At 34.1% G+C, this 72,089-nt stretch overlaps 2 protein-coding genes and 2 pseudogenes across 2 annotated transcripts; all 4 read right to left on the bottom strand.

Moving 5' to 3' along the window:
- Positions 1-10,406: 10,406 nt before the first annotated feature.
- LOC137965047 (E3 ubiquitin-protein ligase SDIR1-like) lies at positions 10,407-12,950 on the bottom strand (annotated as a pseudogene).
- Positions 12,951-14,723: 1,773 nt separating this feature from the next.
- Positions 14,724-15,571, bottom strand: LOC137965198 (MADS-box protein AGL24-like). Its single transcript, XM_068811566.1, has 2 exons — positions 15,151-15,571; positions 14,724-14,776 (listed from the first exon to the last, which is right to left on the bottom strand). Exons 1-2 carry the CDS (start codon positions 15,569-15,571, stop codon positions 14,724-14,726), a joined length of 474 nt encoding a protein of 157 aa, XP_068667667.1.
- Positions 15,572-37,831: 22,260 nt separating this feature from the next.
- LOC137965197 (agamous-like MADS-box protein AGL15) lies at positions 37,832-39,635 on the bottom strand. The gene is made up of 2 exons (XM_068811565.1): positions 39,580-39,635; positions 37,832-38,471 (listed from the first exon to the last, which is right to left on the bottom strand). The coding sequence occupies exons 1-2, from the start codon at positions 39,633-39,635 to the stop codon at positions 37,832-37,834; spliced, it is 696 nt and encodes a 231-aa protein (XP_068667666.1).
- A 19,237-nt stretch (positions 39,636-58,872) lies between these two features.
- On the bottom strand, positions 58,873-61,267 carry LOC137965196 (E3 ubiquitin-protein ligase SDIR1-like; annotated as a pseudogene).
- Positions 61,268-72,089: the final 10,822 nt, after the last annotated feature.

Genomic DNA, 72,089 nt, shown 5'->3' with positions numbered 1-72,089 from the left:
AGTAGAAAACCTCAAATTCCTGAATAATTTGTAGCAACATTACTGAGGAATTATATTGAGAATTATTTCTCAAAAGAATTCTCTGTGAGTCTACTTCTTATCTCAATAAACCGTTTCTCAATCTAATCATTATATAGAGAGATATCCACATTGAAATAATCAAAGATCATGTTGGTATCTTATTGCATGCGAAGATCCGAATTTAAGCCACATTTTTTGCCTCACTTTTTGAGTTGTTAATGTTGGTTGAGTTTCCTAATTGTTTTCAAAATCTACTCAAGGTTTTACCAACTTGAGTATCTTTCCTTAAATTTTTTTTTTTATCTCATTTTACATTAGTTTCCTTTATAGAAGTCTTTCCCATTAAGAGTTTAGTTTCCTTTTTTGACAAAGTCTGAAATTCTTAAATTAGAAAGCCTTGTTTGCTCATTCTAAATTCCAAATCTTAGTCATAAAACACCTCTCATTCCATATATTATCTTTTGAATATTTTCTTTGCAAATTGGTCAAGTAATTGCTTTATTTGAGAAGTCTATTTTTTAGAAAGTTTTCCTTATTATGTTCTGCTTCCAAAATTTCTTATTGGGGTTTTTCTAAGTTTTTTTAATTATCATGTCAATAGAGGAATTATTTTTTTGATGTCCATCTTGAGTAAAACCTGATCACTTTTTATCCATCTATTGGTCTAAAAACGTCTTCTCCTCATTTTTGGCCACTGGAGAGAAAATCATTTTTGACATCAAGTTGATTTACCTGCCAAGAAGAGTTAGCTGCTAGAGATAATAGCATACATACCAAGTTCAATTTGGCCACAGGAGAGAAAGTTTCTTCATAATCAATGTTATAACATTGCGTATAGCCTTTAGCAACAAGATGAGTTTTCAACTGAGCTACGGACCCATCCGGATTGAGTTTCACAGTAAACACCCATTTGCAACCGACATGTTTCTTATCTAATAGAAGTGGGACTAGAGTCTATGTCTGATTTTCATAAAGGGCCTGCATTTCTTCGTCCATAACTGCCTTCCACCCTGGATGTTTGAGAGCCTTCTGATAGAACTGTGGAATAGGTATGGAGGAAATAAAGGACAAAAATTGACTACAAACAGGGGATAGACAATGATGAGACACAAAGTTTGTTCTAGGATGAGAAGTAGAGGGCATGGTGCATGATCTGGGCTCTTTCCTAATTGCAATAGGACGAGTATCATATTGTGGGCCAAAAATAACTAGAGAAGATGGACTTACCTCAATAGGATCAGAAAACTCAGCAGGTGTGGTGTCAACCATTGTTTCTGGGGCATAGTAGTTTCTGTAGCACAGGGCACGACAGGTCGAGGAGAACCTGGTACGGAAGATAAACTTGAAGGAGCATTATCAGAATAATATGGAGAGTCTTCAAAGAATGCGACATCCCTAGACACAAGTAAATGCTGAAGAGTGGGATTATAGCAAACACAACCCTTTTGTGTACGATAGTATCCTAAAAAGATACACTTGATAGATTTTGGATCAAGTTTACTGTGTCTTGGGGAGGAAATATGGACAAAACATTGACTGCCAAAGACTTTCAAAGGCAGTGAAAAAGGATCATCATCAGGAAATAATAGAGAGTAGGAAAGTTTTTTTCCAAGAACGGAAGAGGGTAACCGGTTTATAAGAAAACATTCGGCCAATAAAAGCATGGAACTTTCATGGCATATAGTAATCCGCGAGCTACCTCAAGAATATGATGGTTCTACCGTTTGGCTATACCATTTTGTTGACGGGTGTAGGCACATGATGTTTGATTAATAATGCCATTTTCTTGACAAAACGAGTCAAGATCTTTTGCAATATCCGACTGAAGGACTTTAATTTTTTGCCCAAACTGAGTGTGTACAATTGCATGAAAAGATTTAAATATCAATGGTATTTTAAAACGCTCTTTAAAAAAAAAAACCAAGTGGTACGAGTGAAGTCATCAATAAATGTAATAAAATATTTCACTTGAGAAATGTTGGAGTCACTCAAGGGTCCCCATACATCAGGATGAATTAATGAAAAAAGAGAGACATTTTTAATTTCTGGATGAGCTGAGTATGTAGACCTCTGATGTTTACTCATTTGACATGATCACAATGAAGGTCCGACCTCGCTTTAGGAAAAATATGATGAAGAGATTGGGTTGATGGATGTCCCAACCGATTGTACCATAACCTAGTTTCAGTGTCACAGGTGGATGCTGTAGTTATTTGTGGCACATCCAGGTAGTAGAGCCCCCCTTGTTCACGGCCTCCACCAATCACCCGCTTCATTGTAAGATCCTGAAACACACATGAAGTAGGTAAGAAAGTGATAAATCAATTAAAATGTTTGGTGAGCTGACTAACCGATAAAAGATTCAAACAGAAAGTGAGAACAAAAAGGATATCAGTGAGCGAAAGTGATGGTGTAACAGAAGTGGATTCTTTCCCTTGAACTTTATTTTGTGAACCATCAACAATGGTAACAAATTTATGTGAAAGACATGGAGAAACTGAGTATAGTAGATGTCTGTTACCTGTAAGATGCTCAAAGGTTCATGAGTCAATTATCCAGGATGAAGAGGAGACATAAATCATACCTGAAGCGGTGGTGGCAGCGGTCGGTGAAGAAGTACTTGGGGAAGACCCCATCATGGTCTTTATTTTCTGGAACAGTTCATAGTCTTCATCAGTATGTATTCTTTGCAGTTGTTGTGGTAGATTGCTCCAATTTTGTATAACTTACTAAGGCTTGGTTAGCCTTATTCTCATTAGCCTTATAACATCTTTCTCAAGAGTGACCCAATCTACCACGTATAGAGCATTCTTTAAGGTGAAAGCAAGTGTCTCTAGTGTGGCCATATTCCTTACAATGGGTGCATTCCTTCTCATCTGTTCAGTCAAAACTAGTCCTTCCACCTCTTCCTCTTCCTCGGCATCGGCCTTGGTCAGATGGTGTGCCCCTATATCCAGAGTACATAGTGGATGATATTTCAATAGTAGAGGGAGAAGTGTTCTGAATACGAAGAAGTGTAGCACATACATCATCAAAAGTGGGGAACCGTGGAAGAGCTAAGAAGGTGAGTCTTAGCAACTTCAAGATGTGGTTTAATGTTTGCAAGACATATGACAGTTATCAAGGCCTTTTTCTGTTTATCTTGGACATAGATATCTATAGAGGTTGGCTAGACAAGCTTCTATTTTTTAAGAAAGCCTCGAAAGCGTCCAAATATCCATGTATATTGTCTTCTTGTTTGGTGGTAAGCCTCCATTGTAAAATATCATATGACCTTTGTAAGTTGTCGGAGCTTGAATACAACTTGGCGCATGTCTCCCTAATTTGTTTAGTCGTCTCTTAGTGAATAACATTATTGGAGACATGTTCTTCTATACTGTTGATAAGCTAACTAATAAAAAATGTATCTTCCTTTAACCATTTGGTATAGAATATATCATTTTCATCAATATGTGGTCCTCGGTTGGTGAGATGACCAACTATGTCTTTTGTGATAAGAAACCGATGACCCGATGTGGACCAGTTCATTATGGTGGTGATTCTGAGTATGTCAATCTTGTGATTCATATTATCTTCAGCCATAGTAGGCAAATCGATTTGTAAAATAGTTCTCCAATTAAGTAATCAAAATATGACCAAGTGGAAGGCTTTAACCAACTCGGTTAACGGAGATGCTTAGCATAAAATCTAAGTAATTAATTTTAATGGATAATGACTCATAAAAGGCTCAAAAACATCCTTCTTTATCCGAGAATCTTGTTTCCACAGAGTTATAAAAAAATCAATATGCACTAGTCTTGGTCAAAATATTGTGCAAACCGACAAAAAATCGCCTTGATAATTTCTTCTAATCAAAGATAATCCGAGATGCATTTATTTTCATAAACTTATAAGATGTAAACATGCAGAATGACCTCTATAAACCACCTCCTAATACCAAAAACTAGTAGCATAAAATCAATAATATAAAAAATAAATACTTATCGCATGAGCTTCAATCTTGCTTCATAAGGAGCCTTCTATGAGAAGCTTTTAATCATATCTTCAAAGTTCATATGGGGATTCTAAATTGTCAACTCTGATACCATGTTGAATTTAGGACCCAATGAATAATACCTAAAACAATGGGAGAGAGAAAGAAAAAGAGAAAAACAAGAAAGACTCTCGGGTTGAGAGAGGAAGAAAAAATAAAAGAGGTTTGGAGAGAGAGAGCGTCACACGAGAGACGAGAAACTAAGAGGTTTGCTTGATTAATCTTCGAGTTACAAACACCTTTATTTATAGTTGAGGAGGTGATAGAGTCCATATACAAGTAATCTTAGGACTCGTAATTACATTTCAACTAGAACTCTCTAAGATAAGCCTATTTAAGAGACTAATTTAACTCAACTTATAACTCTTCTTTAAGCACGTGAACCAAGATAGAAATCCATCTCATGATCTTATCTTTGTGGGTCCCACATAATCTTCCAACTCATGTTGAGATACCAGCTTGTGGTATCTTTATGGGTCCCACTTGATCTTCAAATCTTCTATTTAATTCCAGCTTATGTTCTTTATCACCTAGTTTGACCCAACTTGTATAAGGACCCTTGTTGACATCTCTCGACCTCATGGTGGGTCCCAACGGTTTTTAAATACTACGACTATCAACGATATTCGTATTTTAGCCATTAATTCCGTTCCTTGCTGACAAAACCTGGATCTCGCACAAGAGATCCTAAGGTTGTAATGGTTAGATGAAAATAAAATCTCGGGGTTATAAATTCCTTATTTTTAATGACTATTTTTAGAGTGAGAATTTAGATATTTTAAAGTAAAAATTTTATTAACATTTGGATATTATAAAAAAAATAGTTAAATAAAACTATGTTATAAAATTAAATCTTTAAAACTAATTTTGTGTAATAAAATACCCTCTTTTTATTTAAATAAATTTATGATTTTGAATATTATATTTAATTTATTAGTTTAAGAGACGATTCAGATATTAAAAAGTAACAATTTGATTAAGTATTTGGGCATTATAAAAGTAAAAATTGGTTGAGTATTTTATTTTTATATATTTAATTTATTTTTTAAAATTATTTATTAATTCAGACAATTTAAAATATTTCTTAACTTATTAATAGGAAAATTAAATAAAAAATATCTTATAAAAGTTAAATCTATTAGAATATTTTATTAATAAATTTCTTATATACTTTCCACTATATTTTTTACTATACACTATCAACAAAAAATACTTTCCACTATACTTTTCATTGCGCACACTAACTGATAAAAGTAATTCACTTTCACTAGGTAATTCAATTTCAATGTGCACTATAGAGTCCTCATCACTAGAGAGTTGCTGGACTGTGAAAAAATCTTATTTTGCTTGCCTTACTAGCCTTTATTCCACTTATACTTTTTGGAATTATTTATGGATTGGATAATAGGGAAAATGAACTCATAATGAGTATTCTACTATACAATAATCCACGCAACAGTGACCCAAGTCCCAACACTTCTTTGTCATGGAAATTGTAGCTGAAATCAGGCAACGACGAGAACTGGAGCGCTAGTTAGAAGCCGATTAGAACGGAGAGTTCCTCAGCTTTTTTGAATTGTCCCTTCTTCCGCTTCGAGAAGGTGACTTGCAGAGCTTGTTGATTCTCAATCTTCTTCATCTTTAGCTTACTCTTTCGCATGGCTTCTCTTTCGTTTCTCTTTCTTGGCTCTCGCTCTAAATTTCTTTTAAGAAATAACATAGTAGATCAACTGATTTTTTATAAAAACGCAAAAAAATTACGATTTATTTCATTTCTTTTGTATTATAAAAATCTACGAAGTCGAGGCTTGAAATGAGTTGTCTTTCAGTTTTGAAACCCTTATTTGACTATAAATTAGCCATTATTTCCTTTACCTTGTTGATAAAATGAGGATAATAATACACAAGAGAGGTGGTTTTAATTATGTTTGGGTTGTAATAGTAATACTTTTGATTAAAGGATGCATAAACTCAATGCATGTCACAACAATGCAATTATCATCATTCCTTCCATAAAAAATGTACAAGTACAAAATCTTTAATTTGATCTTTGTGCACGAGCCAATGGCCCTTCCTCGCTCCCGCCTTTGTACTCTATAAAGAACTCTCCGTATTCTTTAATGCTATTATTTTTAATTATTTATTAATTTAAAACAAGTTAAAATATATTTTATTTTAGTTAAATAAAACATTCTTATAAAATTAAATCTATAAAATTATTTAAAAATAAAATAAAATGCCCTCTTTTTTATTTACATAAACTTATGGTTTTTAATTTTATATTTAATCAATATTTTAAGAGTGAGAATTTAGATATTAAAAGTAACAATTTGATTGAGCATTTGGGTATTATAAAGGTAAAATTAATTAAATATTTAATTTATGTATAATTAAAAATATATATTTATTTTATTTTATTAATTATTTATAAATTTTAACAAGTTAAATTATTTCTTAACTTATTAATAGAAAAATTAAATAAAAAATATTTTATAAAAGTTAAATCTATTAGAGTATGTTATTAATAAATTTCTTATATACTTTTCACTATATTTTCCTTTTGTGCACACTAACACAAAAAAAAGTAATTCAGTTTCACTTTTACTTTCACTAGGTAATTCACTTTCAAAATGCCCTCCCAACCTCCCCAAAGTCCTAGTCATTGGAGTTGCATGTCTATGAAGAAAGCTCTTTTTGCTTGCCTTACTTGCCTTTATTCCACTTATATTTTTTGGAATTTTCTTTGGATTGGATAATAGGGAAAATAGGATCTTTCCTAATTGTTGTTAGCTAGTTTTCTTATCTAACTTTTCCTTGTATATTCAAGATATGATTTTGATGCTTCTAAGCGGAACTTCTAACACTTAAGCATTTTATATCTCGATATTTTATATCCTAAAAAAGCCAGAAAAGTTTTTTTCCTAGGATATAAATTTCCTTGAAACCTTTAGTATGAAATCTTATTAGGCCCTATTAGTGCCCCTGGTTGAAAATTTATATCATAGGAAAAACATTTCTAGCTTTTCCTAGGATATAAATTTCCAAAAAAACCTTAAGATAAAAACCTATTTAGTGCCTTATTAGGAAATAAAATGGATTTTTTTAAAAAAAAATGAAGAAAAATTAAATAGATACGTTAGTGCCTTTTCCAGGAAAATAAATGAGAGTTAATAAATAATCTCACACATTACCATATTTATCCAATAAATTTTTAGTAAAATAAAAATGTCAAATACAAAATTTAAAAACTTTTTTATTTAAAAACAAATTGGTCATGTTAAATCAACTATTGTACTCAACATAATTATCCCACGTATGAGCTGCTATATTGTTACAGAAAATGATTAGCTAATTCAGTTTATTCATTTTTCCTTCTTCTCCCTGATATTGAGATTGTAGATTGTTAATTAGCTTCTGCAAATCATCTTCATCTTTTTCTTGATTTTGTCCAAATACTATATCATTCCCAACAAGTTCTACTGGATCCTCTTCCTCAATCCCTTCATCATTGCAATCTCATAACCCATCAATTGCTTCAATGCTATTTTGAAATTTGCATATTGAAAGTTAATATATTTGTTCTTTTAAATGAATAAACACATAAATAATAGTTCATGTAAAGCTTGGTTAATACTTATCATCATCTGCTATTTTTGGATGAATATTTCTAGTTGAAGGAGGACATATGTAATCATTCTTCACATATACCATCATACTTAGTAATCTCCTTCTTAAAAAGATCCTGATGTGACCCAGTAGTTGTCATCAGTTTTGGTAATATATCACCCGCTGATTGAGAAATAAACACCATGATGTGGTTAAGCAGACTAGAAACCTAGCTCATTGTCCAATAGCTCCAACGAGCAAACTAAAAGCAATAAAATCCCAAAACTATTCAAAGGAAAAGATATTGTGCTTCACCCAAGAATAAGCAGAAATTGCAGTTCACAAAATCCAAAGCAGTTTTTTTAATAAATATTGATTATATAAGTAAACTACAACCCTATATCCTTAGTGATACTTTTGAACCCAAGACCTCACATAAGAAACTCTCCATGTAACCATTGATACAAATAAGTGATTTTGGAAAACTAGCAAACTTGTACATTCTTGACAACCCTTCAACGAGATAATTAAAAAGCATCACACAGTATAACTCATCAAAGAGAAAGACCCATTATTAAACTTCTAGTGAAATTTTCAAATGAACAACTTCCACGAACAAAATCAAGCTATTATAGACCTATTATTAAAGAGAAAGACCTGTTATTAAACTTCTAGTGAAATTTTCAAATGAACAACTTCCACGAATAAAATCAAGCTATTATAGGGTTAAGGTTGTCATGGAAATAAAACTGAAAAGTCATTGGCTTAGTGGTTCCCATGGAACCATGCACAATCATAACAATGTGACTTGTTAAACACATGAATTGGGCCTATCCAAGTTTCTGTAAGGAAGGTAAAAACATAGGAGCCAGGATAGAACCACTGAACCAGCTACACATAAACAAAAAGCTAATAATATCCATGTTTGTCATCAGTGCCAGAAAAAATTGTCTTCATATTTAAAGCTTGAGATCTTTGCTTCTAAAAATTTCCTTGGGATCATGGTTTGAATTAAAAAGACTCCTCTCGAAGAGTTAGTATCCCCTACTAATAGTGAAATTAAAGTTAAACATTTTTTTTGCAAAACCCGATTTTTTAAATAGGGTTTGGATTGTTGAATTTATGGAGAATAAAATAATTCACTCACTTTATTGATTAACTAAGTATGATGAACATCTATTTATAGTAGACTCAAATTACAATAAAATTACCCATGTCCTAGTTACACCCTAAGTCTAACTCCTAAGGATAAATCCTAGAATAATTAAACAATTGTAACATAAATAAAAGATTAAAATAGCTAAAACTCCTTTAAATAGAAACACTTCTGTGAGAATTCCTCCCATGAGACGACAATTAGACTCCACCATATTAATAAATGCTATGTGAGACTTCTTTCTACGAGAGTCATGTTTCCATACCTGCTCTTCAGCAATCTCCCTCAAGTTGAAGTTTATAACTTCAATTTGCAAGGAAAAACAAATTTGGTCTTCGTTCTTCTTTGACTAAAAAAAAAAATTCTTCACAGATGCAAAATCTTCATTTTTCGTTCTACCTTACTTGATGATCCTTGTCACATAAAATAAAATACCTCTTTTTTTTTTACTTTTTCTTTTAATTCTTTCCCACATGTTGGGGATAAAAGGACATAGAACCCAACTAGGATAAAACAAATATGGGAGAAAAAATTCACTCCTAGATGTACGACAAAACTCCATACACCAGTCACAACGGTCATAATCTAAAAATGAAAATTCCTCAAACTCAAAGGCGAAAAAGGCCTAATTTTAGGCATAAAAAATACAAAATTTTTAAGGGTAGCTCAGAAAACCACCTCTTGGCTGAAGTGTAAAAGGATTTGACTCACGTTAGATGTTGGGTAGACTCCTATACTTTGTAGGTAGTGGGTCTAACTATTACTTCAAAAGTGATGAAAAATGATAAATTGAAGAAATATTAGAGGAAAAACAATGACAAAGTGGTTTTTTTTCTGAAATTTAGGGAAGACTGTAACAATACAACTATAAAACTTGACAAATAAGTTGGACCATATATGACCTCAAGGGAATTCCTAGAGGGTGAACCTTAATTTTTTTAGATGACAATGCAAAAGATAAAGAACTCATTGACAAGGAGAAGGGAGGAAAAGGAAACATGGCACATGTCACAATGATTGTTCTGTAGTAGTAGTTGTTGAGAAAAAAATATGAATTAATTTCTGAACTTGGATCAATATTCTACTTAGTCGGAAGAGTTTTTGCCTTTGTTGCAGAAAATAAAGGAATTGTAATGCCTATGAAGTCCTACTTGAAGTGGGACTACTTGTTGAGCAATTGCCAAAATTATTTTATGGAAAAGTCATACTCTCATCCGCTTCCTTTGTACTGAATTATGGTCTCTCGTAGCTTCCGAACCATGTCAACAAAGACATGCATCACAGTAGCAATAAATGGAAATTGAGTGAAGCAGTTCCATGAACTGCTACTTAACGACTCAAAGCTTGCTTCTCTTGAACCCTTTGAGCATGCAACTCCGTTTCTTGTAGAAAATAGGATTGCGTATAAAATTCAGGTCAATCATGTTGATGTTGAAAAAGGAATTTTACATATTTGTGTCAATCTACAACTCTATCCATGTATTTAAATGCTTTGGTTTCATGTAGTTACTGACTACTTCCAACCAACCAAAAGGTTCTCCAACACATATGACTAATGTCTGAGAGTGAACAGTTTGTTGCAAACAAGAACTAAACCATGTATGAGCCTGCTACTCCGCTCTCTAAATTTTCCTGCCACCCAGATGCTGCTTTGAATTTGCAGACTGGGCAGGTTCCCTGTTGGCGCAACCACGAATCAATGTAGTTTGCATGAAACTGAAACACATTTGACAGTAGAAGTTAAATAACCAATCAAAAAATCCAGTGGAACACTTAAGCAACTATGTAAATAGGCATCCACACAAATTTTCATTAAGCCAAAAAGCTAATTGGTTCTAGTTTTAGAAAAATCTGATGCAGGCATGGAAGACTACGAATCAGCTCTCCAACATTGACTTGTTCCAAGCAAACACTACAAGTGAGCTCATCATCGGGATTTTTGGTACTCCCATCCAACTTAGATGAGTCCTGTCTTCTCTGCATAAAAGAAATAAACAACAACAAAAAGTACTGAGATGAAGAAACATAAGGAACCATATGGATGAGAGGGATTTTTTGTGCCTCATTGATACTTGGGCTAATGCACCAGAAGTCTCTCAAGTATTAAGACACGAGTGCTATAGTCCTAAGGCAGCATGTTTCCCCTATTGCCTATAGGTCTTGTACCCTAGCTGCACCATTGAAATTTCAACTTCCCCTGCTTTGTTGATTGGGACCACTGAGAGGAATAGCGAGCGAAAATACATTTGAACAGGGAAGCAGTATTAAAAACCTATCGAAGAGTGAACAAATAGACAGGAGCTTGGAATGCCCAAGGCAACAAGTTCCCTAAGATTTGTGCATGTCATCTCAATAAAAAGACTTTAAACCACCAAGGTAAAAAATGGCAAGAGGGACCACTGACCACACGATATCAAAATGTTTTTAAGAGTTTATCAATCATTTAACAGTGGAGTTGCCACCAAAGAAAATTAAAAATTTAACTGACTTTTCCAACCATCCATCTGTACAGATAATACAACTTCCTATATTATCCTGGATCTGTATCCTTTTAATCACACCCCAAGATGAGGTATCACATGATGATGTTGACATAATCATGAGAGACAATCACCCTGGGCAGTACATGAAGATCCACTTATAGATATGAAAGAATAGTCTTAGTCACCAAGTGTGAACAAAAATATCGATAGGAACATTCACCAAGTGACCTTAATAAGAGCCAAATGCAGGGAATATGACCATGTTGACATAGCCAACAAATAGAAACCGAAAAGCAAGACAATGTGCCATAATAAAGAAGAAGAAAAAAAGAAAAGAAAAAGGAAACCAGTAAGAATTTCCACATTACTAAAATAATAGATATTTGTGTACATAAGGCTCTCCCATCTCAATAAAGAAGAAACGATACCTCTGTCATGGATGCAGAAGAAGAAGCCTGCTGAAGCGATCATCCCTCACTGTAGAAGAGAAAGATATTGCATTAGTACCTCCTCAAAATTTATCAGAGCATCTCATCCATGAAGAAAAAAAATGGCTCTCCATTGTTAGTCGAAAACCAAATAAAGCACACCCAAGGTCATGAACAGAGAACATGAAGAGACCAATAGACTGATCAATCAAATATAAATAAACAACATTTTAATACTTATTATTACAGACTGATATAGCAAACATAAGACCATAACTGAAGAACTTGAAACTTACTTTTGTGGACTTGATGACTGATTAGACTGAATTTTGTATTTGTGAACTGGAAGAGCATTAATCTCCTCCTCACTCATTGAGGGAGCACCAGGAGAATTATCACTGTCAAGTGCTCTCAGAGCATCGTAATCTGCAATGAAGTAAATGATGCAATTCAACCATATAGGCCTCCAAATACCTCCAATTAACTGATATGAACTAACATAAACTTCTAATAAGTAATAGCCACTAGTTCTCCACCAAATCTCTTAAAACATTTATGATGCAGAACAAATGCATCCTTGCATAACTACACATTTTCATACCCAAGTCATCAAATTCATGATCAAGCAGTGCAAGTTGGAGTCTGAGGCCCTGCAATCTTCCTCTCTTTGCAAAAGCAATAGAAGGTGGCATTTGAAACCGTAACTCGGTGTGACCAAGCAGGCCACTGGTTGCTGCCGCATGAGCCTGGGCCTAGGCTTGAAGTTGTTGACAAGTTGCATACATCTTGAGGCTTGTGGCCATAAGAAAAACACCCAAAACCAACCAAAGCTACAAAAAAGAAAGAAATGTATCTTCTTAGAAGATAATATAAAATGATGCATTATCTTCTTAGCAGGCAAAGCAGTTCCTATAGACAAAATACTAATTAAAGTCTAGGAATACCAGAAAGTTTGGTGACATCTGATGTTAGTTCAGTATCATGAACAGAAACAGAACTGCTGGAATAATCAGATTCAGCAAGGATTAGAGTTAAGAGATATAAAGGGGAGATTACATGTGCAAAATATACAAAATGAGCTTACATGTGCAAAATATACAAAAAAGAACTCATCAACAAAAATTGATCACTTCAAGAATGTACCACAGCACGCCTTTCTGGGATGAATCCACTCTCTAGGTCTGCTCTAGGTCTGCTCTAGTCCCTCGGAAAACAAAACTCATCTTTGCTGGAGTTAAATGAAGTAAATATCCACTAACAGAGTGTAAAATTATCAAAATCTCTCCAAATCTGATTCCTTCACTGAATAGCTAGTCAAAATAACTTCTGCTAGTAAACCTGGGAAATGACAATACGTTAGTAGAAATAACAAGTGAATGTAGGTTCGCTAGACAACAAGTGAACGTAGTTGCATTAAAAAAAAGTGAACGTGAATTTTTTTACCAGATATGCATTATAAATTTTGAAAAAGAAAAGAAAAAAAAACTCAAACATGCATTCTTAGATAGAAATGAAAAAGAATTTTAAAACACTTGAAAAATCAAAATCAATCCATCTGCATGGAGAACACCATTGCAGACTTGAAACCTCCAGAAGGGGTGACTCAGAACTCAGGTTAAATGTATAATCCCTTACCTAAATAACTTTCGACAGCAGTTAGAAATAGGGCATATATGACTCATAATACAGATAATAAGCTTTCTAACAGCAAGATTTACTATATTGCATTTCCTCAACACAATGGTTGTATTTGGTTGTATTTTGAGAGAGCTTTTTATCAATACTGCAGAGGTCAAAGACAACAACATATTTAGTTCATGCAAATATGTTGTTGACAAAAGCCCATAAAAGGAAACAAAGATGTGATATCCAAGTGTTCGGATACTCTTCGAATTGAGTATTTGAATGCCCAACACAAATACTTCAAAAAAATAAAACTCCTAAAAAAATACTTCACTAATCATTAGAACAGACCACCAAGTGCAAGCACTGTGAATAAACTTTTAAAACAACCTTTTCTACCTTTGAAGTGAACAAAAAAAATTGCCATCCTACTCTTTTTTTGGTTTTAGTAATAAAGAGTGAAGAAAGCAAAACATATTTTGCTTTCAATGATAGGAAATTATTTTGAAAGTGAAACTACACACACCTAAGCATTCAATAACATATAAAATGAAAAGAGACAAACCAAAAAAATCCTCCAGCAAGTGACTTCTTATTTGCTAGTGTTGGATTTATTTTAATGAATACTACATTTAGTATTCCTCCTAGCGACAACGCAATTTATCCCAAAAATAATATAATAAGGGTTCAAGTCCATCACAAAATGACTAGCCAAGATTAGGATGTCATTTCCCAATTAATCATCACTGGATTTCTCCTAGAATTTGGAAATATGGGATAATTTACATGAAAAGCCCCTCACAACCCTGTCTAAACAGATAGACAACAACCCTAACACAAAGGCAACATAAATAAGGTAAAAACTGAACATGGAACAAACTAAGTCCAACAAAACAAACTCGCCACTCTAATACCATGTTAAGAACGGATCCAAATCCATATCAAAATGACTAGAACCCAAGTAATCATTCAATCCTAGAAGCAGAATTGAAGGGTTAATAATCGTCTACTACCTTTGATTTAAGAAAAATATAAAACTAATTTACATCTCTTCCAGTCTCGAGATGGGCAAGAGATTCACAGAAACCAATACACAAGCCGCCATGAAGTAAATACGGTAAAGAAGTAAACTGAGCAAGAATTATTATTCAATCCAAAAGAGAGTTTTGAGAGTCAAGTAATTAATTAGAATAAGGTATAATCATCTCTCTACAGAATAAAAAACCAAATGTGTCAAACACAGAAATACAGTGTGTTAAGCACCTAGCTAATACTACCCAAAAGACCGGCCTGTTAGGAGCGGAAGACATAGGTACTTAACCCAGGACCATAACATCACACCTCGCCCGCCCGAGCCAACGACCACGGCGGCATTAACACAGCAACGCGACCGGGTCAGGGGTCACGCCAGGGGCTTGCGGTCCACCTGCGCACGCGGCCACTGGGACTCGAAGTCAGGACGTAGCGCCTGCTCTGATACCAAACGTTAAGCACTTAGCCAATACTACCCAAAAGACCGGCCTGTTAGGAGCGGAAGACATAGGTACTTAACCCAGGACCATAACACAGTGTGAGAACCCAGAAATGGTGAGCAATCAAATAGTACAAAAATTAAAAAAACCCAACCCTAGGATCAGGCATAGAAGCCTAGTAGTCGGAGGCATCCAGTGGGGGCAAATCATTAAAGAAATATTCCGATGCCGATGAAATCTCGGACGAGGTATTTCCTTCTTCTTCGGTCTCCATAAGAAATATCTCAAGATCGTCATGCAGTTGTGTAGCCTCCACTCCGTCAATTACAGCAGCAGGTGTATCCTCCAACGTCGGGAATGTCAATTGATGCCCAGAGGCCTGCTTTGTCGCATTCAATTAGTCCGAGCTCCAGTATATTGGCTTCTTCCTCTTCCAGATTGGCGACCAAAAGCTCGAGCTCATCACCGCTGCATTGCTCCAAGTTGATGTTGTCCAAGGACAAATGCTCTTCGTCTTCCACTGCCTTTGGGAAGTTCGTCTCGCCTTCGAAGTAGTGTTGCATCAAACCCTCGTCTCCGAAAACAAAGGGCCTACCGGCGGGAGAGAAGGCAACAACGAGGACTGAAGTGCCGGTTAGAATGGGGAGTTGATCAGCTTTCTTGAACAGTCCTTTCTTCCGCTTCGAGAAGGTGACTTGCAGAGCTTGACGATTCTCAATCTTCTTCATCTCTGGCTTCCTCTTTCCCATGGCTTCTCTCTCGCTTCTCTTTCTCTGCTCTCGCTCTAAATTTTTTCATAAGAAACAACATAGCAGAACTGATTCCTTCATAAAGACGCAAAAAAAAAATTACCGTTTATTTCATTTCTTTGTCTGATAAAAATCTAAGAAACCCTGCTTTCCTAATTGATCACCAGCTTCGGTAGTTTCCTATTTGATGTTAAAATATGTGAACGAAATTGGTAGTTTTCTATTTGATTTGATGTTTTGCCAACAGAGGGCAGAGAAGGTATTAAAAAATTAACAATACGGATATTATATAATTAAGTAATTTTTATCATTTATATTGATAAATTAAGTTAAATAAATAATTATTTTTAAAAATTATTAATAAATTAAAAACTTGTTAAAATTATTTATTAATTTAAAACGTGTTAAAATTATTTTATTTTAAACAAATCAAACAATCTAAAATAAAATTTAAATCTATTAAATTAATTTTATATAATTAAATACCCTTTTTATTTGATAAATTCCTTATTTTTAATAACTATTTTAAGAGTGAGAATTTAGATATTTTAAAGTAAAATTTTGAAATTATAAAAATAAGGATTCGTTAAATTATTTTTATTTTTTATAAATTCCTTATTTTTAATGACTATTTTTAAAATGAGGAATTAGTTATTTTAAAGTAAAATTTTGATTAACATTTGGATATTATAAAAATTAGAATTTTTTAATCATTTTAATTTTATTTATTTTATTAAAAAAATATTTTTTGGGTTATTTATTAATTTAAAATTGTTAAAATATATTTTAGTTTATTTAAATAAAACTATGTTATAAAATTAAATCTATAAAAGTAATTTTGTATAGTAAAATACCCACTTTTAAAAAAATAAATTTATGGTTTTTAATATTGCATTTAATTAATATTTTAAGAGAGAATTTTGATATTAAAAAGTAACAAGTTGATTAAGCATTTGGGCATTATAAAAATAAAATTGGTAAAGTATTTTATTTTGATATATTTACTTTAATAAATAAATATAATTATTATTTTTAATAATTATTAATTCAAACAATTTAAAATCTTTCTTAACTTATTAATAAAAATAAAATAAAAAATATCTTATAAAAATTAAATCTATTATAATATATTATTAATAAATTTCTAATATACCTCCCCCTCTTTGGAGTCCTCATCACTAGAGTTGCATGACTATGAAAAAAACTCATTTTTGCTGCTTTACTACCCTTTATTCCACTTATTCTTTTTGGAATTCTTTATGCATTGGATAATAGGGAAAATGAGATATATATTAATTGTTGTTAGCTAGTTTTCTTATCTATGTTTTTTTTGTATATTCAAGACATGATTTTGATGCTTCTAAGTAGAACTTCTAGCACATAAGCATTTTATATCTCGCCATTTCAAAAACTTTCAGATTAAAAAGGCGGTTTTGATTAGTTATTTTCTAATAGTCAAAGAAAACCAGAAGAGGTGGGGCAACACTCCACTTAGGGGTGGCACCAAGCCAAATTGACTCAGAAACTGTTCGAGCTTGGCTTGAAAAAATCTCGGTTCAATTCAGTTTTTCTTGAGCTTGGCTCGAGCTCAAACTAGAAATAAGGCTCATTAAGTATAACCAGCCAAACTCGAGATTTTTCAAGCTCGACTTATTAGTTCGTGAGCCAACTTGTTAGCATAATTTTTTTTTATGAAAATACCCTTTACTCTAATAGGTGTCGTCAATTCCCTCTTTAGTTAGTTGATAGTTGTTCTTGTTTACCTCAAATACGATCAATCGTTCAACCCTTTTTTATCCCTCAACATCTAATTTTGTTGTTTACCAATGGAATAAACACTATTGGTGGAGGTGTTTGCTCTTTCTTTTAGGTCTATTAAGTTGGTAACAATACATTAGTATGCTCCATTGCAAACTCTTGGACACATTCTACAATAGCTTGCAACTCAATGGTACTAAGTTCATCACAATATTTTTTTTATATTTTTTATATTTTTAAATGTTGGTTGGAGCTCGATTCCAATTTTAGGCTCGAGGCTGAGCTCGAGTTCAAAGTATTCAGATCAAGCCAAGCTCGAACATATGCAGGTTCGAGCTTGGCTTGGCTTGATGCCACCCCTAGCCTTCACCTCCCTAGTACTTAAAACTAGATAATAGGAAGAGAGCTTACCTGGTCAATTTTTATTTTATTTTATTTTAAAGTTTGGATGATATCATACTAGGTCAATGGCGGTCAAATCAAGTTCACCCGGGTTGAACTGAAGGTAGTTATTTCACTACATCAATTTTTTTTAACATTAGTTTGATTGATTTTTGCATATATTTTCTCATCACCACTTTAGGTGATGAGAAAATTAAAAAATATTTCAAGGTAGAAATACGTTTGGAGAGACCATTGTCTTAATGTTTCTCGGAAACACATATCTACTTAGGCCCCATTAGTGCTCTTGGTTAGACATCTATATCCTAAAAAAGCTAGAAATGTTTTTCATAGGATACACATTTCTAAGAAACCTTCAGATAAAAACCTATTAGTGCCTTACTAGGAAATAAAATGGAAAATTTATTTTTTTTCAAGAAAAAATAAATAGATTTGTTAGTGCCTTTTCAAGGGAAATAAATGACGTGAATAATTAATCTCTCACATTACCATACTTATTCGAAAAATTTCAATAAAATAAAATGTCAAATACAAATTTTAAAACTTTTTTTTATATAAAAATAAATTGGTCATGTTAAATCAACTATTGTACTCTTCATAATTCTTCCACATTTGAGCTATTATATCGTTACGAAAATGGTTAACTAATTTAGTTTGTTCATTTCTCCTTTTTCTCCTTGATTTTGAGACTGTAGGTGGTCAATTAGCTCCTACAAATCGTCTTCATCTTCTTCTTGGTTTTGTCCAAATGTTATATCATCCCCAACAACTTCTAATTGTTCCTCTCCTTCAATCTCTTCGTCAAAGCAATCTGATAACCCATCAATTGCTCCAATGGAATTATGAAATTTGCATATTGAAAGTTAATATAATTATTCTTTAAAATGAATAAACAAAAATAATATTTCGTGTAAAGGGTACCTTGAAATAGGGATAATACTTATCATCACCAACTATTTTTGGATGAACATTTCAAGTTGAAGGAGGTAATCATTCTTCTTGAATACCATCATATTTAGTAATTTCCTTAAAAAGATCCTCAATTGACCCGGTAGTTGTCATCAGTTTTGGTAATATATAATCCAATGATTGAAAAGTAAGCATCAAGAACAAAGAAATGTATATACTTCTTGTGGTTAAGCAAACTAGAAATCCAGCTCACTACCCAATAGCTCCAACGAGCAAACAAAAAACAATTAAATCCAAGAACTATTCAAAGGAAATGATTTGATGCTTCACCCAAGATCAAGCAGAAATTGCACTTCACAACTCCAAAGAAGTTTTTTTTTAATTAATATTGATTATACACATAAACTACAATCCTATATCCCTAGTGATACTTTTAAACCCAAGACCTCACATAAGAACCCCTCCATGTAACCATTGATAAAAATAAGTGATTTTGAAAAACTAGCAAATTTGTACATTCTTGAGGAATCTTCAACGAAATACTAAAAAATCATCACACTATATAACTCATCAGAGAGAAAATCCCATTATTATTCTAGTAAAATTTTCATATGAACAACTTCCATGAACCAAAATCAAGCTATTACAGGGTTAAGGTTGTTTTAGAAATAAATCTGAACAATCATTGACTCAGTTGTTCCAATGGAACCATGCACAATCATAACATGTGACCTGTTAAACACATGAATTGGGCCTATCCAAGTTTTGTAGGGAAGGCAAAAACATAGGATCCAGGATAGAACCTCTGAACCAGCTGCACATAAAGCTAATAATATCCATATTTGTCATCAATGTCATAAAAAAATGTCTTCAGATTTAAATCTCGAGATATTTACTTCTAAAAATTTCCTTGGGATCATGGTTTGAATTAAAAAGACTCCTCTCGAAGAGTTATTCAAGAAAGTCCAATAAAAGATCCTCAGAAGCTACCAAGGAAGAAACAACTTTTGTGTTGTTTTTTCCTTGAATAAAAGAGAATGTCCATTCTAGGTAACTGTTTCCAAGCATAACTCCTTTAATTTACAATGTTTTATTTTTAAATAAAATGAGGAATTTAATAGAGAGATAAAGCTCCTAAGGACAACAAGCAATAATAACACGAACCTATGACTCTCATAAAAACATAAAAAATGTAAATACATTTGTGAAAAAAAATATTCACAAGCAATCATGACAATGTACTAATTACAAACTAAAAGCATATTCAATAACACTCAGAATAAGAGTGGTTCGCAGATAGATTACACCTCCAGAAGAGAGCAAGTAATGCATAAAATTTGGCTCTATAAGCTATAACTTCTCACCTTAATTTTCATCTCTTTAAGCATGTCTTCAAGGCCTACACGTTGTGCACCTAGACTTTCCAGTTGCCTTTGCACATATGAGCTTATGTGAGGAATTGATAGATTTATACTACAGATTGAAATTCTAAAAGACCATAGCTCCAAGTAGATAGAAAGATTGGAATTCTAAAAGACCATAGCTACGAATCCTGAAAATCAATGTTTTGGTACCATGTTGATTTTTCAGGACTCCATTGAGAAAGAAGAAGAACACACATTAGGGATAAGAGAGGAGGAAGAATGGGGTTCTTGACATGTGTCCAAACTCTTCCCCTTAAGCTCTATCTATAACTGATAAAAATATAATATTATAATTATGTCAGTCACCCTAATAAGAGTGAAGAAGACACAAGAAACATAAACTAATTACATAAATGATATCCTAATTACATCATATCTTCCTACAACATGTAAGCCCCTTACATACGATAGGTTGGTTTTCTTGAGGAGAATCTTCATCAACAACAATACATGAAGCTTGATAGAACTTGGTTAATCACCACCTTAGTGTTGAGATCCTAAACCCATTGCTCTGATACCATGTTGGATTTAGGATCCCAAGATAAGGTCCTCGAGTAGACGGTGAGAGAGAGGAGAGGAAGAAGAAGAGGAGAAGAAAAAGAGAAGAAGAAGGAAGAGAGGTGAAGAGATAGAGGGACGGCCAAGGAGAGGAGAAAGGGAGAGACTTTGAGAGAAAGGTCTAAGGACAAATTTGAGAGAGAAGAGGGGAGACTTGATGATCTACTTCTTGCCTTGAGCCTCTATTTATAGTTTATGAAGGAAGGTTTCAATGACTACAATGCCCTTAGGGCTACTAGCTTCCAAAAGGAAAATACATGTGGATATATATCATTTTCTTTAATTACACTATTGTATCATTTTTATGAGAAGAGCATTTACTTACTCTTTGTGCCACCTCCTTGATGTGGGTAATGTTATTACGTTAATGCCACTTGAGGTGTCTTCCAACAAGAAGATTTTTTTTACATGATCAACCCCTAATCATGTTGTATCAGTCCTGAGTTTCGTTTTAAGGACGAGTGCTACTCTATTTGTAGAGTATTTCTTTCCCACTATGTTAAGTTGGGAGCCACCTCCATGAGTAGCCACTTCATTGGTCATTGAAGGGGCTACAATTGTAGTGAGTAGTAGCTAAATGTTTTAAGGGGGCTTGTAAGGCATAGATGATGAAAGTAATTCTCATTAATGGTTTAAGGGGCACTAGTAAGGCATGTATGACAAAAATAATTCTCAAATAATGTTTGAGGGGGACAGGTAAGGCAAAGATGACAAAAGTAATTTTAATGATGTCAAGGGTTTAGTGGGATTATGGTGGGAACTTCTAGAAGGGATGGTTAACCAAGTTACATGCTATGAAATCTCAGAAGAACTTGCGGCTAATTCGGTGGATTTGAGAACCTTAGACCGCCTCATGTAGGAAGAGCCAATGATAAGGAGATAGCTGAATTCAATTTTAATGAAGATCCAAGTTCAAAAGATATGAGGTCAATGAATTGTGCAAGTGGAAACAACTTGTAGTTTGGGGTAGTTGAACCTGACAAAGGCACTAGGGAGGATATCTAAGCATGCCACCTGGACCACCAATTCGACAAACAACAGTTAATTCCAGGAAATACCCTAAACAGAAACTTTCTACATATATGGTTATATGCCAATCAGCTTGGGCTACTTAATATAGGATTTGAACCTTCTGGAGTGATATAATAAAGTTGAACTCCAAGAAATATTTTTCATTATCTACTCAATCATTCTTTTCGATAATCCAAGAACATCAACTTTTCTCTTTCTCAAATGGATTCGGGGTCTGCAATATAATGGGAAACTAGAATGAAACAAAATCAAGTTTTTCATCAACTTCCTTCAACTTGACTTGTAGCTAGCAGAATCTCTTGTGTTTTTCCTCCTAGTTCTATTTTTGAATTTTGAATGGAGAAAGTTTGGTTTAAGTGAAGAAATTTATTCCTAATTTTTTATCGCATTCAAATTTCAATTAATTAAGAAATATGATATCTAAGAAGGTATATTTATAAATTAGCCTTAATTAAATTAGGAATTATAATTGTTAATTTTCAAGACTCCATGGATTTAGCTCATGGGGAAAAAGAGGGAGACACCCATTGGGAATGGGAAGAAGAAGAGGTTTTGGATTTGTTATCCTAACCCTCCCCCCAAGCTCAATTTAGAGATTAATTAAGCTATAATATTACAATAATACCCCTAGAACTTAACCTAATTACATTAATGCCATCTCTATGAGATGACTCTTTATTTACCGTCTTGCCATCGTTGTATAGGTATGTGGGCCTTCTCCTTGGTATATGGGCCTTGAGCCCATCTTCTACATCTCTTGGATGTGTTGGCCTTCCTTGGTCTTATGGGTTTGGGCCCATCTTCTATATCTCTTGGATGTGTGGGCGAAGTTGGTCTTATGGGTTTGGGCCCATCTTCCAATACATTAGATATGTGGGCCTTGGTTGTGTGGGCTTGGTCCATCTTCCAACACTCCCCCTCAAGCTTGTGGTGAGAGAACATGAACTCCCAACTTACTGCTAACGATGTATATGATCTTCTTATATAAAATGACAGTTCTCCATATCTTCCAACACTCCCTATCACGCTGGTGGTCTCTTCCATGAGGCCCAGTTGGCATCAAATAAGTGAGAATAAAATCACTCCAAGCCGTATGATATCGCTCTATACTCCAGTCATAACTCATGCTGGATGTAGGGCACACTCCTATCTTCTGTCGGTAGTGGGTCTATACGCAGTGCTCATAAGTGTAATAAAACTCTTCCATCATAGTGTCCCTCCACAGGACACCGACTCTCAAATGGTATGAGTAATAAATGCGAATTAAGGGGGGTAATGGGTAATTACCCAAAAGATAATATTATGGGGCCACTGTGTGATTTCTTCTTCATTAGAATAAACAATACTGACAAAAATCAACAACTGAGAAGTCCTTCTTCAATAATAATGTCTCAGCCAAAGAGACATAGTAACAGTAGCTAAAATGGGTTTGGGCGCAATATCACATACCGAACAATGAAAATCTTCAAAAATGACTCATAAAATAATCTTCAGATAGTGCATCACTAAATAAAGAAGTTATACCAAATAATATGTAAAAACCGAGTAATAATCCAAGATAATAATCCTGTTGGAGAAAAGGATCGAGTCGAGCGGAGTCAGGTATCAAACCAATATAGCCGCGTCACAAAAGAAATAGGTATAGAACTCGGGATCTGGACACGTATAACCAAGGCATCAAAATAAGTGAGCCAAGTCGGGTTGATCAGACCGAGTTGAACTGGACCGGGTTGTATCGGTCCGAGTTGACCCGAGTTAACTCTGCATAACGGAAGCAAAAGCTGGGGCAGCAGGGTCACTGGGTGATGTCGGCTCGGTCCGAGTTGGGTCGCGCCAGACTCAAAACCAGCGATGAGTTTCCTAACTTAAGAAAAATTAAAATTTTCAACAATGCGTCTTTTCGTTAAGGTCGGTCGTCTTCCTCGGAGAGCGCTGGCATCCAAACAGAGCGGAACAGCAACTCAGCAGCAGAGTGAAAGAAAATTTCGGAAAAATAAATCAAGCCACATCAATAGCCGGATGAGAACCACCCGATTACCGTGAACCAGCAGAGACAGAGCGGGAACTTCCGGAAATAAACCAATCAGACAGAGATGCTTGATTAACGATAGACATCAATTATAGGAACAGAGAGATCAATCCGTAACAGGCTAGATGACTTTCCAGCAGAGGCAATAAAAGATATAGATGTCAGGCGTATAATGGGCTAGAGGACAGCCCAGCGTCGAGCAATATTCAGCGATCTGTGCTGGCTCGGAGGCAACTTTCCAGAGATTTACTGGATTGATGAGAATAATGAAGATACCAGCAGAGATATACTGGACGAGGATTAACGAGCTCGCTGGATCATTGAGCAACCAAACAGTATAAAAAAAAAAAAAAAAAACAACATCAACGCAGGAATGAATCCAGGTAGTAGTCGGAGACATCCAGTGGTGGCAAATCATTAAAGAAATCTTCGTCGGAGACATCCAGTGGCGGCAAATCATTAAAGAAATCTTCCGAAGGTAGCGAAATCTCGGACGAGGTATGTCCTTCTTCTTCGGTGTCCATAAGAAATATCTCAAGATCGTGATGCAGTTGGGTAGCCTCCACTCCGTCAATTACAGCAGCAGGTGCAGCCTCCAACGTCAACTGCTGCCCAGAGGCCGTCTTGGTCGCATTCAATTCGTCCGCGAGCTCCAGTATCGTGGCTTCTTCCTCCTGCAGATTGGCGATCAAAAGCTCGAGCTCATCAAGGGTGCATTGCTCCAAGTCAATGTTGTCCAAGGAGACAAAGGGATCTTCGCCTTCCACCGCCTTTGGGATGTTCGTCTGGCCTTCGAGATAGCGCTGCAACAAACCCTTGTCTCCGAAGATGAAGGGCGTGCCGGCGGGAGAGAAGGCAACGACGAAGACTGAAGTGCCGGTTAGAAGGGAGAGTTGCTCAGCTTTCTTGAACAGTCCCTTCTTCCGCTTGGAGAAGGTGACTTGCAGAGCTTGTCGATTCTCAATCTTCTTCATCTCCAGCTTTCTCTTTCCCATCCCCATTCTTTCACTTTTTTTCTTTCTCTGTTCTCGCTGAAAATTTCTCTTTGTTAAAGAAATAACAGAGCAGATCAACTGATTTCTTTACCGTTTATTTCATTTATTTTGTGTGATAAAAATTCTAGGAAGCCGGGTTGTGTTTCAGTAGGAAATGAGTTGTCTTGCAGTAGCTTGTTACAGGATCTTGCTCAAGAGATTTGGTTTTAATAATCTCAGGGTTGTAATCGTAATCTCTGGGCATAAACTGAATCCAGGAGATTTGTTGTCCTATCAGACACAACAGTTTTGAAATACAACGATATTCGTATTTTACCCATTATGCCCCTCCCTCCTTGGAGATCACTGGCTTACTTGCAAGCGAAGTGGCATTCGGAATATGAGAGAAAGCTGAACCAGGAAACATGGAGCAACACCCACGGCAATACCCCAACTGGTTCTTGCCATTGACAGTGCATTGGACATCTGAGGATATTAAAATCTGCTCTCCAGGCTGCCAAATTTCTGAGGCCTGCAGTGCATGACAGTAGTAACAATCGCAGAGTTAAGATAAACAGATGGAGGCAAATGATGTAAGAGTAAGTGGACCACACTGCAGCAACCAATAAGAGTACACCATGTAAGAAATCTTGCAATTTAGCATTGCTAAACCCATGGTGTATACTTCGCTTTTTTGTGCACATATATTAAACTTTCATTTGATGTAAATATACTTTGATTTGAACCCTATTTAATCCAATCTGCTTTATTTATTCTCTATAAGCTAGTGAACTGATATTGTAAATTAAGCATTTCAGGATGAAAAATATGTACATTACCTTTAGGAGGCACCACACACAAAATTAAACCAAAATCTAAATGAAGAACAAGTAGTCTTGAAGAAGTTAATTTTTAATTTTATACTCAATTCATCCCCTCTTGAGACACCACCTGGGCTAACAATCGGTATATGTTAATAGACACTTACATGTGTAGGGGTGACATAACTAGTAAATAAGGAGAACTTTCATAGAGATACATAGAATTGTAAATATGTAAGCTAATGTATGCCCTCTTATGTATTTTTTCTTTTGAAGCATGTAGTCTTGAGGGTATTGTAGTCATTGTAAGGACCTTCCTATAACTAAATACAACCTCAATGCATGGGGTAGAGAATTCAAGTCTTTCCCTCTTGGCTCAAATTTGTCCTTACACCTCTCTTTCTTTTTCTCCTCTTTCTCTCTCATGGTTTCTTGTCTTTTCTCGTCCAAGAGCTAGAGTTCCTCTCTTGTCTCCTTCCCTTGAGATCTCTTGTGTTTAAGTATTGACCTTAGAAATCAACATGGCATCAGAGTGGGCAAATATTTGAGATGAAAAAGGAGAATAAGATGGAAAAAAGGGGAGGAAGAAGAAGAAGAAGAAAAAGAAAAGAAAAAAAAAGGGGAGTTTCTCATTTTCCACTTTAGTCTTCTTTTCAAATCCCTATTTTTCATTGGATTTTTTACTCTCTTACTGTATATTTCATATATAAAATTATATAATGTTGGAAATATATTTTAAGTCTAGTTTCCCACTCAAAAAGAATATTTGAAATTAGATTTTTCTAGAAAGAGAAATCGACATCTGAAGCAGTAAAGGTCAAACAACAGAAAAGTTTTATGTACCAGTAGAAAGCCTCACATTCCTGAATAATTTGTAGCAACATTACTGAGGAATTATATTGAGAATTATATCTCAAAAGAAATCTATGTGAGTCTACTTCTTATCCCAATAAATCGTTTCTCAATCTGATCTTTATATATAGAGATATCCACATTGAAATAATAAAAGATCATGTTGGTATCTTATTCCATGTGAAGATACGAATTTAAGCCACATTTTGAGTTGCTAATGTTGGTTGAGTCTCCTAATTGTTTTCAAAATCTACTCAAGATTTTACCAACTTGAGTATCTTTCCTTAATTTTGTTTTTGTTTGATCTCATATTACATTAGTTTCCTTAATAGAAGTCTTTCCCATTAAGAGTTTAGTTTCCTTTTTTTTAAAGTCTGAAATTCTTAAATTAGAAAGCCTTGTTTGCTCATTCTAAATTCCAAATCTTAGTCATAAAACATATCTCATTCCATATATTATCTTTTGAATATTTTCTTTGAAAATTGGTCAAGTTGTGTTAAAAAGTAATTGCTTTATTTGAGAAGTCTATTTTTTAGAAAGTTTTCATTATTATGTTCTGCTTCCAAACTTTCTTATTGGGGTTTTTCTAAGTTTTTTTAATTATTATGTCAATAGAGGAATTATTTTTTTTTATCTCCATCTTGAGTAAAACCTTATCACTTTTTATCCATCTATTGGTCTAAAAATGCATTTTCTTAATTGGAAGTATGAATAGCTGCATTGTGTGCTTCATTTCTTTTTGAAGTATGAGAGCTGTTATCTTTTTATTCACACCCTTAATTCCTCAAAGTTCGTTATTCCAATTATTTTTGTTAAAGTTACTTTACATAAATCCATATAAACCCACTACCTAAAAAGTATAGGAGTGTGCCCAACATTCAGATTGAGTCAAGTCTTTTTATGCTTCACCCAAGGGTTTTTTTTGTTTGAGATATCCTGCGAAAGTGAGGAGTCTTTTTATTGCGCCCTAAAGTTGGGCTATTTTTCCACCTTTGAAATTGAACGGAAAGTGTTTTAAACTATGTCCGTTTTAACTGGTGTATGATGTTAGGAACTAGACTCCCTAATTTAGTATATGGATTTAGTACTATATTTCTCTTTTCCTTTATTAAAGTCGGTGGGTTTTTGTCATGGATGAAGATTGTTTTATTTGTTTCTTCTTTTGGTTCTTCCCCACACAAAAGTCTTCACTTGTTTGACCTAAGTGGGAGTTAAAGTGATTAAAAAGAACAATTAACAATTATATTGGAAAGAACTGGCCACAAGTTACTTCTGCAAGATCAATCTGGTTGTCCAGATCTTTCCCAATACCTATACAAGTTTTAATTTGTGCAAGATAGGTCGATCATTTCTGGGTTCCATTTAGATGCAATTCTAGTGTTGGACTTTAGGTTTTTTGATAGATTTTAGGGTTAATAATCGCCTTCTACCTTTGATTTTGTAAACTAATTTACATCTCTTCTAGTCTTGTAGTCAATTAATTAGAAAAAGGTATAATCATCTCTCTATAGAATAAAAAACCAAATATGTCAAACACAGAAATACAGTGCCAGAACCTCGAAATGGTGAGCAATCAAACAGTATAAAAATTAAAAAACCCAACATCAATGCAGGAATGAATCCAGGTAGTAGTCGGAGACATCCAATGGCGGCAAATCATTAAAGAAATCTTCCGATGCTAGCGAAATCTCAGACGAGGTATGTCCTTCTTCTTTGGTATCCATAAGAAATATCTCAATACCGTGATGCAGTTGGGTAGCCTCCACTCTGTCGATTACAGCAACGGGTGCAGCCTCCAACGTCAACTGTTGCCCAGAGGCCGCCTTGGTCGCATTCAATTCGTCTGTGAGCTCCAGTATATTGGCTTCTTCCTCCTCCAGATTGGCGACCAAAAGCTCGAGCTCATCAACGCTGGAATGCTCCAAGTCGAAGTTGTCCAAGGACAAATGCTCTTCGTCTTCCATCGACTTTGGGAAGTTTGTCTCGTCTTCGAAGTAGTACTGCATCAAACCCTCGTCTCCGAAGAGAAAGGGCCTACCGGCGGGAGAGAAGGCAACAACGAGGACTGAAGCACCGGTTAGAATGGAGAGTTGATCAGCTTTCTTGAACAGTCCCTTCTTCCGCTTCGAGAAGGTGACTTGCAGAACTTGACGATTCTCAATCTTCTTCATCTTCAGCTTCCTCTTTCCCATGGTTTCTCTCTCGCTTCTCTTTCTCTGCTCTCGCTCTGAATTTTTTCTTAAGAAACAATATAGCAGAACTGATTCCTTTATAAAGACGCAAAAAATATTTACCGTTTATTTCATTTCTTTGTCTGATAAAAAACTAAGAAACCCTGCTTTCCTAATTTATCACCATTGCTTTGGTAGTTTCCTATTCGATGTTAAAATATGTGAACGAAATTGGTAGTTTTCTATTTGATTTGATGTTTTGGCAACAGAGGGCAGAGAAGCTATTAAAAAATTAACAATACGGATATTAAATAATTAAGTAATTTTTATCATTTATATTGATAAATAAAGTTAAATAACTAATTATTTTAAAAAAATATTAATAAATTAAAAACTTATTAAAATTATTTATTAATTTTAAACATGTTAAAATTATTATTTCAAACAAATCATACTATCTAAAATAAAATTTAAATCTATTAAATTTATTTTATATAATTAAATACCCTTTTTATTTGATAAATTCTTTATTTTTAATAACTATTTTAAAAGTGAAAATTTAGATATTTTAAAGTAAATTTTTGAAATTATAAAAATATGGATTCGTTAAATATTTTTATTTTTATTTTTTTAAAATTCCTTATTTTTAATCACTATTTTCAAAGTGAGAATTTAGTTATTTTAAAGTAAAGAATTGATTAACATTTGGGTATTTTAAAATTTTGGATTTTTTAATCATGTTAATTTTATTTATTTTATTAAAAAAATATTTTATGGATTATTTATTAATTTAAAATTGTTAAAATATATTTTAGTATATTTAAATAAAACTATGTTATAAAATTAAATCTATAAAATTAATTTTTTATAGTTAAATACCCTCTTTTGATTTAAATAAATTTATTGTTTTTAATATTGTATTTAATTAATATTTTGAGAGAGAATTTCGATATTAAAAAGTAACAAGTTGATTAAGCATTCAGGCATTATAAAAATAAAAATTGGTAAAGTATTTTAATTTGACATATTTTCTTAAATAAATAAATAAAATTATTATTTTTAATAATTATTAATTCAAACAATTTAAAATCTTTCTTAAATTATTAATAAAAATAAAAAATAAAAAATACGTTATAAATATTAAATCTATTAGATTATTTTATTAATTAATTTCTAATATTCCTCCCCCCTTTAGATTCCTCATCACTAGAGTTGCATGACTATGAAAAAAGCTCCTTTTGCTGCCTTACTACCCTTTATTTCACTTATTCGTTTTGGAATTCTTTATGCATTGGATAATAGGGAAAATGAGATATATCTTAATTGTTGTTAGCTAGTTTTCTTATCTATGTTTTCTTTGTATATTCAAGACATGATTTTGATGCTTCTAAGTAGAACTTCTAGCACATAAGCATTTTATATCTTGCCATTTCAAAAACTTTCAGATTAAAAAGGCGGTTTTGATTAGTTATTTTCTAATAGTCAAAGAAAACCAGAAGAGGTGGGGCAAAAATCTCAGTTCAATTCAGTTTTTCTTGAGCTTGGCTCAATCTCAAACTAGAAATAAGGCTCATTAAGTATTACAAGCCAAACTCGAGATTTTTCAAGCTCAACTTGTTAGTTTGTGAGCCAACTTATTAGCATAATTTTTTTTTTATGAAAATACCCTTTCCTATAATAGGTCTCGTCAATTCCCTCTTTAGTTAGTTGATAGTTGTTCTTATTTACCTCAACATCTAATGGTTCAACCCTTTTTTATCCCTCAACATCTAATGTTGTTGTTTACCAATGGAATAAACACTATTGGTGGAGGTGTTTGCTCTTTTTTTTAGGTCTATTAAGTTGGTAACTATACATTAGTATGCTCCATTGCAAACTCTTGGACACATTCTACAATAGCTTGCAACTCAATGGTACTAAGTTCATCACAATATTTTTTTTATATTTTTTTTATATTTTCATCACAATGGTACTAAGTTCTAAATGTTTGCAACTCAATAGATCCGAAAACTCAGCAGGTGTGGTGTCAACCATTGTTTCTGGGGGCAGAGTAGTTTCTGTGGCACGGGGCACAACTGGTCGAGGAGAACCTGGTACGGAAGATAAACCTGGAGGAGCATTATCAAAATAATATGGAGAGTATTCAAAGAATGTGACATCCCTAGACACAAGTAAATGCTGAAGAGTGGGATTATAGCAAACATAACACTTTTGTGTACTATAGTATCCTAAAAAGATACACTTGATAGATTTTGGATCAAGTTTATTGTGTCTTGGGGAGGAAATATGGACAAAACATTGACTGCCGAAGACTTTCAAAGGCAGTGAAAAAGGATCATCATCAGGAAATAACAGAGAGTAGGGAATTTTTTTTCCAAGAACGGAAGAGGGTAACCGGTTTATAAGAAAACATGCAGCCAATAAAAGCATGGAACTTTCATGGCATATAGTAATCCGCGAGCTACCTCAAGAATATGATGGTTCTTCCGTTTTGTTGAGGGGTGTAGGCAAATGATGTCTGATGAATAATGTCATTTTCTTGACAAAACGAGTCAAGATCTTTGGATGTGTATTCTTTGGCATTATCCGACCGAAGGACTTTAATTTTTTGCCCAAACGGAGTGAGTACCATTGCATAAAAAGATTTAAAATATCAATGGTATTTTAAAACGCTCTTTAAAAAAAATAACCAAGTGGTACGAGTGAAGTCATCAATAAATGTAATAAAATATTTTACTTGAGAAATGTTGGAGTCACTCAAGGGTCCCCATACATCAGTATGAATTAATGAAAAAGGAGAGACATTTTTAATTTCTGGATGAGGTGAGTATGTTGACCTCTGATGTTTACTCATTTGACATGCTTCACAATGAAGGTCTGACCTCGCTTTAGGAAAAATATGATGAAGAGATTGGGTTGATGGATGTCCCAACCAGTTGTGCCATAACCTGGTTTCAATGTCACAGGTGGATGTTGTATTTATTTGTGGCACATCCAGGTAGTAGTGCCCCCCTTGTTCACGGCCTCCACCAATCACCCGCTTTATTGTAAGATCCTAAAACACACATGAAGTGGGTAAGAAAGTGATAGATCAATTAAAATGTTTGGTGAGCTGACTAACTGATTAAAGATTCAGAGGAAAAGTGAGAACAAAAAGGATATCAGTGAGCGGAAGTGATGGTGTAACAGAAGTGGATCCTTTCCCTTGAACTTTATTTTGTGAACCGTCAGCAATGGTAACAAATTTATGTGAAAGACATGGAGAAACTGAGTATAGTAGATGTTTGTTACCTGTAAGATGCTCAAAGGCTCCTAAGTCAATTATCTTGGATGAAGAAGACACATAAATCATACCTAAAGCGGTGGTGGCAGCGGTTGGCGAAGAAGTACTTGGGGAGGACCCCATCATGGTCTTCATTTTCTGGAACAATTCATAGTCTTCATCAGTAAAATGTATTCTTTGCAATTGTTGTGGTAGACTGCTCCAATTTTGTATCACTTACTAAGGCTTGGTTAGCCTTATTCTCATTAGCCTTATAACATCTTTCTCGAGAGTGGCCCAATCTATCACATATAGAGCATTCCTTCAGGTGAAAGCATGTGTCTCTATTGTGGCCATATTCCATACAATGGGTGCATTCCTTCTCATCTGTTCAGTCAAAACCAATCCTTCCACCTCTTCCTTTTCCTCGGCATCGGCCTTGGTCAGATGGTGTTCCCCTATATCCAGAGTGCATAGTGGATGGTATTTCAATAGTAGAGGGAGAAGTGTTCTGAATACGAAGAAGTGTAACACATACATCATCAAAAGTGGGGAACCGTGGAAGAGCTAAGAAGGTGAGTCTTAGCAACTTCAAGATGTGGTTTAATGTTTGCAAGGCATATGGCAGTTATCAAGACCTCTTTTTGTTTATCTTGGACAAAGATATCTGTAGAGGTTGGCTAGACAAGCTTCCATTCTTGAAGAAAGCCTCGAAAGCATCCATATATTCATTTATATTGTCTTCTTGTTTGGTGGTAAGCCTCCATTGTAAAATATCATATGGCCTTTGTAAGTTGTCGGAGCTTGAATACAAATTGGCGCATGTCTCCCAAATTTGTTTAGTCGTCTCTAGGTGAATGACATTATTGGAGACATGCTCTTCCATACTGTTGATAAGCCAACTAATAAACAATGTATCCTCCTTTAACCATTTGGTATAGAATATATCATCTTCATCAATATGTGGTCCTCAGTTGGTGAGATGACCAACTAGGTCATTTGTGATAAGAAACCGATGACCCGATGTGGACCAGTTCCTTATGGTGGTGATTCTGAGTCTGTCAATCTTGTGATTCATATTATCTTCAGCCATAGTAGGAAAATCGATTTGTAAAATAGTTCTCCAATTAAGTAATCAAAATATGACCAAGTGGAAGGCTTTAACCAACTTGGTTAACGGAGATGCTTAGCATAAAATCTAAGTAATTAATTTTAATGGATAATGACTCATAAAAGGCTCAACATCATCCTTCTTTATCCAGGAATCTTTTTTCCACTGAGTTAAAAAAATCAATATGCACTAGTCTCGGTCAAAATATTGTGCAAACCGACAACATATCGCTTGATAATTTCTTCTAATCAAAGATAATCCGAGATGCATTTATTTTCATAAACTCATAAGATGAAAACAGGCATACTATAAACCACCTCCTAAACCCAAAAACAAGTAGCATAAAATCAATAATATAAAAAATAAATACTTATCGCATGAGCTTCAATCTTGCTTCATAAGGAGCCTTCTATGAGCAACTTTTAATCATATCTTCAAAGAGCATATGGGGATTCTAAATTGTTAACTCTGACACTATGTTGAATTTAGGACCCAATGAATAATACCTAAAGCAAGGGAAGAGAGAAAGAAAAGGTGAAAAACAAGAAAGACTCTCGGGTTGAGAGAGAAGAAGAAAAAATAAAAGAGGTTTGGAGAGAGAGAGAGCTTCACACGAGAGAAGAGAAACTAAGAGGCTTGCTTGATTAATCTTCTAGTTACAAATACCTCTATTTTTAGTTGAGGAGGTGATAGAGTCTATGTACAAGTAATCTTAGGACTCGTAATTACATTCCAACTAGAACTCTCTAAGATAAGCCTATCATGATAAGATTACATTATCTATTTAAGAGACTAATTTAACTCAACTTATAACTCTTCTTTAAGCATGTGAACCAAGATAGAAATCCATCTCATGATCTTATCTTTGTGGGTCCCACATGATCTTCCAACTCATGTTGATAGAGATACCAACTCGTGGTATCTTTGTGGGTCCCACTTGATCTTCAAATCTTCTATTTAATTCCAGCTTATGTTCTTTATCTCCTAGCTTGAGCCAACTTGTTTGAGGACCATTGTTGACATCTCTCGACCTCATGGTGGGTCCCAACGGTATTTAAATACTACTTCGACTATCAACGATATTCGTATTTTAGCCATTATTTCCATTCCTTGCTGATAAAATCTGGATCTCGCACAAGAGATCCTAAGGTTGTAATGGTCAGATGAAAATAAAATCTCAGGGTTATAAATTCCTTATTTTTAATGACTATTTATAGAGTGAGAATTTAGATATTTTAAAGTAAAAATTTTATTAACATTTGGATATTATTAAAAAAATTAAAATAAATTATGTTATAAAATTAAATCAGTAAAACTAATTTTGGGTAATAAAATACCCTCTTTTTATTTAAATAAATTTATGATTTTGAATATTATATTTAATTTATTAGTTTATGAGACAATTTAGATATTAAAAAGTAACAATTTGATTAAGCATTTGGGCATTATAAAAGTAAAAATTGGTTAAGTATTTTATTTTTATATATTTAATTTATTTTTAAAATTATTTATTAATTCAGACAATTTAAAATATTTTTTAACTTATTAATAGGAAAATTAAATAAAAAATATCTTATAAAAGTTAAATCTATTAGAATATTTTATTAATAAATTTATTATATATTTTCCACTATATTTTTTACTATACACTATAAAAAAAAAATACTTTCCACTATACTTTTCATTGCGCACACTAACAGATAAAAGTAATTCACTTTCACTAGGTAATTCAATTTCAATGTGCACTATAGAGTCCTCGTCACTAGAGAGTTGCAGGACTATGAAAAAATCTTATTTTGCTTGCCTTACTAGCCTTTATTCCACTTATACTTTTTGGAATTCTTTATGGATTGGATAATAGGGGAAATGAACTCGTAGTGAGCATTCTACTATACAATAATCCACTCAACAGTGACCCAAGTCCCGACACTTCTTTGTCATAGAAATTGTAGCTGAAATCAGGCAACAACGAGAACTAGAGCGCCGGTTAGAAGCCGATTAGAACGGAGAGCTCCTCAACTTTTTTGAATTGTTCCTTCTTCCGCTTCGAGAAGGTGACTTGCAGAGCTTGTCAATTCTCAATCTTCTTCATCTCCAGCTTACTTTTTCTCATGGCTTCTCTTTCGTTTCTCTTTCTCTGCTTTTGCTCTAAATTTCTTTTAAGAAATAACATAGTAGATGAACTGATTTCTTTATAAAAACGCAAAAAATTTTACAGTTTTTTTTCATTTCTTTTGTATTATAAAAATCTACGAAGTCGAGGCTTGAAATGAGTTGTCTTTCAGTTTTGAAACCCTTATTTGACTATAAATTAGCCATTATTTCCTTTTCCTTGCTGATAAAATGGGGATAATAATACACAAGAGAGGTGGTTTTAATTATGTTTGGGTTGTAATGGTAATACTTTTGATTAATGGATGCATAAACTCAATGCATGTCACAACAATGCAATTATCATCATTCCTTCCCTAAAAAACGTACAAGTAGAAAATCTTTAATTTGATCTTTGTGCACGAGCCAATGGCCCTTCCTCCCTCTCGCCTTTGTACTCTAGAAAGAACTCTCCGTATTCTTTAATGCCATTATTTTTAATTATTTATTAATTTAAAAACAAGTTAAAATATATTTTATTTTAGTTAAATAAAACAATCTTATAAAATTAAATCTATAAAATTATTTAAAAAAATAAAATACCCTCTTTTTTATTTACATAAACTTATGGTTTTTAATTTTATATTTAATCAATATTTTAAGACTGAGAATTTAGATATTAAAAGTAAAAATTTGATTGAGCATTTGGGTATTATAAAGGTAAAATTAGTTAAATATTTAATTTATGTATAATTAAAAATATATATTTATTTCAATTTATTAATTATTTATTAATTTTAACAAGTTAAAATATTTCTTAACTTATTAATGGAAAAATTAAATAAAAAATATTTGATAAAAGTTAAATCTATTAGAGTATTTTATTAATAAATTTCTTATATACTTTTCTTTTATACTTTTCACTATATTTTCCTTTGTGCACACTAACACAAAAAAAAGTAATTTAGTTTCACCTTTACTTTCACTAGGTAACTTTCAAAATGCCCTCCCCACCTCCCCAGAGTCCTAGGCATTGGAGTTGCATGTCTATGAAGAAAGCTCCTTTTGCTCGCCCTACTAGCCTTTATTCTACTTATATTTTTTGGAATTCTCTTCGGATTGGATAATAGGGAAAATGGGATCTCTCCTAATTGTTGTTAGCTATTTTTCTTATCTAACTTTTCTTTGTATATTCAAGATATGATTTTGATGCTTCTAAGCGGAACTTCTAGCACTTAAGCATTTTATATCTTGATATTTTAGATCCTAAAAAAGCCAGAAATTTTTTTGCCTAGGATATACATTTCCTTGAAACCTTTAGTATGAAATCTTATTAGGCCATATTAGTGCCCTTGGTTGAAAATTTATATCGTAGGAAAAACATTTCTAGCTTTTCCTAGGATATAAATTTCCAAAATAAACCTTAAGATAAAAACCTATTTAGTGCCTTATTAGGAAATCAAGGAAAATTAAATAGATACATTAGTGCCTTTTCCAGGAAAATAAATGAGAGTTAAAAAATAATCTCACACATTACCATATTTATCCAATAATTTTTTAGTAAAATAAAAATGTCAAATACAAAATTTTTAAAAAAAATTATTTAAAAAAAAATTGGTCATGTTAAATCAACTATTGTACTCTACATAATTGCATTTCCTCAACACAATGGTTGTATTTGGTTGTATTTTGAGAGAACTTTTTATCAATACTGCAGAGGTCAAAGACAACAGCATATTTAGTTCATGCAAATATGTTGCTGACAAAAGCCCATAAAAGGAAACAAAGATGTGATATCCAAGTGTTCGGATACTCTTTGAATTGAGTATTTGAATGCCCAACACAAATACTTCAAAAAAATAAAACTCCTAAAAAAATACTTCACTAATCATTAGAACAGACCACCAAGTGCAAACACTGTGAATAAACTTTTAAAACAACCTTTTCTACCTTTGAAGTGAAATTTTTTTTTTGCCATCCTACTCTTTTTTTGGTTTTAGTAATAAAGAGTCAAGAAAGCAAAAAATATTTTGCTTTCAATGATAGGAAATTATTTTGAAAGTGAAACTACACACACCTAAGCATTCAATAACATATAAAATGAAAAGAGACAAACCAAAAAAATCCTCCAGCAAGTGACTTCTTATTTGCTAGTGTTGGATTTATTTTAATGAATACTACATTTAGTATTCCTTCTAGCGACAGCGCAATTTATCCCAAAAATAATATAATAAGGGTTCAAGTCCATCACAAAACGACTAGCCAAGATTAGGATGTCATTTCCCAATTAATCATCACAGGATTTCTCCTAGCATTTGGAAATATGGGATAATTTACAAGAAAAGCCCCTCACTGCCCTGTCTAAACAGATAGACAACAACCCTAACACAAAGGCAACATAAATAAGGTAAAAACTGAACATGGAACAAACTAAGTCCAACAAAACAAACACGCCACTCTAATACCATGTTAAGAACGGATCCAAATCCACATCAAAATGACTAGAACCCAAGTAATCATTCATTCCTAGAACCAGAATTGAAGGGTTAATAATCGTCTACTACCTTTGATTTAAGAAAAATATAAAACTAATTTACATCTCTTCCAGTCTCCAGACGGGCAAGAGATTCACAGAAACCAATACACAAGCTGCCATGAAGTAAATACGGTAAAGAAGTAAACTGAGCAAGAATTATTATTCAATCCAAAAGAGATTTTTGAGAGTCAAGTAATTAATTAGAATAAGGTATAATCATCTCTCTACAGAATAAAAAACCAAATGTGTCAAACACAGAAATACAGTGTGAGAACCCAGAAATGGTGAGCAATCAAACAGTACAAAAATTAAAAAAACTCAACCCCAGGATCAGGCATAGAAGCCCAGGTAGTAGTTGGTGGCATCCAGTGGCGGCAAATCAATAAAGAAATATTCCGATGTTGATGAAATCTCGGACAAGGTATTTCCTTCTTCTTCGGTCTCCATAAGAAATATCTCAAGCTTGTCATGCAGTTGTGTAGCCTCCACTCCGTCAATTACAGCAGCTGGTGTAGCCTCCAACGTCGGGAATGTCAACTGATGCCCAGAGGCCGGCTTTGTCACATTCAATTCCTCCGCGAGCTCCGGTATATTGGCTTCTTTCTCCTCCAGATTGGCAACCAAAAGCTCGAGCTCATCAACGCTGCATTGCTCCAAGTTGATGTTGTCCAAGGACAAATGCTCTTCGTCTTCCACTGCCTTTGGGAAGCTCGTCTCGCCTTCGAAGTAGTGCTGCATCAAACCCTCGTCTCCGAAGACAAAGGGCCTACCGGCGGGAGAGAAGGCAACAACGAGGACTGAAGCGCCGGTTAGAATGGGGAGTTGATCAACTTTCTTGAACAGTCCTTTCTTCTGCTTCGAGAAGGTGACTTGCAGAGCTTGACGATTCTCAATCTTCTTCATCTCCGGCTTCCTCTTTCCCATGGCTTCTCTCTCGCTTCTCTTTCTTTGCTCTCGCTCTAAATTTTTTCTTAAGAAACAACATAGCAGAACTGATTCCTTCATAAAGACGTAAAAAAAAAAATTACCATTTATTTCGTTTATTTGTCTGATAAAAATCTAAGAAACCCTGCTTTCCTAATTGATCACCAGCTTCGGTAGTTTCCTATTTGATGTTAAAATATGTGAACGAAATTGGTAGTTTTCTATTTGATTTGATGTTTTGCAATTAGAGGGCAGAGAAGGTATTAAAAAATTAACAATACGGATATTATATAATTAAGTAATTTTTATCATTTATATTGATAAATTAAGTTAAATAACTAATTATTTTTAAAAATTATTAATAAATTAAAAACATGTTAAAATTATTTATTAATTTAAAACGTGTTAAAATTATTTTATTTTAAACAAATCAAACTATCTAAAATAAAATTTAAATCTATAAAATTAATTTTATATAATTAAATACCCTTTTTATTTGATAAATTCCTTATTTTTAATAACTATTTTAAGAGTGAGAATTTAGATATTTTAAAGTAAAATTTTGAAATTATAAAAATAAGGATTCGTTAAATTATTTTTATTTTTTATAAATTCCTTATTTTTAATGACTATTTTTAAAGTGAGGATTTAGTTATTTTAATGTAAAATTTTGATTAACATTTGGATATTATAAAAATTAGAATTTTTTAATCATTTTAATTTTATTTATTTTATTAAAAAAATATTTTTTGGGTTATTTATTAATTTAAAATTGTTAAAATATATTTTAGTTTATTTAAATAAAACTATGTTATAAAATTAAATCTATAAAAGTAATTTTTTATAGTAAAATACCCACTTTTTTAAATAAATTTATGGTTTTTAATATTGATTTTAATTAATATTTTAAGAGAGAATTTTGATATTAAAAAGTAACAAGTTGATTAAGCATTTGGGCATTATAAAAATAAAAATTGGTAAAGTATTTTATTTTGATATATTTACTTTAATAAATAAATATAATTATGATTTTTAATAATTATTAATTCAAACAATTTAAAATCTTTCTTAACTTATTAATAAAAAAATAAAATAAAAAATATCTTGTAAAAATTAAATCTATTATAATATATTACTAATAATTTCTAATATACCTTCCCCTCTTTGGAGTCCTCATCACTAGAGTTGCATGACTATGAAAAAAACTCATTTTTGCTGCCTTACTACCCTTTATTCCACTTATTCTTTTTGGAATTCTTTATGCATTGGATAATAGGGAAAATGAGATATATCTTAATTGTTGTTAGCTAGTTTTCTTATCTATGTTTGCTTTGTATATTCAAGACATGATTTTGATGCTTCTAAGTAGAACTTCTAGAACATAAGCATTTTATATCTCGCCATTTCAAAAACTTTCAGATTTAAAAGGCGGTTTTGATTAGTTATTTTCTAATAGTCAATGAAAACCAGAAGAGGTGGGGCAACACTCCACTTAGGGGTGGCACCAAGCCAAATTGACTCAGAAACCGTTCGAGCTTGGCTTGAAAAAATCTCGGTTCATTTCAGTTTTTCTTGAGCTTGGCTCGAGCTCAAACTAGAAATAAGGCTCATTAAGTATAACCAGCCAAACTCGAGATTTTTCAAGCTCGACTTATTAGTTCGTGAGCCAACTTGTTAGCATAATTTTTTTTTATGAAAATACCCTTTACTCTAATAGGTCTCGTCAATTCCCTCTTTAGTTAGTTGATAGTTGTTCTTATTTACCTCAAATACGATCGATCGTTCAACCCTTTTTTATCCCTCAACATCTAATGTTGTTGTTTACCAATGGAATAAACACTATTGGTGGAGGTGTTTGCTCTTTCTTTTAGGTCTATTAAGTTGGTAACTATACATTAGTATGCTCCATTGCAAACGCTTGGACACATTCTACAATAGCTTGCAACTCAATGGTACTAAGTTCATCACAATATTTTTTTTTATATTTTTTATAGTTTTAAATGTTCGTTGGAGCTTGATTCCAATTTTAGGCTCGAGGCTGAGCTCGAGTTCAAAGTATTCAGATCAAGCCAAGCTCGAACATATGCAGGTTCGAGCTTGGCTTGGCTTGATGCCACCCCTAGCCTTCACCTCCCTACTACTTAAATCTAGATAATAGGAAGAGAGCTTACCTGGTCAATTTTTTATTTTATTTTATTTTAAAGTTTGGATGATATCATACTAGGTCAATGGCGGTCAAATCAAGTTCACCCGGGTTGAACTGAAGCTAGTTATTTCACTACATCAATTTTTTTTTAACATTAGTTTGATTGATTTTTGCATATATTTTCTCATCACCACTTTAGGTGATGAGAAAATTAAAAAATATTTCAAGGTAGAAATACGTTTGGAGGGACCATTGTCTTAATGTTTCTTGGAAACACATATCTACTTAGGCCCCATTAGTGCTCTTGGTTAGACATCTATATCCTAAAAAAGCTAGAAATGTTTTTCATAGGATATACATTTCTAAGAAACCTTCAGATAAAACCTATTAGTGCCTTACTAGGAAATAAAATGGAAAATTTATTTTTTTTTAAGAAAAATTAAATAGATTTGTTAGTGCCTATTCAAGGGAAATAAATGACGTGAATAATTAATCTCTCACATTACCATACTTATTCGATAAATTTCAATAAAATAAAATGTCAAATACAAATTTTAAAACTTTTTTTATATAAAAATAAATTGGTCATGTTAAATCAACTATTGTACTCTTCATAATTGTCCCACATTTGAGCTATTATATCGTTACGAAAATGGTTAGCTAATTTAGTATGTTCATTTCTCCTTTTTCTCCTTGATTTTGAGACTGTAGGTGGTCAATTAGCTCCTACAAATCGTCTTCATCTTCTTCTTGGTTTTGTCCAAATGTTATATCATCCCCAACAACTTCTAATTGTTCCTCTCCTTCAATCTCTTCGTCATAGCAATCTGATAACCCATCAATTGCTCTAATGGAATTATGAAATTTGCATATTGAAAGTTAATATAATTATTCTTTAAAATGAATAAACACAAATAATATTTCGTGTAAAGGGTACCTTGAAATAGGGATAATACTTATCATCACTAACTATTTTTGGATGAACATTTCAAGTTGAAGGAGGTAATCATTCTTCTCGAATACCATCATATTTAGTAATCTCCTTAAAAAGATCCTCATGTGACCCGGTAGTTGTCATCAGTTTTGGTAATATATAATCCAATGATTGAAAAGTAAGCATCAAGAACAAAGAAATGTATATACTTCTTGTGGTTAAGCAAACTAGAAACCCAGCTCACTACCCAATAGCTCCAATGAGCAAACAAAAAACAATAAAATCCAAGAACTATTCAAAGGAAATGATTTGATGCTTCACCCAAGATCAAGCAGAAATTGCACTTCACAACTCCAAAGAAGTTTTTTTTTTAATAAATATTGATTATACACATAAACTACAATCCTATATCCCTAGTGATACTATTAAACCCAAGACCTCACATAAGAACCCCTCCATGTAACCATTGATAAAAATAAGTGATTTTGAAAAACTAGCAAATTTGTACATTCTTGAGGAATCTTCAACGAAATACTAAAAAATCATCACACTATATAACTCATCAGAGAGAAAATCCCATTATTATTCTTGTAAAATTTTCATATGAACAACTTCCATGAACCAAAATCAAGTTATTACAGGGTTAAGGTTGTTTTAGAAATAAATCTGAACAATCATTGGCTCAGTTGTTCCAATGGAACCATGCACAATCATAACATGTGACCTGTTAAACACATGAATTGGGCCTATCCAAGTTTTGTAGGGAAGGCAAAAACATAGGATCCAGGATAGAACCTCTGAACCAGCTGCACATAAAGCTAATAATATCCATATTTGTCATCAATGTCATAAAAAAATGTCTTCAGATTTAAATCTCGAGATATTTACTTCTAAAAATTTCCTTGGGATCATGGTTTGAATTAAAATAAACCATGAAAATATTTACTTCTACAACATGTAAGCCCCTTACATAGGATAGGTTGGTTTTCTTGAGGAGAATCTTCATCAACAACAATACATGAAGCTTGATAGAACTTGGTTAATCACCACCTTGGTGTTGAGATCCTAAACCCATTGCTCTGAAACCATGTTGGATTTAGGATCCCAAGATAAGGTCCTCGAGTAGACGGTGAGAGAGAGGAGAGGAAGAAGAAGAAGAGAAGAAAAAGAGAGGAAGAAGGAAGAGAGGTGAAGAGATAGAAGGACGGCCAAGGAGAGGAGAAAGGGAGAGACTTTGAGAGAAAAGTCTAAGGACGAATTTGAGAGAGAAGAGGGGAGACTTGATGACCTACTTCTTGCCTTGGGCCTCTATTTATAGTTTATGAAGGAAGGTTTCAATGACTACAATGCCCTTAGGGCTACTAGCTTCCAAAAGGAAAAGACATGTAGATATATATCATTTTCTTTAATTACACTATTGTATCATTTTTATGAGAAGAGCATTTACTTACTCTTTGTGCCACTTCCTTGATGTGGGTAATGTTACTACATTAATGCCACTTGAGGTGTCTTCCAACAAGGAGATTTTTTTTACATGATCAACCGCTAATCATGTTGTATCAGTCCTGAGTTTCATTTTAAGGACGAGTGCTACTCTATTTGTAGAGTATTTCTTTCCCACTATGTTAAGTTGGGAGCCACCTCCATGAGTAGCCACTTCATTGGTCATTGAAGGGGCTACAATTGTAGTGAGTAGTAGCTAAATGTTTTAAGGGGGCTAGTAAGGCATAGATGATGAAAGTAATTCTCATTAATGATTTAAGGGATACTAGTAAGGCATGTATGACAAAAACAATTCTCAAATAATGTTTGAGGGGGACAGGTCAAGCAAAGTTGACAAAAGTAATTTTAATGATGTCAAGGGTTTAGTGGGATTATGGTGGGAACTTCTAGAAGGGATGGTTAACCAAGTTACATGCTATGAAATCTCATAAGACCTTACGGCTAATTCGGTGAATTTGAGAACCTTAGACCGCCGCATGTAGGAAGAGCCAATGATAAGGAGATAGCTGAATTCAATTTTAATGAAGATCCAAGTTCAAAAGATATGAGGTCAATGAATTGTGCAAGTGGAAACAATTTGTAGTTTGGGGTAGTTGAACCTAACAAAGGCACTAGGGAGGATATCTAAGCATGCCACTTGGACCACCAATTCGACAAACAACAGTTAATTCCAGGAAATACCCTAAACAGAAACTTTCTACATATATGGTTGTATGCCAATCAGCTTGGGCTACTTAATATAGGATTTGAACCATTTGGAGTGATATAATAAAGTTGAACTCCAAGAAATATTTTTCATTATCTACTCAATCATTCTTTCCGATAATCCAAGAATATTAACTTTTCTCTTTCTCAAATGAATTCGGGGTCTGCAATATAATGGGAAACTAGAATGAAACAAAATCAAGTTTTTCATCAACTTCCTTCAACTTGACTTGTAGCTAGGAGAATCTCTTGTGTTTTTCCTCCTAGTTCTATTTTTGAATTTTGAATGGAGAAAGTTTGGTTTAAGTGAAGAAATTTATTCCTAATTTTTTATCGCATTCAAATGTCAATTAATTAAGAAATATGATATCTAAGAAGGTATCTTTATAAATTAGCCTTAATTAAATTAGGAATTATAATTGTTAATTTTCAAGACTCCATGGATTTAGCTCATGGGGAAAAAGAGGGAGACACCCATTGGGAATGGGAAGAAGAAGAGGTTTTGGATTTGTTATCCTAACCCTCCCCCCAAGCTCAATTTAGAGATTAATTAAGCTATAGTATTACAATAATACCCCTAGAACTTAACCTAATTACATCAATGCCATCTCTATGAGATGACTCTTTATTTACCGTCTTGCCATCGTTGTATAGGTATGTGGGCCTTCTCCTTGGTATATGGGCCTTGAGCCCATCTTCTACATCTCTTGGATGTGTTGGCCTTCCTTGGTCTTATGGGTTTGGGCCCATCTTCCAACACATTAGATATGTGGGCCTTGGTTGTGTGGCCTTGGTCCATCTTCCAACACTCCCCCTCAAGCTTGTGGTGAGAGAACATGAATTCCCAACTTACTGCTAACGATGTATATGATCTTCTTATATAAAATGACAGTTCTCCATATCTTCCAACACTCCCTATCACGCTGGTGGTCTCTTCCATGAGGCCCAGTTGGCATCAAATAAGTGAGAATAAAATCACTCCAAGCCGTATGATATCGCTCTATACTCCAGTCATAACTCATGCTGGATGTAGGGCACACTCCTATCTTCTGTCAGTAGTGGGTCTATACGCAGTGCTCATAAGTGTAATAAAACTCTTCCATCATAGTGTCCCTCCACAGGACACCGACTCTCAAATGGTATGAGTAATAAATGCGAATTAAGGGGGGTAATGGGTAATTACCCAAAAGATAATATTATGGGGCCACTGTGTGATTTCTTCTTCATTAGAATAAACAATACTGACAAAAATCAACAACTGAGAAGTCCTTCTTCAATAATAATATCTCAGCCAAAGAGACATAGTAACAGTAGCTAAAATGGGTTTGGGCGCAATATCACATACCGAACAATGAAAATCTTCAAAAATGACTCATAAAATAATCCTCAGATAGTGCATCACTAAATAAAGAAGTTATACCAAATAATATGTAAAAACCGAGTAATAATCCAAGATAATAATCCTGTTGGAGAAAAGGATCGAGTCGAGCGGAGTCAGGTATCAAACCAATATAGCCGCGTCACAAAAGAAATAGGTATAGAACTCGGGATCTGGACACGTATAACCAAGGCATCAAAATAAGTGAGCCAAGTCGGGTTGATCAGACCGAGTTGAACTGGACCGGGTTGTATCGGTCCGAGTTGACCCGAGTTGACTCTGCATAACGGAAGCAAAAGCTGGGGCAGCAGGGTCACTGGGTGATGTCGGCTCGGTCCGAGTTGGGTCGCGCCAGACTCAAAACCAGCGATGAGTTTCCTAACTTAAGAAAAATTAAAATTTTCAACAATGCGTCTTTTCGTTAAGGTCGGTCGTCTTCCTCGGAGAGCGCTGGCATCCAAACAGAGCGGAACAGCAACTCAGCAGCAGAGTGAAAGAAAATTTCGGAAAAATAAATCAAGCCACATCAATAGCAGGATGAGAACCACCCGATTACCGTGAACCAGCAGAGACAGAGCGGGAACTTCCGGAAATAAACCAATCTGACAGAGATGCTTGATTAACGATAGACATCAATTATAGGAACAGAGAGATCAATCCGTAACAGGCTAGATGACTTTCCAGCAGAGGCAATAAAAGATATAGGTTGGCGATGAACCAGCAAGTTATGTTAGCGTATAAAGGGCTAGAGTACAGCCCAGCGAAGAGTCGAGCAATATTCAGTAATCTGTGTGCTGGCTCGGAGGCAACTTTCCAGAGATTTACTGGATTGATGAGAATAATGAAGATACCAGCAGAGATATACTGGACGAGGATTAACGAGCTCGCTGGATCATTGAGCAACCAAACAGTATAAAAATTAAAAAAAAAACCAACATCAACGCAGCAATGAATCCAGGTAGTAGTCGGAGACATCCAGTGGCGGCAAATCATTAAAGAAATCTTCGTCGGAGACATCCAGTGGCGGCAAAGCATTAAAGAAATCTTCCGACGGTAGCGAAATCTCGGACGAGGTATTTCCTTCTTCTTCGGTGTCCATAAGAAATATCTCAAGATCGTGATACAGTTGGGTAGCCTCCAGTCCGTCAATTACAGCAGCAGGTGCAGCCTCCAACGTCAACTGCTGCCCAGAGGCCGGTTTGGTCGCATTCAATTCGTCCGCGAGCTCCAGTATCGTGGTTTCTTCCTCCTGCAGATTGGCGATCAAAAGCTCGAGCTCATCAAGGGTGCATTGCTCCAAGTCGATGTTGTCCAAGGAGACAAAGGGATCTTCGTCTTCCACCGCCTTTGGGATGTTCGTCTGGCCTTCGAGATAGCGCTGCAACAAACCCTCGTCTCCGAAGACAAAGGGCCTGCCGGCGGGAGAGAAGGCAACGACGAGGACGGAAGCGCCGGTTAGAAAGGAGAGTTGCTCAGCTTTCTTGAACAGTCCCTTCTTCCGCTTGGAGAAGGTGACTTGCAAAGCTTGTCGATTCTCAATCTTCTTCATCTCCAGCTTTCTCTTTCCCATCCCCATTCTTTCACTTTTTTCTTTCTCTGCTCTCGCTGAAAATTTCTCCGTGAAAGAAATAACAGAGCAGATCAACTGATTTCTTTACCGTTTATTTCATTTATTTTGTGTGATAAAAAATCTAGGAAGCCGGGTTGTGTTTCAGTAGGAAATGAGTTGTCTTGCAGTAGCTTGTTACAGGATCTTGCTCAAGAGATTTGATTTTAATAATCTCAGGGTTGTAATCGTAATCTCGGGGAATAAACTGAATCCAGGAGATTTGCTGTCCTAACATACACAACGGTTTTGAAATACAACGATATTCGTATTTTAGCCATTATGCCCCTCCCTCCTTAGAGATAGCCAGAGCAGTGGAATCATATGATAGGTTATTGAAATGTCTACCAGTTGTTTACGTTGGCAAAACTCAGACAGTACCTTCAGGTCATGGAAGAAGCTGCAAGAAGCTCATTGGAGCAGAATTCCATGCCCCTCCCTGCTTGGAGATCACTGGCTTACTTGCAAGCGAAGTGGCATTCGGAATATGAGAGAAAGCTGAGCCAGGAAACATGGAGCAACACCCACGGCAATACCCCAACTGGTTCTTGCCATAGACAGTGCATTGGACATCTGAGGAGATTAAAATCTGCTCTCCAGGCTGCCAAATTTCTGAGGCCTGCAGTGCGTGACAGTATTAACAATCGCAGAGTCACACTGCAGCAACCAGTAAGAGTACACCATGTAAGAAATCTTGCAATTTAGCATTGCTAAACCCATGGTGTATACTTTGCTTTTTTGTGCACATACATTCAACTTTGAATGCATACTTAATTTGATGTAAATATACTTTGATTTGAACCCTATTTAATCCAACCTGCTTTATTTATTCGCTACTTTGATATTGTAAATTAAGCATTTCAGGATAGAAAAAAATGTACATTAACTATTAGGTGGTAATTACCACTAGGGGACCATAAGAAATAAAAATCTTTACCTTTTAATAGTTGTGTGCATATGCTTCTAAATATGAACAATTTTTTTTATTTTAATTGTACTTCAAGAACTTAATTTTTAATTTTATACTCAATTCATCCCCTCTTGAGACACAACCTCGGCTAACAATTGGTATCTGTTAATAGACACTCATGTGTCTAGGGGTGGCATAACTAGTAAATAAGGAGAACTTTCATAGAGATGACATAGAATTGTAAATATGTAAGCTACTGTATGCCCTCTTATGTATTTTTCCTTTTGAAGCATGTAATATTGAGGGTATTTGTAGTCAATTGTAAGGACCTTCCTATAACGAAACACAACCTCAATGCGTGGGGTAGAGAATTCAAGTCTTTCCCTCTTAGCTCAAATTCGTCCTTACACCTTTCTCTCTTTTCCTCCTCTTTCTCTCTCATGGTTTCTTCTCTTTTCTCTTCCAAGAGCTAGAGTTCCTCTCTTGTCTCCTTCCCTTGAGATCTCTTGTGTTTAAGTGTTGACCTTAGAAATCAACATGGTATCAGAGTGGGCAAATATTTGAGATGAAAAAGGAGAATAAGATGGAAAAAAAGGGGAGTTTCTCATTTTCCCCTTTAGTCTTCTTTTCAAATCCCTATTTTTCATTGGATTTTTTACTCTCTTACTGTATATTTCATATATAAAATTATATAATGTTGAAAATATATTTTAAGTCTAGTTTCCCACTCAAAAAGAATATTTGAAATCAGATTTTTCTAGAAAGAGAAATCGATATCTGAAGCAGTAAAGGTCAAACAATAGAAAGATTTTATGTAGTAGTAGAAAGCCTCAAATTCCTAAATAATTTGTAGCAACATTACTGAGGAATTATATTGAGAATTATATCTCAAAAGAAATTTATGTGAGTCTACTTCTTATCCCAGTAAACTGTTTCTCAATCTGATCTTTATATAGAGAGATATCCACATTGAAATAATCAAAAATTATGTTGGTATCTTATTGCATGCGAAGATCCGAATTTAAACCACATTTTTTTGCCTCACTTTTTGAGTTGCTAATGTTGGTTGAGTTTCCTAATTGTTTTCAAAATCTATTCAAGATTTTACCAACTTGAGTATCTTTTCTTAAATTTTTTTTTTGTTTGATCTCATATTACATTAGATTCCTTAATAGAAGTCTTTCCCATTGAGAGTTTAGTTTCCTTTTTTGACAAAGTCTGAAATTCTTAAATTAGAAGGCCTGTTTGCTCATTCTAAATTCCAAATCTTAGTCATAAAACATCTCTCATTCCATATATTATCTTTTGAATATTTTCTTTGCAAATTGGTCAAGTAATTGCTTTATTTGAGAAGTCTATTTTTTAGAAAGTTTTCATTATTATGTTCTGCTTCAAAACTTTCTTGTTGGGTTTTTTTAAGTTTTTTTAATTATCTTGTCACTAGAGGAATTATTTTTTTGATCTCCATCTTGAGTAAAACCTGATCACTTTTTATCCATCTATTGGTCTAAAAACGCCTTCTCCTCATTTTTGGCCATTGGAGAGAAAATCATTTTTGACATCAAATTGATATACCTGCCAAGAAGAGTGAGCTACTAGAGATAATAACATACATACCAAGTTCAATTTTGCCACTGGAGAGAAAGTTTCTTCATAATCAATGACATAACATTGTGTATAACCTTTAGCAACAAGATGAGTTTTTAACCGATCTACAGACCCATCTGGATTGAGTTTCACAGTAAACACCCATTTGCAACCGACATGTTTCTTATCTAATGGAAGTGGGACTAGAGTCTATGTCTAATTTTCATAAAGGGCCTGCATTTCTTCGTCCATAACTGCCTTCCACCTTGGATGTTTGAGAGCCTTCTGATAGAACTGTGGAACAAGTATGGACGAAATAGCGGACAAAAATTGACAACAAACAAGGGATAGACGATGATGAGACACAAAGTTTGTTCTGGGATGAGAAGTAGAGGGCATGGTGCATGATCTGGGCTCTTTCCTAATTGCAGTAGGACGAGTATCATATTGTGGGCCAAAAATAACTAGAGAAGATGGACTTACCTCAGTAGGATCCGAAAATTCAGTAGGTGTGGTGTCAACCATTGTTTCTGGGGCATAGTAGTTTCTGTAGCACGGGGCACAACTGGTCGAGGAGAACCTGGTACGGAAGATAAACCTGAAGGAGCATTATCAGAATAATATGGAGAGTCTTCAAAGAATGTGACATCCCTAGACACAAGTAAATGCTGAAGAGTGGGATTATAGCAAACATAACCCTTTTGTGTACGATAGTATCCTAAAAAGATACACTTGATAGATTTTGGATCAAGTTTACTGTGTCTTGGGGAGGAAATATGGACAAAACATTGACTGCCGAAGACTTTCAAAGGCAGTGAAAAAGGATCATCATCAGGAAATAATAGAGAGTAGGAAAGTTTTTTTCCAAGAACGGAAGAGGGTAACCGGTTTATAAGAAAACATTCGGCCAATAAAAGCATGGAACTTTCATGGCATATAGTAATCCGCGAGCTACCTCAAGAATATGATGGTTCTTCCGTTTGGCTATACCATTTTGTTGATGGGTGTAGGCACATGATGTCTGATGAATAATGCCATTTTCTTGCTAAAGCGAGTCAAGATCTTTGGATGTGTATTCTTTGGCAATATCCGACTGAAGGACTTTAAATTTTTGTCCAAACGGAGTGTGTACCATTGCATGAAAAGATTTAAATATCAATGGTATTTTAAAACACTCTTTAAAAAAAAAACCAAGTGGTACGAGTGAAGTCATCAATAAATGTAATAAAATATTTCACTTGAGAAATGTTGGAGTCACTCAAGAGTCCCCATACATCAGTATGAATTAATGAAAAAAGAGAGACATTTTTAATTTCTGGATGAGGTGAGTATGTAGACCTCTGATGTTTACTCATTTGACATGATCACAATGAAGGTCCGACCTCGCTTTAGGAAAAATATAATGAAGAGATTGGGTTGATGGATGTCCCAACTGATTGTGCCATAACCTGGTTTCAGTGTCACAGGTGGATGCAGTAGTTATTTGTGGCACATCCAAATAGTAGAGCCCCCCTTGTTCACGGCCTCCACCAATCATCCGCTTCATTGTAAGATCCTGAAACACACATGAAGTAGGTAAGAAAGTGATAGATCAATTAAAATGTTTGGTGAGCTAACTAACCAATAAAAGATTCAAACGGAAAGTGAGAACAAAAAGGATATCAGTGAGCGAAAGTGATGGTGTGACAGAAGTGGATTCTTTCCCTTGAACTTTATTTTGTGAACCGTCAACAATGATAAAAAATTTATGTGAAAGACATGGAGAAACTGAGTATAGTAGATGTATGTTACCTGTAAGATGCTCAAAGGCTCCTGAGTCAATTATCCAGGATGAAGAGGAGACAAATCATACCTAAAGCGGTGGTGGCAGCGGTCAGCGAAGAAGTACTTGGGGAGGACCCCATCATGGTCTTCATTTTCTAGAACAATTCATAGTCTTCATCAGTAAATGTATTCTTTGCAATTGTTGTGGTAGATTGCTCCAATTTTGTATAACTTACTAAGGCTTGGTTAGCCTTATTCTCATTAGCCTTATAACATCTTTCTCAAGAGTGACCCAATCTACCACGTATAGCACATTCCTTCAGGTGAAAGCATGTGTCTCTAGTGTGACCATATTCCTTACAATGGGTGCATTCCTTTTCATTTGTTCAATCAAAACCAGTCCTTCCACCTCTTCCTCTTCCTCGGCATCGGCCTTGGTCAGATGGTGTGCCCCTATATCCAGAGTACATAGTGGATGATATTTCAATAGTAGAGGGAGAAGTGTTCTGAATACGAAGAAGTGTAGCACATACATCATCAAAAGTGGGGAACCGTGGAAGAGCTAAGAAGGTGAGTCTTAGCAACTTCAAGATGTGGTTTAATGTTTGCAAGGCATATGGCAGTTATCAAGGTCTCTTTTTGTTTATCTTGGACAGAGATATCTATAGAGATTGGCTAGACAAGCTTCCATTTTTGAAGAAAGCCTCGAAAGTGTCCAAATATTCATGTATATTGTCTTCTTGTTTGGTGGTAAGCCTCTATTGTAAAATATCATATGGCCTTTGTAAGTTGTCGGAGTTTGAATACAACTTGGCACATGTCTCCCCGATTTGTTTAGTCATCTCTAGGTGAATGACATTATTGGAGACATGTTCTTCCATACTTTTGATAAGCCAACTAATAAACAATGTATCCTCCTTGAACCATTTGGTATAGAATATATCATCTTCATCAATATGTGGTCCTCGGTTGGTGAGATGACCAACTAGGTCATTTGTGATAAGAAACCGATGACCCGATGTGGACCAGTTCATTATGGTGGTGATTCTGAGTATGTCTATCTTGTGATTCATATTATCTTCAGCCATAGTAGGCAAATCGATTTGTAAAACAGTTCTCCAAGTAAGTAATCGAAATATGACCAAGTGGAAGGCTTTAACCAACTCGGTTAACGGAGATGCTTAGCATAAAATCTAAGTAATTAATTTTAATGGATAATGACTCATAAAAGGCTCAACAACATCCTTCTTTATCTGAGAATCTTGTTTCCATAGAGTTATAAAAAAATCAATATGCACTAGTCTCAGTCAAAATATTGTGCAAATCGACAAAAAATCGCCTTCATAATTTCTTCTAATCAAAGATAATCCGAGATGCATTTATTTTCATAAACTCATAAGATGAAAACATGCATAATGACCTCTATAAACCGCCTCCTAATTCCAAAAACCAATAGCATAAAATCAATAATATAAAAAATAAATTCTTATCGCATGAGCTTCAATCTTGCTTCATAAGGAGCCTTCTATGAGCAGCTTTTAATCATATCTTCAAAGTGCATATGGGGATTCTAAATTGTTAACTCTTATACCATGTTCAATTTAGGACCCAATGAATAATACCTAAAGCAAGGGGAGAGAGAAAGAAAAGGAGAAAAACAAGAAAGACTCTCGGGTTGAGAGAGAAGAAGAAAAAATAAAAGAGGTTTGGAGAGAGAGAGCATCACACAAGAGACGAGAAACTAAGAGGTTTGCTTGATTAATCTTCCAGTTACAAACACATCCATTTATAGTTGAGGAGGTGATAGAGTCCATATACAAGTAATCTTGGGACTCGTAATTACATTTCAACAAGAACTCTCTAAGATAAGCCTATCATGATAAGATTACATTATCTATTTAAGAGACTAATTTAACTCAACTTATAACTCTTCTTTAAGCACGTGAACCAAGATAGAAATCCATCTCATGATCTTATCTTTGTGGGTCCCACATGATCTTCCAACTCATGTTGATAGAGATACTAGCTCGTGGTATCTTTGTGGGTCCCACTTGATCTTCAAATCTTCTATTTAATTCCAGCTTATGTTTTTTATCACCTAGCTTGAGCCAACTTGTATGAGGACCCTTGTTGACATCTCTCGACCTCATGGTGGGTCCCAACGGTTTTTAAATACTACTTTGACTATCAACGATATTTGTATATTAGCCATTATTTCCATTCCTTGCTGATAAAACCTGGATCTCGCACAAGAGATCCTAAGGTTGTAATGGTTAGATGAAAATAAAATCTCGGGGTTATAAATTCCTTATTTTTAATGGCTATTTTTAGAGTGAGAATTTAGATATTTTAAAGTAAAAATTTTATTAACATTTGGATATTATAAAAAAAAATCAGTTAAATAAAATTATGTTATAAAATTAAATATTTAAAACTAATTTTGTGTAATAAAATACCCTCTTTTTATTTAAATAAATTTATGATTTTGAATATTATATTTAATTTATTAGTTTAAGAGACAATTCAAATATTAAAAAGTAACAATTTGATTAAGCATTTGGGTATTATAAAAGTAAAAATTGGTTAAGTATTTTATTTTTATATATTTAATTTATTTTTTAAAATTATTTATTAATTCAGACAATTTAAAATATTTCTTAACTTATTAATAGGAAAATTAAATAAAAAATATCTTATAAAAGTTAAATCTATTAGAATATTTTATTAATAAATTTCTTATATATTTTCCACTATTTTTTTTACTATACACTATCAACAAAAAATACTTTCCACTATACTTTTCATTGCGCACACTAACAGATAAAAGTAATTTACTTTCACTAGGTAATTCAATTTCAATGTGCACTATAGAGTCCTCGTCACTATCGAGTTGCCGGACTATGAAAAAATCTTATTTTGCTTGCCTTCTAGCCTTTATTCCACTTATACTTTTTGGAATTCTTTATGGATTGGATAATAGGGAAAATGAACTCATAATGAGCATTCCACTATACAATAATCCACGCAACAGTGACCCAAGTCCCAACACTTCTTTGTCATGGAAATTGTAGCTGAAATCAGGCAACGACGAGAACTGGAGCGCCAGTTAGAAGCCGATTAGAACAGAGAGTTCCTCAGCTTTTTTGAATTGTCCCTTCTTCCACTTCGAGAAGATGACTTGCAGAGCTTGTTGATTCTCAATCTTCTTCATCTCCAGCGTACTCTTTCTCATGGCTTCTCTTTCGTTTCTCTTTCTCGGCTCTCGCTCTAAATTTCTTTTAAGAAATAACATAGTAGATCAATTGATTTCTTTATAAAAACGCAAAAAATTTACTATTTATTTCATTTCTTTTGTATTATAAAAATCTACGAAGTCGAGGCTTGGAATGAGTTGCCTTTCAGTATTGTAACCCTTATTTGACTATAAATTAGCCATTATTTCCTTTTCCTTGTGTATAAAATGAGGATAATAATATACAAGAGAGGTGGTTTTAATTATGTTTGGGTTGTAATGGTAATACTTTTGATTAAAGAATGCATAAACTCAATGCATGCCACAACAATGCAATTATCATCATTCCTTCCATAAAAAATGTTCAAGTACAAAATCTTTAATTTGATCTTTGTGCACGAGCCAATGGCCCTTCCTCTCTCCCGCCTTTGTACTCTATAAAGAACTCTCTGTATTCTTTAATGCTATTATTTTTAATTATTTATTAATTTAAAACAAGTTAAAATATATTTTATTTTAGTTAAATAAAACAATCTTATAAAATTATTCAAAAATAAAATAAAATACCCTCTTTTTTATTTACATAAACTTATGGTTTTTAATTTTATATTTAATCAATATTTTAAGAGTGAGAATTTAGATATTAAAAGTAACAATTTGATTGAGCATTTGGGTATTATAAAGGTAAAATTAATTAAATATTTAATTTATGTATAATTAAAAAAATATTTATTTAATTTTATTAATTATTTATTAATTTTAACTTGTTAAAATATTTCTTAACTTATTAATAGAAAAATTAAATAAAAAATATTTTATAAAAGTTAAATCTATTAGAGTATTTTATTAATAAATTTCTTATATACTTTTCACTATATTTTCCTTTTGTGCACACCAACACAAAAAAAAGTAATTCAGTTTCACCTTTACTTTCACTAGGTAATTCACTTTCAAAATGCCCTCCCAACCTCCCCAAAGTCCTAGTCATTGGAGTTGCATGTCTATGAAGAAAGCTCCTTTTGCTTGCCTTACTTGCCTTTATTCCACTTATAGTTTTTGGAATTTTCTTTGGATTGGATAATAGGGAAAATGGGATTTTTCCTAATTGTTGTTAGCTAGTTTTCTTATCTAACTTTTCTTTGTATATTCAAGATATGATTTGATGCTTCTAAGCGGAACTTCTAGCACTTAAGCATTTTATATCTAGATATTTTATATATTAAAAAAGCCAAAAAAAATTTTTCCTAGGATATAAATTTCCTTGAAACCTTTAGTATGAAATCTTATTAGGCCCTATTAGTGCCCCTGGTTGAAAATTTATATCGTAGGAAAAACATTTCTAGCTTTTCCTAGGATATAAATTTCCAAAAAAAACTTAAGATAAAAACCTATTTAATGCCTTATTAGGAAATAAAATGGATTTTAAAAAAAAATGAAGAAAAATTAAATAGATACGTTAGTGCCTTTACCAGGAAAATAAATGAGAGTTAATAAATAATCTCACACATTACCATATTTATCCAATAAATTTTTAGTAAAATAAAAATGTCAAATACAAAATTTAAAAACTTTTTTATTTAAAAACAAATTGGTCATGTTAAATCAACTATTGTACTCAACATAATTGTCCCACGTATGAGCTGCTATATTGTTACGAAAAATGATTAGCTAATTCAGTTTATTCATTTTTCCTTCTTCTCCCTGATATTGAGATTGTAGATTGTTAATTAGCTTCTGCAAATCATCTTCATCTTTTTTCTTGATTTTGTCCAAATACTATATCATCCCCAACAAGTTCTACCGGATCCTCTTCCTCAATCCCTTCATCATTGCAATCTGATAACCCATCAATTGCTTCAATGCAATTCTGAAATTTGCATATTGAAAGTTAATATATTTGTTCTTTTAAATGAATAAACATATAAATAATAGTTCATGTAAAGCTTACCTTGAAATAGGGTTAATACTTATCATCATCTGCTATTTTTGGATGAACATTTCTAGTTGAAGAATGACATATGTAATCATTCTTCACATATACCATCATACTTAGTAATCTCCTTCTTAAAAAGATCCTCATGTGACCCAGTAGTTGTCATCAGTTTTGGTAATATATCACCCGCTGATTGAGAAATAAGCACCATGATGCGGTTAAGCAGACTAGAAACCCAACTCATTGTCCAATAGCTCCAACGAGCAAACTAAAAGCAATAAAATCCCAAAACTATTCAAAGGAAAAGATATGGTGCTTCACCCAAGAATAAGCAGAAATTGCAGGTCACAAAATCCAAAGCAGTTTTTTTAATAAATATTAATTATATAAGTAAACTACAACCCTATATCCTCAGTGATACTTTTGAACCCAAGACCTCACATAAGAAACCCTCCATGTAACCATTGATACAAATAAGTGATTTTGGAAAACTAGCAAACTTGTACATTCTTGAGAACCCTTCAATAAGATAATTAAAAAGCATCACACAGTATAACTCATCAAAGAGAAAGACCCATTATTAAAATTCTAGTGAAAATTTCAAATTAACAACTTCCACGAACAAAATCAAGCTATTATAGACCCATTATTAAAGAGAAAGACCTGTTATTAAACTTCTAGTGAAATTTTCAAATAAACAACTTCCACGAATAAAATCAAGCTATTATAGGGTTAAGGTTGTCATGGAAATAAAACTGAAAAGTCATTGGCTTAGTGGTTCCCATGGAACCAGGCACAATCATAACAATGTGACATGTTAAACACATGAATTGGGCCTATTCAAGTTTCTGTAAGGAAGGTAAAAATATAGCAGCCAGGATAGAACCACTGAACCAGCTACACATAAACAAAAAGCTAATAATATCCATGTTTGTCATCAGTGCCAGAAAAAAATGTTTTCATATTTAAAGCTTGAGATCTTTGCTTCTGAAAATTTCCTTGGGATCATGGTTTGAATTAAAAAGACTCCTCTCGAAGAGTTAGTATCCCCTACTAATAGTGAAATTAAAGTTAAACATATTTTTTTGCAAAACTCTATTTTTTGAATAGGGTTTGGATTGTTGAATTTATGGAGAATAAAATAATTCGCTCACTTTATTGATTAACTAATTATGACGAACATCTATTTATAGTAGACTCAAATTACAATAAAATTACCCATGTCCTAGTTACACCCTAAATCTAACTCCTATGGATAAATCCTAGAATAATTAAACAATTGTAACATAAATAAATGACTAAAATAATTAAAACTCCTTTAAATGGAAACACTTCTGTGAGACTTCCGCCCATGAGACGACAATTAGACTCCACCATATTAATAAATGTTATGTGAGACTTCTTTCTACGAGAGTCATGTAAGGCTCTTCCATACCTGCTCTTCAGCAATCTCCCTCAAGTTGGAGTTTATAACTTCAGCTTGCAAGGAAAAACAAATTTGGTCTTTGTTCTTCTTTGACTGAAAAAAAAAATTCTTCACAGATGCAAAATCTTCATTTTTTGTTCTACCCTTACTTGATGATCCTTGTCACATAAAATAAAATACCTCTTTTTTTATTTTTATTTTAATTCTTTCCCACAAGTTGGGGATAAAAGGACATAGAACCCAACTAGGATAAAACAAATATGGGAGAAAAAATTCACTCCTAGATGTACGACAAAACTCCATACACCAGTCACAGCGGTCATAATCTAAAAATGAAAATTCCTCAAACTCAAAGGCAAAAAAGGCCTAATTTTAGGCATAAAAAATACAAAGTTTTTAAGGGTAGCTTAGAAAACCACCTCTTGGCTGAAGTATAAAAGGATTTGACTCACGTTAGATGTTGGGTAGACTCCTATACTCTGTAGGTAGTGGGTTTAGCTATTACTTCAAAAGTGATGAAAAATGATAAATTAAAGAAATATTAGAGGAAAAACAATGACAAAGTGTTTTTTTTTCTGAAATTTAGGGAAGACTGTAACAATACAACTATAAAACTTAACAAAAAGGTTGGACCATATATGATCTCAAGGGAATTCCTAGAGGGTGGCCTTAATTTTTTTAGATGACAATGCAGAAGATAAAGAACTCTTTGACAAGGAGAAGGGAGGAAAAGGAAACATGGCACATGTCATAATGATTGTTCTGTAGTAGTAGTTGTTGAGAAAAAAAATGAATTAATTTCTGAACTTGGAGCAATATTCTACTCAGTCGGAAGAGTTTTTGCCTTTGTTGGAGAGAATAAAGGAATTGTAATGCCTATGAAGTCCTACTTGAAGTGAGACTACTTGTTGAGCAATTGCCAAAATTATTTTATGGAAAAGTCATACTCTCATCCGCGTCCTTTGTACTGAATTATGGTCTCTCATAGCTTCCGAACCATGTCAACAAAGACATGAATCACAGTAGCAATAAATGGAAATTGAGTGAAGCAGTTCCATGAACTGCTACTTAACGACTCAAAGCTTGTTCCTCTTGAACCTTTTGAGCATGCAACTCTATTTCTTGTAGAAAATAGGATTGCGTATAAAATTCAGGTCAATCATGTTGAAAAAGGAATTTTACATATTTGTGTCAATCTACAACTCTATCCATGTATTTAAATGCTTTGGTTTCATGTATTTACTGACTACTTCCAACCAACCAAAAGGTTCTCCAACACATAAGACTAACGTCTGAGAGTGAACAGTTTGTTTCAAGCAAGAACTAAACCATGTATGAGGCTGCTACTCCGCTCTCTGAATTTTCTTGCCACCCAGATGCTGCTTTGAATTTGCAGACTGGGCAGGTTCCCTATTGGCGCAACCACGGATCAATGCAGTTTGCATGAAACTGAAACACATTTGATAGTAGAAGTTACATAACCAATCAACAAATCCAGTGGAACACTTAAGCAACTATGTAAATAGGCATCCACACAACTTTCCATTAAGCCAAAAAGCTAATTGGTTCTAGTTTTAGAAAAATCTGATGCAGGCATGGAAGACTACGAATCAGCTCTCCAACATTGACTTGTTCCAAGCAAACACTACAAGTGAGCTCATCATCGGGATTTTTGGTACTCCCATCCAACTTAGATGAGTCCTGTCTTCTCTGCATAAAAGAAATAAAAAACAACAGAAAGAACTGAGATGAAGAAACATAAGGAACCATATGGATGAGAGGGATTTTTTGTTCCTCATTGATACTTGGGCTAATGCACCAGAAGTCTCTCAAGTATTAAGACACGAGTGCTATAGTCCTAAGGCAGCATGTTTCCCCTATTGCCTATAGGTCTTGTACCCTAGCTGCACCATTGAAATTTCAACTTCCCCTGCTTTGTTGATTGGGACCACTGAGAGGAATAGCGAGCGAAAATACATTTGAACAGGGAAGCAGTATTAAAAACCTATCGAAGAGTGAACAAATAGACAGGAGCTTGGAATGCCCAAGGAAACAAGTTCCCTAAGATTTGTGCATGTCATCTCAATAAAAAGACTTTAAACCACCAAGGTAAAAAATGGCAAGAGGGACCACTGACCACACGATATCAAAATGTTTTTAAGAGTTTATCAATCATTTAATAGTGGAGTTGCCACCAAAGAAATTTACAAATTTAACAGACTTTTCTAGCCATCCATCTGTACAGATAATACAGCTTCCTGTATTATCCTGCATCTGTATCCTTTTAATCACACCCTAAGATGAGGTATCACATGATGATGTTGACATAATCCTGAGAGACAATCACCCTAGGCAGTACATGAAGATCCACTTATAGATATGAAAGAATAGTCTTAGTCACCAAGTCTGAACAAAAATACCGATATGAACATCCACCAAGTGACCATAATAAGAGCCAAATGCAGGGAATATGACCATGTTGACATAGCAACAAACAGAAACCGAAAAGCAAGACAATGTGCCATAATAAAGAAGAAGAAAAAAAGAAAAGAAAAAGGAAACCAGTAAGAATTTTGACATTACTAAAATAATAGATATTTGTGTAGATAAGGCTCTCCCATCTAAATAAAGAAGCAACGATACCTCTGTCATGGATGCAGAAGAAGAAGCCTGCTGAAGTGATGATCCCTCAATGTAGAAGAGAAAGATATTGCATTAGTTCCTCAAAATTTATCAGAGCATCTCATCCATGAAGAAAAAAAATGGCTCTCCATTGTTAGTCCAAAACCAAATAAATCACACCCAAGGTCATGAACAGAGAACATGAAGAGACCAATAGACTGATCAATCAAATATAAATAAACAACATTTTAATACCTATTATTACAGACTGATATAGCAAACATAAGACCATAACTGAAGAACTTGAAACTTACTTTTGTGGACTTGATGACTGATTAGACTGAATTTTGTATTTGTGAACTGGAAGAACATTAATCTCCTCCTCACTCATTGAGGGAGCACTAGGAGAATTATCACTATCAAGTGCTCTCAGAGCATCGAAATCTGCAATGAAGTAAATGATGCAATTCAACCATATAGGCTTCCAAATACCTCCAGTTAACGGATATGAACTAACATAAACTTCTAATAAGTAATAGCCACTAGTTCTCCACCAAATCTCTTAAAATATTTATGATGCAAAACAAATGCATCATTGCATAACTACTCATTTTCATACCCAAGTCATCAAATTCATGATCAAGCAATGCAAGTTGGAGTCTGAGGCTCTTCAATCTTCCTCTCATTGCAAAAGCAATAGAAGGTGGCATTTGAAGCCGTAACTCGGTGTGACCACTGGCTGCTGCCGCATGAGCCTGGGCCTGGGCTTGAAGTTGTTGACAAGTTGCATACATCATGAGGCTTGTGGCCATAAGAAAAACACCCAAAACCAACCAAAGCTACAAAAAAGAAAGAAATGTATCTTCTTAGAAGATAATATAAAATGATGCGTTATCTTCTTAGCAGGCAAAGCAGTTTCTACTTATTCTTTTTTGGAATTCTTCCGCTTCGAGAAGGTGACTTGCAGAGCTTGACGATTCTCAATCTTCTTCATCTCTGGCTTCCTCTTTCCCATGGCTTCTCTCTCGCTTCTCTTTCTCTGCTCTCGCTCTAAATTTTTTCTTAAGAAACAACATAGCAGAACTGATTCCTTCATAAAGACGCAAAAAAAAAATTACCGTTTATTTCATTTCTTTGTCTGATAAAAATCTAAGAAACCCTGCTTTCCTAATTGATCACCAGCTTCGGTAGTTTCCTATTTGATGTTAAAATATGTGAACGAAATTGGTAGTTTTCTATTTGATTTAATGTTTTGCCAACAGAGGGCAGAGAAGGTATTAAAAAATTAACAATACGGATATTATATAATTAAGTAATTTTTATCATTTATATTGATAAATTAAGTTAAATAAATAATTATTTTTAAAAATTATTAATAAATTAAAAACTTGTTAAAATTATTTATTAATTTAAAACGTGTTAAAATTATTTTATTTTAAACAAATCAAACAATCTAAAATAAAATTTAAATCTATTAAATTAATTTTATATAATTAAATACCCTTTTTATTTGATAAATTCCTTATTTTTAATAACTATTTTAAGAGTGAGAATTTAGATATTTTAAAGTAAAATTTTGAAATTATAAAAATAAGGATTCGTTAAATTATTTTTATTTTTTATAAATTCCTTATTTTTAATGACTATTTTTAAAATGAGGAATTAGTTATTTTAAAGTAAAATTTTGATTAACATTTGGATATTATAAAAATTAGAATTTTTTAATCATTTTAATTTTATTTATTTTATTAAAAAATATTTTTTGGGTTATTTATTAATTTAAAATTGTTAAAATATATTTTAGTTTATTTAAATAAAACTATGTTATAAAATTAAATCTATAAAAGTAATTTTGTATAGTAAAATACCCACTTTTTAAAAAAATTAATTTATGGTTTTTAATATTGCATTTAATTAATATTTTAAGAGAGAATTTTGATATTAAAAAGTAACAAGTTGATTAAGCATTTGGGCATTATAAAAATAAAATTGGTAAAGTATTTTATTTTGATATATTTACTTTAATAAATAAATATAATTATTATTTTTAATAATTATTAATTCAAACAATTTAAAATCTTTCTTAACTTATTAATAAAAATAAAATAAAAAATATCTTATAAAAATTAAATCTATTATAATATATTATTAATAAATTTCTAATATACCTCCCCCTCTTTGGAGTCCTCATCACTAGAGTTGCATGACTATGAAAAAAACTCATTTTTGCTGCTTTACTACCCTTTATTCCACTTATTCTTTTTGGAATTCTTTATGCATTGGATAATAGGGAAAATGAGATATATATTAATTGTTGTTAGCTAGTTTTCTTATCTATGTTTTCTTTGTATATTCAAGACATGATTTTGATGCTTCTAAGTAGAACTTCTAGCACATAAGCATTTTATATCTCGCCATTTCAAAAACTTTCAGATTAAAAAGGCGGTTTTGATTAGTTATTTTCTAATAGTCAAAGAAAACCAAAAGAGGTGGGGCAACACTCCACTTAGGGGTGGCACCAAGCCAAATTGACTCAGAAACTGTTCGAGCTTGGCTTGAAAAAATCTCGGTTCAATTCAGTTTTTCTTGAGCTTGGCTCGAGCTCAAACTAGAAATAAGGCTCATTAAGTATAACTAGCCAAACTCGAGATTTTTCAAGCTCGACTTATTAGTTCGTGAGCCAACTTGTTAGCATAATTTTTTTTTATGAAAATACCCTTTACTCTAATAGGTGTCGTCAATTCCCTCTTTAGTTAGTTGATAGTTGTTCTTGTTTACCTCAAATACGATCAATCGTTCAACCCTTTTTTATCCCTCAACATCTAATTTTGTTGTTTACCAATGGAATAAACACTATTGGTGGAGGTGTTTGCTCTTTCTTTTAGGTCTATTAAGTTGGTAACAATACATTAGTATGCTCCATTGCAAACTCTTGGACACATTCTACAATAGCTTGCAACTCAATGGTACTAAGTTCATCACAATATTTTTTTTATATTTTTTATATTTTTAAATGTTGGTTGGAGCTCGATTCCAATTTTAGGCTCGAGGCTGAGCTCGAGTTCAAAGTATTCAGATCAAGCCAAGCTCGAACATATGCAGGTTCGAGCTTGGCTTGGCTTGATGCCACCCCTAGCCTTCACCTCCCAAGTACTTAAAACTAGATAATAGGAAGAGAGCTTACCTGGTCAATTTTTATTTTATTTTATTTTAAAGTTTGGATGATATCATACTAGGTCAATGGCGGTCAAATCAAGTTCACCCGGGTTGAACTGAAGCTAGTTATTTCACTACATCAATTTTTTTTAACATTAGTTTGATTGATTTTTGCATATATTTTCTCATCACCACTTTAGGTGATGAGAAAATTAAAAAATATTTCAAGGTAGAAATACGTTTGGAGAGACCATTGTCTTAATGTTTCTTTGAAACACATATCTACTTAGGCCCCATTAGTGCTCTTGGTTAGACATCTATATCCTAAAAAAGCTAGAAATGTTTTTCATAGGATACACATTTCTAAGAAACCTTCAGATAAAAACCTATTAGTGCCTTACTAGGAAATAAAATGGAAAATTTATTTTTTTTCAAGAAAAAATAAATAGATTTGTTAGTGCCTTGTCAAGGGAAATAAATGACGTGAATAATTAATCTCTCACATTACCATACTTATTCGATAAATTTCAATAAAATAAAATGTCAAATACAAATTTTAAAACTTTTTTTTATATAAAAATAAATTGGTCATGTTAAATCAACTATTGTACTCTTCATAATTCTTCCACATTTGAGCTATTATATCGTTACGAAAATGGTTAACTAATTTAGTTTGTTCATTTCTCCTTTTTCTCCTTGATTTTGAGACTGTAGGTGGTCAATTAGCTCCTACAAATCGTCTTCATCTTCTTCTTGGTTTTGTCTAAATGTTATATCATCCCCAACAACTTCTAATTGTTCCTCTCCTTCAATCTCTTCGTCAAAGCAATCTGATAACCCATCAATTGCTCCAATGGAATTATGAAATTTGCATATTGAAAGTTAATATAATTATTTTTTAAAATGAATAAACAAAAATAATATTTCGTGTAAAGGGTACCTTGAAATAGGGATAATACTTATCATCACCAACTATTTTTGGATGAACATTTCAAGTTGAAGGAGGTAATCATTCTTCTCGAATACCATCATATTTAGTAATTTCCTTAAAAAGATCCTCAATTGACCCGGTAGTTGTCATCAGTTTTGGTAATATATAATCCAATGATTGAAAAGTAAGCATCAAGAACAAAGAAATGTATATATCTTGTGGTTAAGCAAACTAGAAATCCAGCTCACTACCCAATAGCTCCAACGAGCAAACAAAAAACAATTAAATCCAAGAACTATTCAAAGGAAATGATTTGATGCTTCACCCAAGATCAAGCAGAAATTGCACTTCACAACTCCAAAGAAGTTTTTTTTTAATTAATATTGATTATACACATAAACTACAATCCTATATCCCTAGTAATCTTAAACCCAAGACCTCACATAAGAACCCCTCCATGTAACCATTGATAAAAATAAGTGATTTTGAAAAACTAGCAAATTTGTACATTCTTGAGGAATCTTCAACGAAATACTAAAAAATCATCACACTATATAACTCATCAGAGAGAAAATCCCATTATTATTCTAGTAAAATTTTCATATGAACAACTTCCATGAACCAAAATCAAGCTATTACAGGGTTAAGGTTGTTTTAGAAATAAATCTGAACAATCATTGACTCAGTTGTTCCAATGGAACCATGCACAATCATAACATGTGACCTGTTAAACACATGAATTGGGCCTATCCAAGTTTTGTAGGGAAGGCAAAAACATAGGATCCAGGATAGAACCTCTGAACCAGCTGCACATAAAGCTAATAATATCCATATTTGTCATCAATGTCATAAAAAAATGTCTTCAGATTTAAATCTCGAGATATTTACTTCTAAAAATTTTCTTGGGATCATGGTTTGAATTAAAAAGACTCCTCTCGAAGAGTTATTCAAGAAAATCCAATAAAAGATCCTCAGAAGCTACCAAGGAAGAAACAACTTTTGTGTTGTTTTTTCCTTGAATAAAAGAGAATGTCCATTCTAGGTAACTGTTTCCAAGCATAACTCCTTTAATTTACAATGTTTTATTTTTAAATAAAATGAGGAATTTAATAGAGAGATAAAGCTCCTAAGGACAACAAGCAATAATAACACGAACCTATGACTCTCATAAAAACATAAAAAATGTAAATACATTTGTGAAAAAAAATATTCACAAGCAATCATGACAATGTACTAATTACAAACTAAAAGCATATTCAATAACACTCAGAATAAGAGTGGTTCGCAGATAGATTACACCTCCAGAAGAGAGCAAGTAATGCATAAAATTTGGCTCTATAAGCTATAACTTCTCACCTTAATTTTCATCTCTTTAAGCATGTCTTCAAGGCCTACACGTTGTGCACCTAGACTTTCCAGTTGCCTTTGCACATATGAGCTTATGTGAGGAATTGATAGATTTATACTACAGATTGAAATTCTAAAAGACCATAGCTCCAAGTAGATAGAAAGATTGGAATTCTAAAAGACCATAGCTACGAATCCTGAAAATCAATGTTTTGGTACCATGTTGATTTTTCAGGACTCCATTGAGAAAGAAGAAGAACACACATTAGGGATAAGAGAGGAGGAAGAATGGGGTTCTTGACATGTGTCCAAACTCTTCCCCTTAAGCTCTATCTATAACTGATAAAAATATAATATTATAACTATGTCAGTCACCCTAGTAAGAGTGAAGAAGACACAAGAAACATAAACTAATTACATAAATGATATCCTAATTACATCATATCTTCCTACAACATGTAAGCCCCTTACATAGGATAGGTTGGTTTTCTTGAGGAGAATCTTCATCAACAACAATACATGAAGCTTGATAGAACTTGGTTAATCACCACCTTAGTGTTGAGATCCTAAACCCATTGCTCTGATACCATGTTGGATTTAGGATCCCAAGATAAGGTCCTCGAGTAGACGGTGAGAGAGAGGAGAGGAAGAAGAAGAGGAGAAGAAAAAGAGAAGAAGAAGGAAGAGAGGTGAAGAGATAGAGGGACGGCCAAGGAGAGGAGAAAGGGAGAGACTTTGAGAGAAAAGTCTAAGGACAAATTTGAGAGAGAAGAGGGGAGACTTGATGATCTACTTCTTGCCTTGAGCCTCTATTTATAGTTTATGAAGGAAGGTTTCAATGACTACAATGCCCTTAGGGCTACTAGCTTCCAAAAGGAAAATACATGTGGATATATATCATTTTCTTTAATTACACTATTGTATCATTTTTATGAGAAGAGCATTTACTTACTCTTTGTGCCACCTCCTTGATGTGGGTAATGTTATTACGTTAATGCCACTTGAGGTGTCTTCCAACAAGAAGATTTTTTTTACATGATCAACCCCTAATCATGTTGTATCAGTCCTGAGTTTCGTTTTAAGGACGAGTGCTACTCTATTTGTAGAGTATTTCTTTCCCACTATGTTAAGTTGGGAGCCACCTCCATGAGTAGCCACTTCATTGGTCATTGAAGGGGCTACAATTGTAGTGAGTAGTAGCTAAATGTTTTAAGGGGGCTTGTAAGGCATAGATGATGAAAGTAATTCTCATTAATGGTTTAAGGGGCACTAGTAAGGCATGTATGACAAAAATAATTCTCAAATAATGTTTGAGGGGGACAGGTAAGGCAAAGATGACAAAAGTAATTTTAATGATGTCAAGGGTTTAGTGGGATTATGGTGGGAACTTCTAGAAGGGATGGTTAACCAAGTTACATGCTATGAAATCTCAGAAGACCTTGCGGCTAATTCGGTGGATTTGAGAACCTTAGACCGCCTCATGTAGGAAGAGCCAATGATAAGGAGATAGCTGAATTCAATTTTAATGAAGATCCAAGTTCAAAAGATATGAGGTCAATGAATTGTGCAAGTGGAAACAACTTGTAGTTTGGGGTAGTTGAACCTGACAAAGGCACTAGGGAGGATATCTAAGCATGCCACCTGGACCACCAATTCGACAAACAACAGTTAATTCCAGGAAATACCCTAAATAGAAACTTTCTACATATATGGTTATATGCCAATCAGCTTGGGCTACTTAATATAGGATTTGAACCTTCTGGAGTGATATAATAAAGTTGAACTCCAAGAAATATTTTTCATTATCTACTCAATCATTCTTTTCGATAATCCAAGAACATCAACTTTTCTCTTTCTCAAATGGATTCGGGGTCTGCAATATAATGGGAAACTAGAATGAAACAAAATCAAGTTTTTCATCAACTTCCTTCAACTTGACTTGTAGCTAGGAGAATCTCTTGTGTTTTTCCTCCTAGTTCTATTTTTGAATTTTGAATGGAGAAAGTTTGGTTTAAGTGAAGAAATTTATTCCTAATTTTTTATTGCATTCAAATTTCAATTAATTAAGAAATATGATATCTAAGAAGGTATATTTATAAATTAGCCTTAATTAAATTAGGAATTATAATTGTTGATTTTCAAGACTCCATGGATTTAGCTCATGGGGAAAAAGAGGGAGACACCCATTGGGAATGGGAAGAAGAAGAGGTTTTGGATTTGTTATCCTAACCCTCCCCCTAGGCTCAATTTATAGATTAATTAAGCTATATTACAATAATACCCCTGGAACTTAACCTAATTACATTAATGCCATCTCTATGAGATGACTCTTTATTTACCGTCTTGCCATCGTTGTATAGGTATGTGGGCCTTCTCCTTGGTATATGGGCCTTGAGCCCATCTTCTACATCTCTTGGATGTGTTGGCCTTCCTTGGTCTTATGGGTTTGGGCCTATCATCTATATCTCTTGGATGTGTGGGCCTTTCTTGGTCTTATGGGCTTGGGCCCATCTTCCAACACATTAGATATGTGGGCCTTGGTTGTGTGGGCTTGGTCCATCTTCCAACACTCCCCCTCAAGCTGGTGGTGAGAGACAATGAACTCCCAACTTATTGCTAATGGTGTATAGGATCTTCTCATATAAAATGACAGTTCTCCATATCTTCCAACTCTCCCTATCACGCTGGTGGTCTCTTCCATGAGGCCAAGTTGGCATCAGATAAGTGAGAATAAAATCACTCCAAACCGTATGACATCGCTCCATACTCCAGTCATAACTCATGCTGGATGTAGGGCACACTCCTATCTTCTGTAGGTAGTGGGTCTATACGCAGTGCTCATAAGTGTAATAAAACTCTTCCATCATAGTGTCCCTCCACAGGACACCGACTCTCAAATGGTATGAGTAATAAATGCGAATTAAGGGGGGTAATGGGTAATTACCCAAAAGATAATATTATAGGGCCACTATGTGATTTCTTCTTCATTAGAATAAACAATGCTGACAAAAATCAACAATTGAGAAATCCTTCTTCAATAATAATGTCTCAGCCAAAGAGACATAGTAACAGTAGCTAAAATGGGTTTGGGCGCAATATCACATACCGAACAATGAAAATCTTCAAAAATGACTCATAAAATAATCCTCAGATAGTCCATCACTAAATAAGGAAGTTATACCAAATAATATGTAAAAACCGAGTAATAATCTAAGATAATAATCCTGTTGGAGAAAAGGATTGAGTCGAGCGGAGTCAGGTATCAAACTAATATAGCCACGTCACAAAAGAAATAGGTATAGAACTCGGGATCTGGATACGTATAACCAAGGCATCAAAATAAGTGAGTCAAGTCGGGTTGATCAGACCGAGTTGAACTGGACCGGGTTGTATCGGTCCGAGTTGACCCGAGTTAACTCTGCATAACGGAAGCAAAAGCTGGGGCAGCAGGGTCACTGGGTGATGTCGGCTCGGTCCGAGTTGGGTCGCGCCAGACTCAAAACCAGTGATGAGTTTCCTAACTTAAGAAAAATTAAAATTTTCAACAATGCGTCTTTTCGTTAAGGTCGGTCGTCTTCCTCGGAGAGCGCTGGCATCCAAACAGAGCGGAACAGCAACTCAGCAGCAGAGTGAAAGAAAATTTCGGAAAAATAAATCAAGCCACATCAATAGCAGGATGAGAACCACCCGATTACCGTGAACCAGCAGAGACAGAGCGGGAACTTCCGGAAATAAACCAATCTGACAGAGATGCTTGATTAACGATAGACATCAATTATAGGAACAGAGAGATCAATCCGTAACAGGCTAGATGACTTTCCAGCAGAGGCAATAAAAGATATAGGTTGGCGATGAACCAGCAAGTTATGTTAGCGTATAAAGGGCTAGAGTACAGCCCAGCGAAGAGTCGAGCAATATTCAGTAATCTGTGTGCTGGCTCGGAGGCAACTTTCCAGAGATTTACTGGATTGATGAGAATAATGAAGATACCAGCAGAGATATACTGGACGAGGATTAACGAGCTCGCTGGATCATTGAGCAACCAAACAGTATAAAAATTAAAAAAAAAACCAACATCAACGCAGCAATGAATCCAGGTAGTAGTCGGAGACATCCAGTGGCGGCAAATCATTAAAGAAATCTTCGTCGGAGACATCCAGTGGCGGCAAAGCATTAAAGAAATCTTCCGACGGTAGCGAAATCTCGGACGAGGTATTTCCTTCTTCTTCGGTGTCCATAAGAAATATCTCAAGATCGTGATACAGTTGGGTAGCCTCCAGTCCGTCAATTACAGCAGCAGGTGCAGCCTCCAACGTCAACTGCTGCCCAGAGGCCGGTTTGGTCGCATTCAATTCGTCCGCGAGCTCCAGTATCGTGGTTTCTTCCTCCTGCAGATTGGCGATCAAAAGCTCGAGCTCATCAAGGGTGCATTGCTCCAAGTCGATGTTGTCCAAGGAGACAAAGGGATCTTCGTCTTCCACCGCCTTTGGGATGTTCGTCTGGCCTTCGAGATAGCGCTGCAACAAACCCTCGTCTCCGAAGACAAAGGGCCTGCCGGCGGGAGAGAAGGCAACGACGAGGACGGAAGCGCCGGTTAGAAAGGAGAGTTGCTCAGCTTTCTTGAACAGTCCCTTCTTCCGCTTGGAGAAGGTGACTTGCAAAGCTTGTCGATTCTCAATCTTCTTCATCTCCAGCTTTCTCTTTCCCATCCCCATTCTTTCACTTTTTTCTTTCTCTGCTCTCGCTGAAAATTTCTCCGTGAAAGAAATAACAGAGCAGATCAACTGATTTCTTTACCGTTTATTTCATTTATTTTGTGTGATAAAAAATCTAGGAAGCCGGGTTGTGTTTCAGTAGGAAATGAGTTGTCTTGCAGTAGCTTGTTACAGGATCTTGCTCAAGAGATTTGATTTTAATAATCTCAGGGTTGTAATCGTAATCTCGGGGAATAAACTGAATCCAGGAGATTTGCTGTCCTAACATACACAACGGTTTTGAAATACAACGATATTCGTATTTTAGCCATTATGCCCCTCCCTCCTTAGAGATAGCCAGAGCAGTGGAATCATATGATAGGTTATTGAAATGTCTACCAGTTGTTTACGTTGGCAAAACTCAGACAGTACCTTCAGGTCATGGAAGAAGCTGCAAGAAGCTCATTGGAGCAGAATTCCATGCCCCTCCCTGCTTGGAGATCACTGGCTTACTTGCAAGCGAAGTGGCATTCGGAATATGAGAGAAAGCTGAGCCAGGAAACATGGAGCAACACCCACGGCAATACCCCAACTGGTTCTTGCCATAGACAGTGCATTGGACATCTGAGGAGATTAAAATCTGCTCTCCAGGCTGCCAAATTTCTGAGGCCTGCAGTGCGTGACAGTATTAACAATCGCAGAGTCACACTGCAGCAACCAGTAAGAGTACACCATGTAAGAAATCTTGCAATTTAGCATTGCTAAACCCATGGTGTATACTTTGCTTTTTTGTGCACATACATTCAACTTTGAATGCATACTTAATTTGATGTAAATATACTTTGATTTGAACCCTATTTAATCCAACCTGCTTTATTTATTCGCTACTTTGATATTGTAAATTAAGCATTTCAGGATAGAAAAAAATGTACATTAACTATTAGGTGGTAATTACCACTAGGGGACCATAAGAAATAAAAATCTTTACCTTTTAATAGTTGTGTGCATATGCTTCTAAATATGAACAATTTTTTTTTATTTTAATTGTACTTCAAGAACTTAATTTTTAATTTTATACTCAATTCATCTCCTCGTGAGACACAACCTCGGCTAACAATTGGTATCTGTTAATAGACACTCACGTGTCTAGGGGTGGCATAACTAGTAAATAAGGAGAACTTTCATAGAGATGACATAGAATTGTAAATATGTAAGCTACTGTATGCCCTCTTATGTATTTTTCCTTTTGAAGCATGTAATATTGAGGGTATTTGTAGTCAATTGTAAGGACCTTCCTATAACGAAACACAACCTCAATGCGTGGGGTGGAGAATTCAAGTCTTTCCCTCTTAGCTCAAATTCGTCCTTACACCTTTCTCTCTTTTCCTCCTCTTTCTCTCTCATGGTTTCTTCTCTTTTCTCTTCCAAGAGCTAGAGTTCCTCTCTTGTCTCCTTCCCTTGAGATCTCTTGTGTTTAAGTGTTGACCTTAGAAATCAACATGGTATCAGAGTGGGCAAATATTTGAGATGAAAAAGGAGAATAAGATGGAAAAAAAGGGGAGTTTCTCATTTTCCCCTTTAGTCTTCTTTTCAAATCCCTATTTTTCATTGGATTTTTTACTCTCTTACTGTATATTTCATATATAAAATTATATAATGTTGAAAATATATTTTAAGTCTAGTTTCCCACTCAAAAAGAATATTTGAAATCAGATTTTTCTAGAAAGAGAAATCGATATCTGAAGCAGTAAAGGTCAAACAATAGAAAGATTTTATGTAGTAGTAGAAAG

The sequence above is a fragment of the Aristolochia californica genome, unplaced genomic scaffold (assembly GCF_029961685.1).
Source record: "Aristolochia californica isolate CCGP_79_NKW_82.1479 unplaced genomic scaffold, dmAriCali1.0.hap1 SCAF_5, whole genome shotgun sequence".
In the NCBI taxonomy this organism is placed as follows: domain Eukaryota; kingdom Viridiplantae; phylum Streptophyta; class Magnoliopsida; order Piperales; family Aristolochiaceae; genus Aristolochia; species Aristolochia californica.
Note: the sequence above shows the minus strand (reverse complement) of the source record. Positions and strands in the feature narration are given on the sequence as shown.

What these genes read in the sequence shown, in the direction of transcription:
- LOC137965198 (XM_068811566.1), bottom strand. Translation starts at nt 15,571, where the DNA reads ATGGGAAAGAGGAAGCCAGAGATGAAGAAGATTGAGAATCGTCAAGCT. An exon ending in TGGAGGATACACCTGCTGCT is followed by an intron (nt 14,777 to 15,150) that starts GTAATTGACGGA and finishes CCGCGTGCGCAG; the next exon opens with GTGGACCGCAAGCCCCTGGC.
- LOC137965197 (XM_068811565.1), bottom strand. Translation starts at nt 39,635, where the DNA reads ATGAGTTTTTTTCATAGTCATGCAACTCTAGTGATGAGGACTCCAAAG. An exon ending in AGGACTCCAAAGAGGGGAAG is followed by an intron (nt 38,472 to 39,579) that starts GTATATTAGAAA and finishes TTGTTTCTTAAG; the next exon opens with AAAAAATTTAGAGCGAGAGC.